The 71,116-nt window shown below is 46.9% G+C and overlaps 4 protein-coding genes across 4 annotated transcripts; 3 read left to right on the forward strand and 1 right to left on the reverse strand.

Moving 5' to 3' along the window:
• Positions 1-1,459: 1,459 nt before the first annotated feature.
• On the forward strand, positions 1,460-12,291 carry LOC149339160 (glycine receptor subunit beta-type 4-like). Its single transcript, XM_089550410.1, has 7 exons — positions 1,460-1,541; positions 2,580-2,647; positions 5,330-5,559; positions 6,746-6,828; positions 6,976-7,110; positions 9,844-10,217; positions 12,082-12,291. The coding sequence occupies exons 1-7, from the start codon at positions 1,460-1,462 to the stop codon at positions 12,289-12,291; spliced, it is 1,182 nt and encodes a 393-aa protein (XP_089406536.1).
• A 13,377-nt stretch (positions 12,292-25,668) lies between these two features.
• LOC149339161 (glycine receptor subunit alpha-2-like) lies at positions 25,669-30,501 on the forward strand. Its single transcript, XM_089550411.1, has 4 exons — positions 25,669-25,726; positions 27,526-27,660; positions 28,894-29,267; positions 30,307-30,501. Exons 1-4 carry the CDS (start codon positions 25,669-25,671, stop codon positions 30,499-30,501), a joined length of 762 nt encoding a protein of 253 aa, XP_089406537.1.
• Positions 30,502-38,309: 7,808 nt separating this feature from the next.
• Positions 38,310-52,942, forward strand: LOC149339162 (glycine receptor subunit alpha-2-like). Its single transcript, XM_089550412.1, has 9 exons — positions 38,310-38,398; positions 39,109-39,236; positions 40,730-40,797; positions 42,040-42,269; positions 44,424-44,506; positions 45,316-45,450; positions 48,331-48,452; positions 51,814-52,065; positions 52,745-52,942. Exons 1-9 carry the CDS (start codon positions 38,310-38,312, stop codon positions 52,940-52,942), a joined length of 1,305 nt encoding a protein of 434 aa, XP_089406538.1.
• A 9,448-nt stretch (positions 52,943-62,390) lies between these two features.
• LOC149339163 (E3 ubiquitin-protein ligase MARCHF3-like) lies at positions 62,391-64,922 on the reverse strand. The gene is made up of 2 exons (XM_089550413.1): positions 64,408-64,922; positions 62,391-63,019 (listed from the first exon to the last, which is right to left on the reverse strand). The coding sequence occupies exons 1-2, from the start codon at positions 64,687-64,689 to the stop codon at positions 62,516-62,518; spliced, it is 786 nt and encodes a 261-aa protein (XP_089406539.1). The 5' UTR covers positions 64,690-64,922; the 3' UTR covers positions 62,391-62,515.
• Between the last annotated feature and the right edge of the window lie 6,194 nt (positions 64,923-71,116).

Raw genomic sequence — 71,116 nt, forward strand, 5'->3', positions numbered from 1 at the left:
TTCATACTCACGTATGAAAGTTTGTCATTATTGAAGCAAACTATCAGTATTCCCGACCTTATCACTCGACGCAAGTTCTCTCCTTTATCGTTTTTTCATTCCTTGTACTACGATGGCTCCCCGTTCACAGCTGATCGCATCGCCCCTGCCCATCATGTTTCATCCCGGTCTGATCATTCCCACAAAGTGCAACCCATCTTCGCACGAACACTGAAATATCAAACATCACCCTTACTATTATCCATGGCAGAGTGGAACTCGTTACCGGCTGACATAGTTTCTGAAACTGAGTTATCACATTTCCAAACAAAACTTTCATCGCACCTTGGCCTAAAAAATTCACCGTGATATTTTCAGTATTATCGAAGCATTGTCTTATACGCTCAACCTATGTATCTTTCAGCGACTGCAGTGATGTGTACTTGCAATTTGTATATAGTTATTCTTTGTATTTGTGAACTACTGTGTGCCAATAATCTGTATTGCGTTGTTTTCATGCCCTCCCCCCCTATGTAATGCCCACTTGGGCCTTTAGGGTATTTAAATAAATAAATAAATAAATAAATCTCTGTAACAAAAGTACCACTGAAATCACATTCGCAAAGTGTGGTAAAACTCATAATTTGCGGCTACTTAAACAATATTTTCAGGCAATTCATTCCATTTTCTTATCGTAGCAAACAAATACACACAAAAAATAACAACGCAAGATGTCACTTCTGAAAAGAAGTTCACGAACGTTGAAAGAGTGGCAGCACTTTTGCGACTCACAGGACGGGGGCCTTATGTCGTTATCTTTATTCCCGTTTTAGAGTCGTGTATATTATGAAAAAAAATTTAATGATAACTCTCTCCGACGCGGACTGACCAGAAAATTTGGAAGCGAACTTATGCGCAGAGGTGTATTTCACGTACTTCTCCGTTCCTAGCTTTAAGAAATCTGTAAAGCCTAATTTTGATCACACTGCACATTTCAGTATGTTTGGTAAGGCAACTACGAGCCACGACCAAAGTTAACATATTACTAATGCGAGCAGCTTGGGCAACTTTGTGGAAGGAAAAACAAGAGAAATGTAGTACAAATAGACACGGTAAGTACTACTTCTTCCCTTTGGTTACCTTTTGAAAGAAACAGAAATGTAGAAAATACTTGATTCCGGGTTCAGATACCAAAAGTTAGGTTAGCAGATAATTTGGCTCTTTACGAAAGTCATGCACTCATAATCAAACGTCACAGAAGTGATGGTCGCTGACGTCAGTGACCATCTCCGCATCTTTCGTCAGACATAGTAGTACTATGAAAAACATTCGGTATAATACCAAGGAATGGCATCTCCGCGTAAAGCGAATGATTTTACGGCCCGTGGCATTCATTTGCACTCGCAGCCCTCGGTATGGTCATGTGCACTGGCTGGAGCCTGTGGAAAACCGCTATACCGTGCACCACACCCGCACCGCGATGGACGATTTTCCCAAATTACCATTTCTGGATGAAATACTTGAGAACTACGACCGTCGGGCATGGCCCACATTCGGAACACGTGAGTCATATATAGAAGCGCATTCTGCACTTCATACAAAACGTAGACAAACCTGCCTCTGAAAATTAGTTTTCATAATTTCTATTGTAACCATCAACCAAAATACGTGCGCAACCGGAAAAAGAAGACTATCATTAGCCTTCATAAACCCTGTCCTGCTCCACTTGCGCCAATCTTGTAGAGACATATCCTTTTGAAATTAATTTCTGCCCCCCCCCCCTCTTTTGTTCACTGCTGCCGTCCATTCCTCTTTACTCTAAGGGACGCACAGGTCACCTGCCGTTCGCATTACCTACTTTAGCCATGCCCATTTCTTCGTGATTTCAACTAAATATAATTTGCTCTCATTTCTGCCCTAATTTACTGCACCCGCTTTTTGCCTCTTCCGGTGAACCTATAAGTTTACTTTCGGAAACAGCTCGCTGAATTTCAACCAATCTCGTCGGCTTTCAAGTTATTGCTCCAGATGGGAGCACCGGTAGGAGAGAATTATTATAGATTTTCATATTGATGGATACCATTCATACCATAAGTTACCATTCATTACCTGAGAAAATCTGCCAAATGCACTCCACCGCATTCCTCTAGGACAAACTATTTCACTCTCACTCGTGGTCGAGGATATGCGCTCACTATCTGCCTTGTGTATAGAAGTGTTCGCTTACCTTTTTCAATGCTTCACTGTCTACTGTAAACTGTCGGTCTTTTCCTGGACTGTTCAAGAGTGCTTCCGTTTTCTTCATAAAGGTTTCTGCAGCACATTTTCGTATTCGTTCAGCTCTTCAAACATGCTCGAATTTCCTTTTCTGCTTCAAAGGCAGAAAGGACGTCATCACATAATTGTAGTAAATGACCGGTGTTTCGGTTCGAGACTTCCCCACTATTGCGAAAACGATTATGTTGGTCACATTTTGAAAATTTAGCCAGTCCTGGCGAAAAAGACAACGTTTTCATATCGCTGAATTTAAGCAAGAGTGCATGCTGAAATTTCTTGCTGGTGGCATCTATACAGATCTTTTTATTTTTCATTTATTCTAGCACTTCCTACAGAGGTAACGGTTTACATCGATATATACAACATGGGTCCGCTCAATTCAGGAAGCATGGTAAGTGAGTTCGTTTCTGTCACGAGGAGTAATAAGCGATAAGATGACCGAAATCAAATAAACAAAACTTGTATCCTTCGCAGCGTAAGCCTTTTTTTTTATAGCGAGTTTTCCAAAAGAAAGTGGCACCTAAGTGTCTTTATCTGTACCTTAACCTTATGCCTTCAGAACTCCGCTTCCGGCTTTTAGCATCTCGGAGTCAAGAAACACAGATGTAGTGTGTGGTGTCTGTAATTAAGTATTTTTTTTATGCATGAAATGCATTTAGCTCTCTATTCTCTGTAAACTAAGGTGAACATTTTCTGAAGCTGAAGCCAAACCCGAGGGCGAACATAGGAAATAACCTGACGGCGAACTTATTCCGAAATATTCAGAGCCTTTCCACCCGCATGGTAGCCAGAAAGGGGGAAATATTTAGGCCAGAGTGCAATTTAAACCGAAGGCGGAGCAAACCGATCAACTTCGTTCCCTGCTGCCTAAAACCACTTTGCCATTGCAGCGAGAATAACTGCTAGTCGCGGTGGGGATCGTCGTCTTCATTTTCTTTCATATTTTTTATCTGCGGCGCATATTTTAGTCAGGCCACGCGCAATCCAAAACAGCCACACAGGAACACATTTCACGCCTTAAACACAACACGAACCTTTCGCTTAAAGTACTTATCGATACACTTAAGAACACGCACACAATCCCAGTACCTCAAACCCACTGCCTCCAATACAGGCATCCTGAATCCCAACCACAACGCCGAGATCATAGAAGCAGAAGTCAGAGTGGCCCGCCTGGCTTTCCGTTATAACTCCACCGCATATGAGTTGACCGAATCTCAAATAGTATTCCGAGGTATTCATATGACGTCACGGGCGCCATTTTGTAGTACAGTGCACCACCTCAGCAGTGCAAACCGGAGCAGGGGGCGATAAGCTCACTAGATACGCTTGCATCTTTTCGCCGTGCCACATGCGCCACAAAATGGCTGCCGCTGTGACGTCAGTGCATACTCTCTTGGATGATCAATCGATCGCCCAGCTCACGAGGTACCTCAACACATGCTGGCAGGAGGGCACACTCCCCCGGTCCCGGCGTCGCGTCAAAATTCGATCAACACCCAAGACACACAAACCCCTTATACATGCAGATCTCCGTCCCATCTCACTAACTTCATGTTTGGGCAAGCTCATCGAACACGTCGCCCTCACCCAACTCACCTAACACATTCTGGAGCAAAACCTCTACCCGCACAGCAGGGTGGCTTCCGTCCCCATCTTTCGGCACAGGATGCCGTGCTCCAACTCACTCAGGACATTTTCGACCCTGTCTCCCTTGAACATATGGTATATAGACCTATATTCAAGCATTCCTTACTAACCACACGGCCGAAGTTCACTTGGGCCACTACGAATCCCTCTATAGACACTTAATGGGTTTGGCACGCCGTAGGGATCAGTCTTCTCCCCTGCCTCTTCAAGTCATTCTGATCACCCTTGCCCGTAAAGGCCGATTTACACGACTGTCCGTTCGCCCGCGACCCGCGCACTACGTGTTCATGCGTCACCACATTGAGATGCGAGCTGTCTGCCCGCGGCCTGATCAGCGAGCCTATCAATATGCTGACGTATGAACACGTGATGCGCGGGCCGCGGGAGTACGGACCGTTGTGTGAATCGGCCTTAAACCACAAACCGTCGCCCACGTTCGGCATATCCTCTGTGCCGATGATATCACACTATGGATCACCCATGGCAGTTATGGAGACATAGGGGATACCTCATAGTCGGCTGCTACCTCACCCAAGCACACGCGCGGAGTACCGGACTATCCTGCTCTCCAGGGAAGTCAGAGGTCCTCATACTGCGCCCCACCACCCGGAGCTCCCCCGCAGCCCCAATCACCGCGATACTGGAAAACTGGCACATGCCGAAGATGGACACTCACCGGGTCCTAGGCCTCCATATCGAGAGAAACGGGAAAAACAGATTTATCGCCCGGAAACTTAAACAGACTAAGGTGGCGGTCTCTCACCTCATCCGCCGAGTTTCCTGATCTCACCGGGGCATGAAGGAGAATGACCTGTGAAGTCTCATTAATGCTTTCATCCTCAGCCGCTTTCTATACACTCTCCCCTACCTAAAACTGCAGGCCGGAAAAATATCCACCCTAGGTTCCACGATCCGAAAAGCATTTAAGAAAGCATTGCACCTACCCCTAAACGCCTCAACCGAAAGTCTCATGCATCTCGAGCGATACGGGAGCTCATCGAGGCTCACGGACAGACAATATATACGATCCTTGGCATCCGCTTACCTTCCACGGGTAACTCATCGTGCAGGATGCGACCAGACTTATCTCGATTGATCGCATCCAGGCGGAGCCGATTCTACATTGTTCCGGACTGTTGTAGCAGCTTTGCGCGCCGTATGTTAAAAGCTCGCTATAAGCTTTAAATTAAGCACAGCCGAGAGCAGCGGGGATTCTGTTCGACGACCGCCGAGCACGCTTCTTGCTTTCGTCACCGCCGAGTGACTTAGTGCATTGTGGGCGCAGGTCATCTCAGAAAACAGTTTAATTTAGAAGCTCTTTTCGCCGTCTTCGCTCACTGCCTTGACTCCCGTCACGACTTCGTGATAATATAGTCTCTTAGCCCCACCGTTGGCACATCATTTGCATGCCGTACCTTCGCAGGATTACGACCTCGACGTGTACCTGCAACAGTCGTGGTACGACCCCCGGCTAAGCCTCCTACGGTTCGGCATCAACGAAACGGTCATGCTGAGCGGACAGGCCATCACGGAGCTGATCTGGAAGCCCGACCTGTACTTTGTGAACGCCAAGCGCGCTACCGTTCACGACGTCACGGCGCCCAACGAGCTGGTCCAGATTACGCCCGACGGATATGTTCTGTACGGGTCGAGGTGACGACAGCATTAACGCTCAAGCTTGCTAAAATTGCTAGACAGTACGAGCAGTTGTGTTATGAAAGTCCGCGGTGAAATAACATTTCAAGATTAATCCTGCGCCTTCTAAATGACCTGGAGAAGTAAATGGCTTCATTTCAACCTGAACAGCTGCTGAAGGACACTTCTCCAAATATATCGCCGTTGTAGGAAAGCAGGACGCACGAAGTATGAGTTAGAACGGCAATGTCTTCGTCCTTTCTGTAGCATAAAGGGCAGACATCGGAGCCTTGTGCAAACGACATTGTGGTATCACCATCATCTCGCAAATTCATTCTCAACTTTTTCTGTCTATCCCCTTCCTTTCCCGTAGTGTGGGATAGAAGACAAACGACGGGATCCTCAGAGCAACCAATCCATCCTTCCTCACAACACCAGACCGCGGACTTTTCAACTCTTTTTTTCACGCGAAGAAACCAGATTTCTATCAATTGATTTTAGCCACGCGCAACTGCTTTCTCAAAATTTGAGCTCGCACATGCTGTAAGCGCTTCATTTCAAAGGTTCATCGCCGCCTTTAAATGGAGCGAGGCTCAGAGCCACGGCCAATGTCATCCCTGATGGCCGGCAAGCCCAGTTGCTGCTACTGCCGCTGCCGAGATTTTGTTCTTTCGGTGTACGAGTTCGTCCAAGCAAATTCAGTTTCACGCCCAGCCTGTTATCTTCCGTCCACGTCTGCGTACGTCCTGTCAAGCCAGCCGCGTGATAATGCATACAGTACAGACCGAATTTTACTACATCGGGTGAATCGCTATCGCCAAATACTATGGGTAAAGTGGAGAATACCAATTTCGCAAAACACCTCAACGGCGCGACTTCGTAAAGTCGTCTCAATAAAATTGTTAGTAGTCGTCTCGTTAAAGTACAGCACACGTGTATCCGAACTTTCGCGGAAGAATTCTGCAATCTGTTGAGTTTTATGGCATGTAGGCAACTAAGGCCAATATGCGCCAAGCTCAAGGTATAGAAAGATTGTGTTGTGTTTACAATAATCTGAAAAAACAATGCATCTTCAGATAAGAGCATTGCTGGGTGGAATGATAAGAGTGCAAGAATTCTCAAGCTTATCTTATGTCCTGGTGCTCCTCCCACGAATGTCAAAGCCAGAGTGTTCAGCGTCATACTCTTTTTCCTTTTCTTTCAGGGTTCGTCTCAAACTCTCCTGTCACATGTACTTTCACCTCTTTCCCTTGGATAGACAAAAGTGTTTCGTTGTTATCAGACCATGTGAGTGTGACGATTACTACTTTCAAAAGAAAAAAAAATGTAAATATCGCCGTTCGTGCAGTGGCTATTCAAACATTTCATTGATAACAACATATGTTGTACCATGCCAATAACAACAAAAAGAACCTGTTTTTCTTTTTTTAACAGATGCACAGAGAACCGACCAAACCAGGATTTCGTGGGCGCGCGACAAGCCGGTTTCCTTAGAGTTTGAGATCCAAATGGAAGAATTTGATCTCGTTGGCTTCTACACAGGAGAATTTGTCGAGCGCCGTCAAATTGGTAAGATTGGTAAAGTCAGTAGTTACTAACACTGGATTTCACTAGAAGTTGCTGTCATCCCTACAGTCTGAACGCGGAGCTTCGGTTGTGAGGCACCAGCAGCCGACAGATAACTTCGGTTAAGCCATCACAGCAAAAACATTGCTTGCGTCAATATTCTCTTTTTTTACTAAATGTGGTTGCAAGCACCTTAAGGAAACAAAAATTCTTTTAATTCAAACGTGAGAGCAGATTTAAGAACAACAATACCGACAATATATGTAGTTGAGAGAACGAAGTTTTTTATGTTTACGCATGGATGGTTTTCTGCTCTGCAGAGTAAAAAATATTTCTGTGTTAGATATAAGTCATCCTTGGCACCAGTAATGCCTGCACTGTTCATGATCAGTTTTCAAAAACCTCCTTTAGTCAAACTCGATTTTACAGAGTGAAGAAATTCCATGTAATGGAGCCGGCGTTATTAGGGATAAAAAATACACAAAATGAGTCATTCCTGATGCTCTCGTTAGTGGAGCAAGACAAAGAAAGCTGTCCCTCACCTTAAACCCATAACAGTATGGTATGACCTACGTAGAAAGCAGAAGCCTTGCTGGTGGCAGCTGAAACGATGCTTCTTTGAGCACAGAAAAGGTCACTGCAAAAAGATTATTGCAGCAGCGCTAGATGGGTGTACAATACGTCTTCATTGGATGTCTGATGCGTACCCACACTCTGAGGCAAGGCACTACTCTTTGCAACTGCGGCAACGACCAGTTGGGAAAAGAGTGTGAAGATGAAATACCTAATATACTTTGTGGTGGCTCTTAATAATTATTTAAACCATGAAACATCAATTTACAAATTTTGTAGGAACCTAGATGAGATACAAAACTTTTGCGAAAACCGAGTAACGAAGTAAACAAAATGCGTTCTTCGTTGCTCTTGTTGAATACTTTCAAGGGGGAAAACTTGACGCCTTCCTGGGACTTTTCTTCATTTTGTCGTGTAACTTTTACAGACACTTAAAGATGGGCGCTCGTGCTTCAGCTCACGATGCCAGAGCATACGTGTCGCAGAACTCTGACGAGGTGCCGCGCTTCAGCAGTTAACCGTGTAGCCGTTGATCATGTTGCTTCATTCCTGAGCTATTTACCAGTCAATAATAAGCAGCTCAGTGATTTTTTATTTTTTCTTTCGGGAACTTACAGCAGTTAAATTTGAGGAAAAATGATTCTGCATGCGCTTTCAGGGAGTATTGCTGACCGAAATTTTCTCGCTTTCAATAAATAACCGGATTAGGCAAAGCTTTTGGGAAAAACGGCTAGAAATAGGATCTTTTTTTTCTCTGATTAAAAGAATTTCAGTTACAGCATAGGACGCTGCTGTTACCATTTGGTTATGCTCTAGGTCTGGTCTCTTCCTTAAAAATCTAGCTTGTCAAGTTGAAATTGCAAAATTGTTAACGCAAATAGACGGTGTGGAGGAGGTAGTATTAGGTGAAGCGGCATGGTCGCTGAAAACTAGTAAAAAATTCATATACCTCCGCTGTGACCGGCGCCAACATGGCCGCGACTTTCGTCGCTGAAGCAGCTATTGCGTTTAGAACGCGTTTTTTGGCCGCCGCCTCATCCAGATGCGTCATTCAACTGTGTTTCACGTACTAGCAATGACCATGCAGCTTTTCACTGACTGTCCTTGCTTTTCTTTTTGAAAATTCCTCGATTTGATCGCTCTGCACAAGAGTAATCTTTGTACACGTTGTGTACTTTTTAAGGTTGCGGAGGTCTAAGTTTTATCAATTATTTCCAAAGCTGAAGCGTGCGAAATATTTGCTTTCAACACTGTACTCTAACTTGACCTCATATCATGGCTTGACTGCTTTGGAAAACGCAAGGACTGTCTCCCTGCTAAAGAGGAAGCTTATGGAGAGTAGAGTTCATTTCGAATCAATCATGGAAGTAGTTTCACAGCCTTGGTCGTGTCCTTAAGTTACATATGAAATATTCTCTGTTAGAGGAATGTAATAAATTCCCAAAGCTAAAGCTGCGTCTCTTGTATCAGTTATGAGGCATTCACTACAAGCTATATTTAAAAGATTGCATGCTGAAATACCTAGGACACTTTGCGTCCGCATCTCACCTGTGACTTCATCCTTCCTGACAGCCAGTGTCTTGTAACCACAGTGTCGATCTGTCACGGACTGCTCTTGACTGTAAAGACTTTAGGCGTTCGGTTCCTCAGTGGTTGACGCTCACTTAATGTTCAGCAATTTCGGAAAAACATTTTTGAAAAATGGATATTTCTAAGATACTTTTACAGAAATATTGAAGGTAATGGTCTGGTCTTCTGCTGTACACCAAAATCATTACTTTAAAGCGTTTCCATCGATCGGATCGAACAGTTAAGACTCCCACAGAAAACCAACGGGGAACGGTTTTGACGAGAGCAAGAAACAATAGAAAAAAAAAACGAGACTTCGCGCAGGTGATCGGTGGATATATTGATTGTTGCAGTGAAATCAAATTATATGAAAAATTGTGCTCATAAAAGGTTTCCCATTCGAAAATGCTTTTGTCCAAAATTTTTGAACGTGTACACGGTAACCGTCAGCAAGGAAGGAGCCAAGTGCCAAAGCACAGACATTGCGTGCACTAAGCGGTAATTTGTTTTGGTGCGTGCAGTGGCCGCCTTTCTTCCCTAATTTCTGCCTGCTTAGCTGGGCCAAATATCTTTCTTGGCTGATTCTGCACGCAGGCAGCTTTAGCACGTTGAACGCCACGTTCCTTCTGCACCGGCGAATCGAGTTCCACCTCATCCAGACGTACTTCCCCACCTGCCTGGCCGTGTTCATCTCGTGGGTGTCCTTCTACATCACCATGCAGCTGCCGCAGATACGCGTCTTGCTGGGCTGCACCACGCTGCTCACGGTGCTCTCGATCGCGTCGTCCATCCGCACAGTCGCCCCTCGCGTCACCTACGTGAAGGCCATCGACGTCTGGGCGACCCTGTGCATCATCTTCATCTTCGCCGAGCTCGCGGAGACCACCCTCGTCAACTACCTGATTCGCATGCGCCTCAGACCGCACGTCATGCGCAGGGTCGACTTCGGCATCGCCAATCTGCTGCACGTGAGTGTGGTTGCTTTTGTGCATTACTGTGTACAACTGAACGTGGCTTATAAGCTTAGTTCTACGTAAAAAAGTTAGCGGAACACACGAGACAATCACAAGAAAGGTGGACAGGACAACGCGCTACTGACAACTGATTCTTTATTGAAAGAAACACGTTATATATAGGCACACCGTCACACCACCTATCAGCTGCAGCAAACGTCGCTATTACGTAAAACATCATAAAAGCGATAAAAGACACAAAGACTAAAAGCACGACGTAGCTAAAAACGATAAAAGCGGCGGAAGAACATTAAAAAGCATGACACGTGGTGTATAGGCTTGACAAGTGGTGTATAAGGTTAGACCAGACGGGAAGATGTACGAACACGATGTAAATGAATGCCGAACAACGCCCAATGTGACGAACCTCTCACATCTAGTTTATGGTTTGTGGTGGTTCAACGTCCCAAGCGACTGAGGCTATGAGGGACGCCGTAGAGAAGGGCTCCGGCAATTTTGGCCACCTGGGGTTCTTTAACGTGCACTGACATCGCACAGTACACAGGCCTCTAGAATTTCGCCTCCATCGAAATTCGACCGCCGTGTCACTTCTGGTGCCAGTTGATTAAACTGCTGTGGTATAATATATGTTATGTGTTTAATTATGTATACGGTTTCCTTTAGGCACGGGACTCTTTTCGTTAATGGTAACACTTCCCGTTTCCCCAGTTGTTCTGGAAGCTTACCTACTTCTGAATTATAAAAAAAAACGGCAACAATAATTCTAAAGGCCCCTTAACTTGGCTCGGCTATAAGAGCTACGAGCACGAGGCAACAGCTTTCTCACGTGTGTCATTTTCATGTGGTCAAGGGTCAACCTCAGTGTTTCTTATGTTGCACTTACTGCTTGTACACTTGAAGATCATGCACTCTACGGTTGAGCAATGTCGAGTGCTGCCCTTACACTGGAGGCAGACTCGGACGTTCACTCGCTCAATAAAAAAATATAAAGTTTATGCCCCATAATAGATTTAAGAGATTGCATTAAACAAATTTTAACCATTCGATCAAGAACTTATGGTAGGGAACACGGCGGGAAGAATATCGGTACCAGCCAGAAAGCGCTTCTTTCATGAATATCAAACGTTAGCTGCCATACATTGCGGGAAATGCGAGCAACTGCCCCAAAGAAACAGCGATGAAAAGAACGTGTAACAATAAAACGCAGGTGCGGAAAGCTACGCTCGAAAGCGGTGCTCATATATCCCCGCAAAGCAAATAAACTTGGAGGTTAACAAGAGTTTTAGCCAAGTAGAATGTGATACCCTCACGTAGTGATGACGGCAGTCCGGCAGTCAAGAAGACAGCGAAATGCGCTTCCAAAAGAAACTGTTTAGTCGATGAACCGGCGCACAAAGAACTGAATGACTCGGCGGTGGCGATAGCAGCAAGCGTGCTCGGCGGTCGTCGAACAGAATAGAATGCCTGCTGCAGTCGGCCGCGCTCAATTTAAAGCTGGCGTTGAACTATCGAGATAAGACGCCAAACCAACTACAATAGTCAGAAACAATGTGGAAGCAAATGCGCGTGGCTGTGATCCCGCATCACGAACGAAATGATAAAATCGAGCTAGGGGCTTTGAGCGTGAACAAACAAACAGCAAAAAGGCAATATCAGCTTGTCTTTCTTAACCGCTCATTGTAGTGACAAGTGTGCATTTACCACAGAAAGCTATATACTGCAGTAATGAAAGATCCGGTTAATGGAAAATGTAAAAGCCACTTGGACTTCCGAATTTCGTGTCGAAAATATTAGTGGAGTAGTGCGCAGTCCCCTACCACCTGATTGCATTTTTTTTTTGTGTGTATGCTGTACGCAGTATGCCCGACATGGTTATCCAACGGACGACTTCTTGCTGAAGCTAGACTCCAACTCCAAGCTCGAGCTGCACCGCAACCTGAAGAGGGCCGAAGCCATTGACAGAGCCAGCCGCTACATGTTCCCGCTGTGCTTCGCATTCTTAAACCTAGTCTACTGGCTCTACTACACCGACCAAAGATATGAACGTTTCTACATAAGTGCGATGTAATGAGAGCACTGCGAAACTGCTTTATGCCAATATAACAAAAACTGCAATGGGATCTGACGCATGCACGGCCAAGTGACACCTCATTTTGACCCCACTATTCATTTGCAGGTACACTAAGTAGAAATAGAAGTAGGCCTGTACCAACAGCTTACCGAGTTATAACCACAGAAACCGCTCTCACCAAAAACGGGGCCTTTATAAGTTGTACGTTAGAAATTGTCGAAAAACATTGGCAGTGGTCTAGTTCTGGTTAAACATGGAGGATTGCAAAAGCAACAAGGAGAGAGGCGACGGAGAGCGCGCGGCAGCGGCGGCGGCCCCGGCACGCTAGCTATGCGCCGCTACTGGGCATGCGCAACTGGCGAGCGCGGCGGCGGCACCTCTGAGTCACCCGCGCAGCGACGGCGGCGGCGCCCCAGCTTTGCGCCGTGTGACGTCACTGCTTCTGGCGCATCCGCAGTATGGCCTTTTGTCAGCTCCGCGAAATGGCTCGGCGACTCGCGTAGTGTTGTTTTCGCAACAAAAAACAAAAGCAGGTGTCGCAAGCACTGGCGTTTTCATAAACGAAATGGGTTCGTCGACATGGAATTTTGGGCGCTCATACCAGAGGTTACACTACACAACCATTCACTTCAAGCCGAAGGCAACCCGTCCACAAGTTTGAATCGACTGGCGAGAAGATATTTAAATCCAATTTTCTCGCCGTTACATGTACAGGGTCCGTCAAAAGTTCCAAGGCCACAGGGTTTGCTTTTGAGCAGCATAGTCGGGCTGTTGAGATACCCTCGAAGCTCAAATCATCTGTAAAGAATAGAAGAAGGATCGTTCTGCCATCTGAGAACCTCAATAGCTCTATCGGAATCTTAAGTACCAGGATATACTGATGAAAAGCGGACCATGTGGCCTGGGAATTTTTGACGGACCCTGTACATCCTGCAGCCAAACAAACGTCAAGATAGCCAGTAATAGGCGTAGAGTCAATTTTTATTGCGAACAGTAATTTGATAAGGTTGTCCTCAGTGGCTTTTATATATATTCGTGCCGCATAAGGTGAAAAAAGATCACCTTCTGCCTTAGTGCGCCTCCTCACTCTGGCCAAATCGCGCCTTCAGCGCCCCTGCTCCATGCTGTCAGCCTCGCCTTTAGTGAGGGCAATTGTTGATGCGCCACCGCCAACACGCATTTTCATTTCGGCCTTAATTATCGACGTCTCCGACGGTTGTCTTTTTTGTCTTACGCATAGCAAGTGGCTTTCACAGGCCCTCTCGTGCTCTCTTAGTCTCTTGTTTGGGCCCCTCCCCGTCCGCGCAACGTATGTCCGCTTACAGCTAATCAGAATATTTTAAATGACGTGTTCGCCGCATTGAACATAGGTTGTATCGTGTCTTACGCCACATCCGGATTTATTTTTTCTGTTTTTCTTGTTCGTTCAGCTTTTACCACCTGTGTTCAGTGCGGCGAAAACGTCATTTACAATATTCCGCTTAGATATAAACGGCCATACGTTGTGAAGACGGGGAAGCGCCTAAAGAAGAGACTTAAGAGAGCACGAGAGGGCCTGTGAACAAGTTGCAAAATCTGGAAGTCTGACACCTCACTGCGAAAAATGCAAATGTATTCCACGACTAAAAAAGCCGAAGGTTATAGGAATAGCTATCAGCAGGAAAAAACGAGAAACCATCAAAGATTTTGCCGTGAAGATTGCGCCAGATAAGCAATGCGTCTGTGCACCTTTGATCATTTTAGGAAAAGCCGAATTTGCCTATCGGAAGGACCGCAATCTTAAGGTTTTGTAATGTGCACGTGCTGGCTGTGAATGTTTTTTTTTTCGTGCTTCATTTCTCTTTCTGCTTTTACACGTGAAGACGCAGATCTATACAGTGCCCATCTTGTTGTGCATGGTATGACGTCGTGGAGTGTTTTTATACTCGTCTCTTCCGAAAAATAAACAACTGTTAGCAGCGCTTCGTCGTGTGTCTGTTCCTGGGCCAGTTAGAGATTTCCAAAAACGTGTGATGAAATACCAAATAACCCCTGTAGTGTGTCTTCTAATATGAGAGCGATGGAAGAACTTTAAAAGCAAGATTTTGTTACGCATCGCAAGAATGGACTATTACCTTCAATATTTCAATAACAATACAATACAATGTTCCAATATTCAAGATTTTTGTCCAAGAAAGCTGGACTCAAAATTTGGTGTCTCGAGTCCTTTAAGAAAATCAGCTTATGTTATCAATACAATTGTAATATTACGCACTTTCTCCCATAGACGATGTCGACAATACCTTTCTGTCTCATCGGTGTATTGCTGGACAGAAATGATGTCTCTGAAACGTACACATTATTCTTCGTCAAATGCAACATCATGGATGTCACGACCCTTCGTTCCTTACATGCGCTGTTAATTAAGTAATGAATCAGGTATGAAGGCAGCAGCGGAAACCTATACATAAAGTATTCATAATCGACTAGTTTGTACTCGCTTCGAAGGGTGTGAATTTACATTCGTTCTACCAATCCGAGAAAAGCTGTACAAATGCTTGACAACAAAAGTGCAAAAATATTGAATATGGTCGATATCACATGTCCGTATTTCTGCAAATGCCCAAATGAAAATCATCCAGCTGGGTTTGCTTAGCATTGCTCAATGTCACCTGAAGCTTTTCTTTCTTTTAAGCATGAAATGCTTTTAGCTCCCGTTGTCGGCAGTGTGGTGACGTCACGCCGAGACCGAGAGCCATCATCCGGGCTCTGAAACGAGAACATCCGGGCACCGTACGAGACTTAACGAGATTTAACGAGACTCTTTAAGCCCTCCTACGCGACCGGCATGCAAGCGCCGGTTGGTCTCCAAACGAGTCACAAAAAATAACTGCTGCTAGTGCCTTCTCAATGTTTATCAAGATATCAGTCGAGCTCTGCGTTTGATAATGCACGAAATTATAATTTCCGATTTCTAATAACGCGTGTAAAAAGCACATACATGCCACAATATTTAAGCATGAAATGCTTTTAGCTCCCGTTGTCGGCAGTGTGGGGATAGTCACGCCAAGACCGAGAACCAACATCCGGGCACTGAAACGAGAACATCCGGGCACCGTACGAGATTTAACGAGACTCTCTAAGCCCTCCTACAGGACCGGCATACAAGCGCCGGTAGCTTCGCGCCGAACGGGTGGTGGCGTTCCTCCCTTCCTGTATGGTGCGGTTCGGGTGTCCACCGAGATGACAGAGAATTACTGCGCCATTTCCTTTCCTCAAAAAGCGTTCCGTTCAAAGGGCAACGCATCGCGCCGAACGGGTGGTGACGTTCCTCCCTTCCTGTACGGTGCGGTTCGGGTGTCCACCGCGATGACAGAGAATTACTGCTCCATTTCCTGTCCTCAAAAAACGTTGCGTTCAAAGGGCAAGGCATCGCGCCGAACGGGTGGTGGCGTTCCTACCTTCCTGTAAGGTGCGGCTCGGGTGTCCACCGAGATGGCAGAGAATTACTGCGTAATTTACTTTCCTCAAAAAGCGTCGCGTTCAAAGGACGAAGCATCACGCCGAACGGGTGGTGGCGTTCCGCGGACTGCCTGGCAGCGCTACAACACGCTGTCGCGTTCCACTCCTAAAGGCGAAGCTTAAGCGTCATTAATTAGCAGTTTATTAGTATTTAGTCATCAGTCATTACACACTAATCAGTAATTTGTCATTACTTCGTCATGAATTATGTGTGACGTAATCCAGTGGTAACATCACCAGTGTCACATAGGCAAAGTGGTGCTGAAAACGCTTTCGCCTCTACGCACTTCGGACAGTTTCGAACGCGCTGCATATGCATTCTTGTCAGGCCTGCGTCTTGTCGTGTCCGCGTGCGCTTCGCATTATGCCCGTAAACATTTCATGCTTACTCTACTCTCGGTTACGGGAGAGGCAGAGTTTTTTTAAATCTGGCTGTGGACTCCTGTGCGGTGCAATTGGCTTGTCTAAAAAAACTACTTAGATGCTATTCTGGACCCTGCAAAGCCTTGCAGAGGATGAGTGACGTCAACTACGAAGTTATACCGGGTGCTCCTGACTAGCCGCCTCGTCAACCACCCAGCTGCGAAGTCTACGTTTTGCGCATGAAACCGTATACTCAGTGGGAGCGGACAATGGATTCTTCCCTCTTAGCTCTATCTGGCTTTCCTTCGGCGCCTACCGTTGCTCCATGCGTGCGTGCGTGCGCATGTGCTTGGCAACGCGTACGCGCGCACGCGTTAAGCAGGGGGGCATGCTTACTGGCGCTTGTATGGAAGATTATGAAGTTTGGCTGCCACCCAGCTCGTGAACATGCTCTCTGGGTGCCCTCAGTGCTGTAATAAGAGAGTAATTACTCATTGTCATCCACCCAAGCGCAGCCAGATGGCTACAAAGGAAATCTATACAGCTTCCTCAGAAACTTCGTAATTAAAAGAAAAATTCCTCCCGGTCCGAGACCACCGATTCACCGGAGCAGGCCTGGGTCCCAGGTTCCGGGTCCCGGTGGTCCTAGGTTCAAACCCCGGGCTAGAATTAATGTTTAACTAGGAATTTTCTGAGTAGGTTGTATCCGTCTGGCTGCGCTTGGGTGGATGCCAATGAGTAATTACTCCCTTATTACAAAGCTACTCCACCTTGGGGGATTCCCCTAAATATTTGACCTGCCCTTGGTGCTCCTGCACTGTGGATAGAAATACGAATACATGGGAGTAAAAACTGAGTAAGCTGTCGTCTAGTGCACTCCCTTTTAAGAGGAATGCGCTAGCGGACAACTTACTTCGTCAGCAGTATTTAATCCGAGTTCGGTTTCGGTTTCGGATTCGATTCCGGTTCCACACCCTGGTCCTGACAGATGCAGTTTAATTCTTCTTCAATTGAAATTTTCAATTCAATTGAAATTTTTATCGCTAGTGCCGTTCTGATCCCTATTTTTGCGTATTTAACGTTGTCGCTAAATTTGCAGCATTTAAACCTTCATAAGTAATATTCAACACTCCAGCAAGAGAGCAGCAGTTCGCAATTGGTGGCGCGGTGCTGAAAGTAGTAAGAGAATATGTCTATTTAGCGCAGGTAGTGACAGCTTATCCGGATCATGAGAGAGAAATAACTAGAAGTTTATAAGAATGGGGTGGAGCGCATATGGCAGGTTCTCTCATATCATGAATGGCAGTTCGCTAACATCCGTCGAGAGAAAAGTACACAACAGCTGTATCTTACCGGTACTCACCTATGGGGCAGAAACGTGGAGGCTAACAGAAAGGGTTAAGGACAACGCAGCGAGCTATGGAAAGAGAAAGGATAAGTGTAACGTTAAGAGATCGGAAGCGGGCGGACTGTGTGAGGGAACAAACGCGGGTTAATGACATCCTAGTTAAAATTAAGAGGAAGAAGTGGGCTTGGGCAGGGCATGTAATGCGAAGGCTAGATAACCGCTGGTCCTTAAGGGTAGCGGAGTGGATTCAAAGAGAAGGCAAGCGTAGCAGGGGGCGTCAGAAAGTTAGTCGGGCGGATGAGATTAAGAAATTTGCGGTAATACGGTGGCCACAACTGGCGAAGGACAGGGTTGATTGAAGACACATGGGAGTGGCCTTTGCCCTGCAGTGGGCGTAGTCAGGCTGATGGGGATCATTTATGATGGTCAGCAAACTTTTTCACCTCTGCCTTTTTCACAAATTATTCTATCGCCCGCAATTTCAAGCCGAACTTATCTCACCACCTCGGTACGTATCACCAAGAATAGATCACATTCATAAGGTTGGCATCCCTTTCTGCGGATCAAAAACTTTTTTCCAGTCATTCGTACCACGCACATCGAATGAGTGGAATCACCTTCCCTCTTCGACGGCCACCATCACCGATCATGAATTATTCAAGAATGTTACATCTAACATTGTCTAACTAGGATTCATTTTATACTGTGTTATCGTTTTTTTTTCCTTTTTTTTCTATTTCCTGAACACCTTCGCTAATAATGTATGCGTAGAAGTCATGTTTGTACCTTGTCTGTTTCATTAACTCCTGTTTATTGATCACATTTTTTGTTTTGTAACCACTCCCCTCTGTAATGCCGTAATGGCCCTGAGGGTATAGTAAATAAATAAATAAATTATGATGATTGTCACCGGTGTAGCACATCAGAATTCAGCTAATATGCGCGAACGATCAAGCTGGTTAACTTATAATGAATAGTTAGCCTTTTAACTATTACGGTTAGGCACCTCAATTATTTTGAGGCATGTAGCCCACCGTATGCATTATCTATGTTATTTTTAGAATTTCGAAAACGCGGTTACTCTCGGCGCTGTTACTCAACAAATACGGCTATTTCGACGAGCTATGTTCACTAGAGAGGTTGCGTTGCATGCAAGCTGCTCGAAAGGACATGTATTTTGAAGCCATGTAGCCAAAATTTCTTGGACCATAGCGCCGAGAGAAACCGCGGTTTCGGAATTCTAAAAAATTGGCAGCGGCTTAGCTGTAGTTAAGCCTGGATATACAAGCGAAAAGGTTCAGTTACGCCTGGTTTGACGTCATGGCTGTCGCAGTTGGCGCACCATGCACTGGGAGCACCACGATAACGGTGGCGGCGTTCGGCCGTCCACACAGTGCCTGTACGGAGGGGGAGGAGGAGACGCGCGTGTAGTGAATACAGTGCTGTCTTAGAAGGTTGCTTAAGAGACATGTACTGTGGTGTCCATTCCTTTCGGGTGTACACGAAGATATGAGAGACAGGCATTTTCTTTCCTTAAAACCAATTTTCATTTCATTTCATTTTCCTTAAGGCCCTTACGGTGCTGTTCGGGTATCCACCTAGATATGAGAGGGACAGGCGGAGTTTCCTTCCAGCGGTAACTCCAGCGGCCAGCGGTAATCAGATCCACTGCACCGCTAACAATGCTATGTCGGAACGAGCGGAACTTCTGAAAAAGGATATTTTTAAAAATTGTTTAAAGACTTAGGTGGAACACCCTTTATAGCGAATGCACGGAGATCTGCTGTTGTCCGAGTAATTCTTTCCCTCAAGCGGTTCCTAACTCTCCCCATTTTGTTATCTCCAGTTGCTTGTTCACTACACTGATAGATCGCGGCGAGTTCTCATACCACTACTGGCGCTGTGGTGCAGCGGTTAAGCGATGCGCCACTGCACCGACAGGCACCTGTTTCAAACACGGCTACCGGTGTGGCTTACGACACCACGGTTGCTCTTCCCCGAGTAATGCGGAGAAGGCGTACCTTCCAGAAGCCCCATTCCTGCACAAATAGTTCCTCGGGAGGCTGTCTATATTGCAAATTGGCCTGCTGTAGACCGAAACATTTTTTTTTTTTCACTCATTTTAACTTTTGCTAAGTCGTTGTTAGTACGGCCTCTGCTTCCTCTTCCTGACGTGTGGTGAGAGGGACTACCCTCAATCCACCTGCCGCGTGCCAAACGTAGCAGGTGCCGAGAGGACATCTTCCATTATAACCTGTTCCCATGGCGACCTCCCTCAGGCTGCGTATTACTTGCTCGCGTAAGAACTTCCTCCGTGCGCGCTAGCCACCTTCTGGGTCCTTCCAAGGTAGCCCCATCCGCTCCATCCCTCCTCTCCTCTACTAGTGGAGACTGGATTCTCTCTAGACCCTTGACACCTGCCAGCCTTGGCAGCTGGGGAGATTCCCCAAACCTACATGACACCTACATGACACCTACCACGCTTGGCAAGTGTACGCTTTCACTGACTCCGACCAAGACGCCAGATAGTTTTATTGCGAAAGCAATACTACTTGCACTTTCCAGGGTGACCACCATCGTGCCGCGGCGGTGACCACCATTGACCTTCATTTGACCTTGATTGCATTTGTTGGATTAGATTGGGTTACATTGGAGTACATTAGATTGGATTGGACTGGATTGGACTGGACTGGATTAGATTAGATTACATTACATTACATTAGAGTAGATTACATTGGATTGGATTCGATTGCATTGTATTGGATTGGATGGGAGTGGGTTGGATTAGATTGGATTGGAATGGATTGGATTGGTTTGGATTGGATTGTATAACCGATGCATCGCCACAAGTCTAACCACAAGCACCACCACCAGCTACACTACCAGCTGTACCATGGCGTAGGTACGGATATTGCTTTCGCAATTACCGGGCTTAACGAAGCTAAGCCAAAGCGAATTTTTTTTGCCTCGTGGTCTTTCTAATGTTATCGCATAAAATAAATGTCCGGTTGTTGTTGACGAAAGCGGTCCGTACCCTTCGAGAACGAGCGCAAGCTGCACTGACCCTCCGAGCCCCAAGGTACCCCACTTTGCACGCCTACCACGCTACCCCTTCGACGTACAGCGAATGGGTCCGCGAAACGACCAAGCCACATCTGGACACAGCACTGCAGCTACTCCAGCCATTTACCCCCCAAACGTTCCTTAAGATCGCCTTTCTTTGCTACGAGGATGCGGCGACGGGTGAAACACGAGCCGGGCAGATTGCTCTGGGAAGTCGTTGCGTGCGACGGCAGTGAAGCAAGCCTGGGATGTGGCAGGCAACGTCTGCTGGAGTCTGAGACGTCGAACGGCAGCCTCGGAGATGTGCGGCTCAACATCGCTGGCTTTTGTGACCCCACATCAGCCCCGCTGCTTGAGACCGTACCTTTCCACTCCGAACATAAGCCGCCGTTTCCTCCGGCTCTTCCAAACTCTCTCTTTCTCGGCGCAATTCGATCTCTGTATGTCGTGTTGCACTTTTGTTTAGTTCGTTCAATCGCGTAACATTGTGTTCGTGTATGCGTCATCTTTTTTAGGTCATTGCATCAGAAGTGCACGTGTAACAAAGCTGCACATGTTACTTTCACCGTAACTTCTTTTTTGTCTAATTTTTGTAGCTTTAATTCCTCAGTCGTGCATGCTGCACTGCCTTGCGTTTTATAAATAATGCTGTTCTCTTGAGCGCTGTGCGTGATGGTGTGTTGTTGCAACTTGATTCTGAGTAGAGTTTTTTTGCTGTCTAATCTGCCGTGTGTGTCCCATGTCTGCAGGCAGCGGTGAGTCAGACGTGACCCCTGTCGCCGGCCAGCAGTCCGAATATCTCTTCGTCCGCAAGTGTGGTGATGTAGTTTGCTGAGATGCCCTCTACAAACTTATGAAGTGTGCAGCGGAGGGCAGGTCGGCCAAACTAACTATGATACGGTATGATTCTGCCGCAGCCTGGAGAATATCCTGGCTGAAATCTTTCCCGAACTGTCTTCTGAGTTCCTACTGACTGTACTGTGAGATTTTCGTGCGCTTTTCATGGCAGCGTTTTTTCAGGCGCTTCAAGAAATAGCACACTGACCTCGCTCTTAGCTGTTATTGGCTACCATACCCAACAATTCTGAACAAAAGCATTTTTGAACAGGGAAGTGTTTATGAACGAAAAATTTTCATATATTTTAAGATTTCGCTATGGCAATCAATATTTCTACAGATATCCTTCTGACAGGCAGATATCCCTCTGGAGGGGTTGCTTTGCCTGTATGCTTTCGATAGCGCATGTATTTTGCGCACGATGCAGACAAATTTTGTCGACCAACAGCACTGAGGGTAATCACGTTTTCGAAATTCTGAAAACTAGCATGGCTATTACTAACGACCTTCATATATTTAGTTGTATCTAGGCGCCTAACTCTAATAGTTAGAAAGTTCATTATTAAACATTATTTAACCAGCCTGCTACTTGGGATGATTCACCGGTTTTCTGGTGTCCGCTAACACTGGTAATTGTATGCCACAAAAGCCATGTTTTTACCCCTAGAGACCTACTTTTGAAAATTTTCGAAATTGTTCGCTGAAATACCTAGTACATCTCGTTCATAACTGAACTCTGCCTTTGAACCAAAAATACAGAGTCCCCCCGTGAAAGAGAATTTCAGCAACTCGAAGCTACCCTCATTGACCCAGCCGGAAACGTCTTCTATGGCCTCCGACGCTGCCCCGCCAGGCATAGAAACAATCGAAGGAGGTCAGTGTCAGGCGCCGAAGGTGTCCTTAAACACACACGCCCGTCGAATCTGTTCTGTCAGCCGTAAAGCGACCATGCCCTGCTTCGGGCTGCGCCTGCAGAAGACGACTCTGCCGTTGGCTCTGCTGCTCTCTTTGGGGCAATTTTCAACGTGCCGTGCTAAGAAGTAAGTTCACCTGTTGTTCCTATTTATTGCAAACTAAGTATTTCAGAGGTGAACTCATCGCTATTCTGACTACGAACTGCTGTAGAATTCCAGCAAAAGAACAGTATGGAATGTCTGAAATAATTTGAGCCGAAGGTAAAACATAATTTACACATGTAACTCTAATATGAAGTAGAATGGCCGCTTTGTACCCAAGAACGAATTTTGTTGTCACTTCTGCACGGGTGTTAAAAATTTGTCATGGGAATGAGCTATGCAGACAAAAATTTGTTTCCTTAAAGAACAAAGGAAAGAGTGTACTTTTCACTCGTACTTATGGAGTAGTCCTTCTTTGAATCTGGAATCTTAGCAAGAAGCAACGATTGCTTAGCAATGCTATAATTACCTATTGAAGAGCTGTTGTTTTCATAAAAAACGTACAACGCATTTTGTAGTCTCCTGAAGTTAACTTAAAATGGAGAAGACATGTGTCAACAGGTGCCTAGAAGGATTCCGACGTACATCGTGCGCAAATATATGCGTATCTAGTTTGCCCGCTACGTACATTATTTCGCTTTCTTTAATTAGATCATTTAAACAAAATGATCGTTTCACGGGCACTCTCGCAGCACTCCCACCGCCAGCAACCCCGGAGCAGACTTGAGTCGTCATAGTTGGGAGCTGTCGCGGAAGATCGCGGTACTGGACGACGTCTTGGATCGCTATGACAACCGGGCGTGGCCAACGTATGGGACAGGTGGGCTGACAGGAGCTATGAGGCGAAATCACTGTTCTATACCGCTGCGCAAGGGGCGGTTGAACTAACAGGACCGTCTTTACCTGTCGTTCTACCGCAGGGGAGCCGACGAACGTGTCTGTCAACCTCATCATCTACGAGCTGGGCCCTCTCAGTGAGAAAGACATGGTTCGTTACATTGCCACGGATTGTTATCATCACAAGGAATGTATGTTACGCATACTTACTGCTTTGACAAAACATCACTACGGCGGAAGCTAAAACTACTTAATCATAAATTACAAATGCGTATAGAGTGCCACATTATCGAATGCAGATAGAATTTAATTAAACACATCGCAACTTTGGTTGTTGTTATAATTTGTTTAGGAGAGTTCATCAAGGAGGAGTAGACTCCAATTAAGAGAGTAATTGTTCAGAGGTAAGGGAATAAGCTTTCACTTCTGACATTCCGGGTGTTTCTGCAAACACTTTCAAATATTTTCAAAAATAGGATTTTTGATGTAAAAATATGGAATATGGAAGTGTTAGCGGACTCCAGAAAACGGGTGAATCATCTTAACTAGTAAGCTGGTTAACTAATTTTAATAATTAACTTTTTAACTACTAGAGCTAAGTGCCCAGTTTGCAATTAGAGATTTGTAGCCGGTCGTAAGTGATAGCCATATCAGTTTTCAGAATTTCGAAAACGCTATTATCCTTGGCGCTGTGACTCGCCAAAAGCTAGCTTTTTCGCTTAGTTACGTACACTGGAGGGCTTGCTTTGCTTGTATGCTTACGAAAGCGCATGTATTTTCCCGCGATGCAGCCAAACTTTGTCGAGCCACAGCGGCGAGGGCAATCGCGTTTTAGAAATTCTAAAAACTTATATGGCTATTACTAACGACATGCTTCAAATCTATAATTGCAACTAGGCGCTATTTAAGAAGTTAATTATTAAAAATTAATTAACCAGCTTACTAATTGAGACGACTCAAAGGTTTTACAGTGTCCGCCAACACTGGTAATTTTACGCCGCAAAAGATGTATTTTTATCCCAAAAAGCCTGTTTTGGAAATTTTTGAAAGTGTTCGCTGAAACACCCGGTATATTGGGGCAGCCTTATAGAAACAATAAAAAATAAATTACCGCAGCTCGTAGCACTCAGCTCGTACCACGCTCAGTTCAATCGCATGATAAATTATATTGCCTAAGAGAGGACAAGAGGGAATTCTGCACACCCGAAAATAAAAAACAAAATATTAAGAAAGAGAAGTCACCATTAGTATGGGAGCAATAAGACAAAAGAACAAAATATTCTGAGACTCTGGCCACTCGGCCCATTACACTATGCGATAGCACAGAGTTAATGGACAGCAATACTAATCTAATTTAATGAATAATTACTCTCTTCCTGCTAATTTATTTCGTAGGTTCGAACCTCCCGCCGCTTCTTGAGATTTGCGGCGTATTGTATTTCCGAAAAATTCGCCATCACCACATTTAGCACTGTGCGTGTAACGTGAAAAGTGTCGTAAGTGTTTCTTCACTCCCATACAGCACCTCCCTCTTTGACGATCGCTAGAATTTCTGCTGCGCAGCATTAAACACTGTTCAGGCGTAAACCAGACGTAAAATTTAATGTTTTAATTTTGCGCTCCTCATGCCCTCAAAGGCAACTTTTGGTGCGCAAACACGGCTAAGGCGAAAAGCTGTGGAGCAGATATCCAGTGAAATAGCCTTAGTTTATTTTTTTTTCGGGCAGGATTACCGCGTTGATATGGATCTGCAAGAATCATGGACTGACGAGAGGCTCCTGTTAGCGGACTTGGGCGTCAACTACTCTTTCATCACAAACGAAGGCAGTCTCATAGGCAGCATCTGGAAACCGGACATATTCTTCGTGAATGCCAAGGACGCTACGACGCATGACATCACCGTTCCAAACCAGATCCTGCAGATTCTTCCCGATGGCGTCATTCTATTCAGCATAAGGCACGTAAAGCTTACCCATGTGCTATAACGTTTCGTGGGGTGAGGCGTTCTTGATGAACATACAACAGCTACATGTTTCCGCATGCCACTTTCCCCCGTGTAAAAAAGGAGCACGTATGTAATACGTTACTACAAACAACTGAATCGGCTGTTTCTCAACACCGTGTGTAAACTAATTTTTTTCAGGCCCTAGGGCCTGAAAAAAAATAATAATACAAATTTCGCAGAATTATTCCTAGGTAACTACAATTCAGAGGGATTCAAAGAGGCACTGTGAGGAGCGCCACACGACGTAAAACAATACATGTATGTCGATTTCACCCAGCTGCGGTGTACAGATTTCATAACCTTTGGCTCAAGTTACGTGAAACACCCTGTATACAGGTATTTTTCTTTGGGACCTTCGTGATTGCACTGTGATCTAATCTAAACCCGTAGTAGCGCCGAAAGAAAAAGTTTTCTCACAATGGGTTCTTTTGTCTCGCAGAATTACTCTCCAACTATCGTGCTTGATGGATTTCCAGCTGTTTCCATTGGACAGGCAGATCTGTGACATCGTCTTTCGCCCATGTGAGTCACTCTTCGCCTGTTCGCAAGCAGTGAACCGTACCTTGGCGCATTTGTACGTGAGCTTTGTCATTTTGTGAAAAAAAAAAAAGATCCCATGGTAAATTAAGCTACTTCATTACAATGAACCTACAGATCTTAACTATGCTTCTTACCTTTCATTTTCTCTGTACTCTTTTAAACAATACTCTTTCACTAATCGACATTTCAACGGTAACAAGCACAAAAAAAAATTTTTTGCTACAGCAAGAGCTTCCAGATGTACACTACGGAGTCGTGAGCATACATTTATGAAGCAGCTTTACGGCCCCAGATTGCTATACACGAGCATGAGAAAGGGTCGTTAGCGTCTTTTTTGGTCGACTTATAGGCCGTTTTGTATGCTCTTATACCTAAAGTGCATTGCGTAAGTAAGTGTTTATGCATTTAGAGGGTATTTACTTAACTGAACTGGTTCCTGAACGAGCAAGTACATGGTTGAAATGATGCAGTCTTTGCTTACCTTCTATTTGCATAAACTTGAGAGCAGAGGGGACAGCTCGTTACATGCATTCATCCTCCGAGAAATTGTTTTGTGTTTGTTGTTTTGGATGGGGTGCCAAGTTTCCAGCGCTACCGCTCGATGACGCGCTGGGCATAGTGGCCCCTAGTTTGTGAAGCGCAGAAGACCAGTCACTTTCTGTATTGTAGCGTTTTCATGACTCACATACCCGGGAATTCTGGACAAGCTATTTTTCATCGGGCAGTTCTTTATGAGCGCAATTTTTTCGTTTTTTCGTCATATGCTTTCACTAAAACAGTCCATATACCCGCAGATTTGTCCTCGGCAGCCTTGCGCTTCTTCGCTATCGTAAAAACGTCCCACTTTGGCTTTCTATGGCACTATAAACTACTCGATGTGAGCAGTAGACAAACTTTAAAACAAAGGTTTTGCTACGCCTCGGAAGATGCACCATTACCTTCAATATTTTTTTTATAACGTTAGCTTACTACATTCCACAGTTGCCTCACAACTAAAATTCATGTCCAAGTATCCGGGACTTGATGAATGGTATGTGCTAGCGACATAGAAAATATTAGGAATAACCGCGATAACACACAGATGCAGTCAAGAAGATGTAAAATTGAGAGAGAGAGGAGAAAGGTGGAAAGGTTAAACAGACATGCGCGCTGTTATACCTGCCTAGCAAAAAGGGAACGGGGATAAAGAAATTGAAATTGTAGTAAGTAGGAGGGAAAGTTGAACTGAAGTGCTCAACTTATTGGTAATGGTAAGTCTGAGTGTAAGTTGAGTATCACTGCGTGTTTATAATTTACCTCCGAGCTAGTATTACCTACTGATATGTATCTTCCGGTTATTCCGACCAGCTGTCATACAAGATTCCTACTGCAAGAAAGTACGCGAAACGCCAGTTAACTCTCCTCCCCTTCCTACCTATGTCTGTATCGCTGTTTAAGACCCCGCACGCAACAAATATGCCAAGATATACTCTCTGTCTTGGCAAGATTAAGGCGAGTTTTCCTCTGCGCATACTTTTCTCTGTCCATCTTTGTCATCAAGTGGTCAAACCAGTCTCATTGGTGCATGTGAAATGCAACGCAGGGTACTAGGTCCTCAAGAGAATCCTTGCAGTCTTGGCCAGCCCGTTTAGAGCACAGGAACGGAGCGTAAGCTAAAGCAAAAATATAAAAACGCAGGTCTTTAGAGCTCGACAACCTGCCTTCATGGATTCAGTCGCAGTGTCCCGGTTGAAGCCGCTCAGCCCCTTATAGAAACCAGCTTCTAATTCGTCTGTTTGCAGATTCTCACACGGACGAAAAAGTTGTCATTTCCTGGCGCGAAACCGACCCAGTTGTGCTGGAATTCTCAGATGATGCGCCTGAATTTGACGTGATAAATCACCAAACACATACGTTTACAAGATTCCATCTAACAGGTGAGTGCTTTAACGCAGCATCGTGAGTGTGGTGTTTGGATTTCAGGAAGACACAATATTCTGCCAAAAAGTTTTCAAAGCTTTCGTCCCTCCAATTTTTTCACCGTGAAATGTATACGCTAGCAATGGCTGTCAACTCTCAATCACCTTCGTATATGACCGAACGTTCTCGAATCCGCGCGGGGGCCACAAGCGCTTGGATAAGCGGCCGAAATAAAGTGGTTCTCCTCCTCAGCACCAATGACGCGTTCTGGACAACCTTCGCTCTCCGACGCACATGACGCAAGCAGACCTACCTCTGAACTACATCCTGACTGGTGGACCGAACAGCTTTGTTTGCTACGTACTATGACATTAGCGCAGCCGTTTCCGCGGCAAGTTCGCTGTACAACTGTTTCTGTGGGGGAAAAAAAAAACGAAAGCTTTCATGAAGCTTCTCGCCTTCACACCAGTAAGGCACCAGAGCTCGATACATTCGCCCGAAAATATGTTCACCGCTATGGCAAATGAGTCGTTGCCTTGTTTTCTCGGCATGTCCTCTTTGCCCAAAATTACAATGCCCAAAAATTACAAACAAAATTACAATGTGCCTGATGCGGTTGAACAATGGGGCGCCATTTCTAGCTGCTACGCGGCATTCATCGCTTATAGTTCCAACGGCGAATGACTGCCTCAGCTAACAAACTTCAACACCACCAGGAATTCGGTACACGCGCTTCTAGTTCCTTTGGCTACTAGCACATGGCTTTGAACATTCAAATAAAGCGGGTTGACTTCATCCATGCAGTTAGAAGGAAAGAGAATGACCAAGCGGCTGCAGACCGCAGGCAACAAGAACAACTCATCGTGATGGACCGTTAGGTTTATGGTCATTATAAGGGCGCTCTCCTGAATACCTGGTAGTGACACACGGCCCACTCTGGCTGTGCATTATTTCGCGTACCCTCAAGGAAGAGTGTGACCTAGGGTAGCTGCCTCGAACGAGCCTTTATTTATCAGCCCATCCAAGGCTCTACTAACAAACATGACAGCGTGGTTACTTCCACTCGAGGGCTAAGCACTACACTTGAGGCTGTTAACCTTTTTTGTTACTACTGCCATTTGAAAAAAATTTGCACCGCATTAACCTTGAAAGCGAAACTTTCTTTTAGCATTCGGATAACATCGCGACTGAGGCCAGCCAGGAACACACTTAATCACGTAGAAAGAAAAGGGACGCCAAAAAATTCGCAGGAAACTTCAGCAGCCTGAAGATGGAGTTCCTGTTGGAGCGAGACCCCGGGTTCTTCCTTATCCACCTGTACCTGCCACTGACCCTGACTGTGCTGATGTCGTGGCACGCGCTCTGGCTCAAGGTGGAGATCCCGCAGGCCCGCATGGTGCTCAGCGTCAACTGCCTGCTCACCATCGTGACCGTCTCCAACGGCGCCCGCGCGCTCATACCGCGCGTCTCCTACCTGAAGGCGGCCGACGTCTGGACCACGGCGTGCATCCTCTTCGTCTACGGCGTCATACTGGTTTCGGCCATGGTCAACTACATGTCCAGGCTCAAGCTCAGAGCGCTCTGGCTCAGGAAGGTGGACCAAGCAGTTGCTGACGTCTGTCACGTAGGTTTTGTTTTCATTATGGCTGCGCATGTGCGCAGCGCTCTCTGGAAAGTTCCTGTGACCACCCTGAGTTTGTCTGGAACAGGTACCTAGTGGAGCTTGACTGCTTGTGTGTTGCTTTTCTGGCATTATCGAGGCTTCGGACAAAGGAAAAGAAAGGCTGTTCCTGACAGCATTTAAGGTGGTCAGTTCGAAAAAGAGAATGCGAACGCCTCAGCGTGCTCAATGATGAGTTGGCAACTGCTGATATTCGCCGCACATTTGGAAGATGTGCATTTGTTGACGGATTTGGGACGTATGATGACAGGTGAATGTGTAAACGGACAAATGCAGGACTTCTTTACTAATTTCCCATAATGGCAAACATATAGACCGCGAAACACAAGATGTTCCATTTTGGGCCATATTTTCATTGTCCATCCGGTAAAAGCGGGTTCTTTCTCTTGCGGCATATTCTAAGAAAACGCTTACGAAGCTCTGGCCGATTGACAGAGCAAGCTTATCACGGAACTGTCCACGGCTGCAAACTGCAACCTTCGCACATGCTACATTCGTGCAAAGGCTTAATTAATGTCAGGGAACTGCAATACCATTTCCAAGAGCTGTCGCTTGTGACAGCCGAGAACAAGTGTGACACCGCTTTTAGCCTGCAGAAAAGAACGATGCCTGGGGTTGGGGGCTCGATGTGTTAACGCTAACTAACTGACTCACTGACTGACTGGTTGTCTGGTTGATTGAATGGTTGAATTATTGACTGACTGATCTGACTGATCTCACTGATTTCCTTACTCGACATGGGCACAAGTCCCTTTACCGCAGCTATGCTGCAATGTGCGGTTAGCCGGAAAGCTCTTCTTTCAGGAGTAACTTTTTCAAGTGGATACGTTTAGCGCCTGGAATGCTGCGTACCTTCCTTACTCTAGCAAGGAGTCATTTGATTACTCCTATTTTTTCCAGCTCCTTGTGAATTAAAAACAGGAAACCACGTCACCAGCGTTGATATCAATCAGTTCATTAATCCCTGACATTTCTTCCACAGGTCTGCAAGCACGGAACACCTTCGGACGACTTCCTGCTTAAAATGAACCGAGGCAACAAGTTGGAGCATCACAGGAACATCAAGAGATCAGAATCCGTAGAGAGAAATGCGCGATACCTTTTTCCCATCTGCTTTCTCTTCTTCAACATCGTCTACTGGCCGTTCTACATGCTGAGAGCGTACGCTTACTTTTGAATGTGGCAGACACGAGCAATAAATTTTTTCCTCAAGCATCCTTGCCGCAAACTACGACTAACCTTTTTAGCAGCTTTGGAGCCACCTCGGTGGCTCAGTGGCTGCAGTGCTTGGCCGCTGACCCGAAAGATTGGGGTTCGGTCCCGGTCGCGCAGGTCGCATTTCGATGGATGCGAAGTGCTAGAGGCCCGTGTACTGTGCGACGTCAGTGTACGTTAAAGGGACACTGAGGAGAGCACTATTAATATTTTTTTTATAGTAAAATCCGATAGTTCGGCATGTCATGGCTTTGTTGCCACTAGGCTGGCAGCGAAAGATGCATTTATTTCTAAGAAATTTGGATTCGAAGTTGAAAAAGTTTTTCCCGCCGCTCTGATTCAAACTTGGGATTCGTCTATGACGACACATGACTAAGAGACGTGAAACATGACGTGCACATGACGTAACGCAGACTCCGTGATTTCTGGCTGCCAGCAGTGCGGCCTAGCAGCAGCCGAAAAGAAAGCTACCGCCGGCCGCACGTTGAAGGCATCTATCGGCTATTGCGGCCGTCGCTACAGTCGCTTCGATTACGTTTGCGCTGGCGTTTTGTCAGCGTTACGATGGATCTCGTTCTCGAAGTCGTCAACGAAGTTCTCGCAAATAGACACCTTTAGCATACCGTGTACCTTGTTACCGCTAGCGGAATACCGGGAGCCCACCTACCGCCGGAAAACAGGCGCTGATTTGTTCCAATGCTTCAGGAGCGCGCGTAGCAGCCGGGCACGTGGCGCCATCTGGCGACGTCAAGGAGATTTGCGCATGCATTGGCTGCGCCTCAGTGATGCATGGTTTCTCGGTTCCTGGTGTTGCTAGAACCATTCGTTCTAGCAACACTGTTTTGGCCTATGATCTCATCACGCTTGTACTTGCGAGTTTGGCCTGTGGCGGCGATACCTGTATTTTGGTTCTTGCTCTTTTCTACGTTACAAGAGCTTTGTTGTCAGTATGAGTGGCGTTTTTGTAATCAGGAGCTGGTATTCTGTCGATACAAGCCAACTTCAATTTCTCCTCAGTGTCCCTTTAATGAACCCCAGGTAGTCGAAATTATCCGGAATCCTCGACTACGGCGTCCTTCATAGCCTCAGTCGATTCGGGAAGTTAAACCCCATAAAACCAATACCATACCTTTTTTAGCACTAAAGGCTTTTTAACGGTCCTCAGGGTGAATACATCAACCTTTTTCACAAAGCGATGCAGCTCTTTCAGCCGTATATTTAACATTTAGTCAGAGTTTTAATGGCCGCTGTATGCCTTCACGTGTTGAGAATGAAATACTTTTAGCTCTGAATCTCAGTAAGCTAAGACGAACACCGTCAGAATAAGGAGCCGTTTACTGGTGCAAAACATTCCGAACTTTTCCGTCAGAACGACTGCAAGCAAAAAAAAAAAGATATGGTTTCGAGCGGAATTCGAGCCAGTGCCGGCGCAAGCATACTTCACAGAGCTTTAGACCACTTGGCTGTAGCAACAGGTTTCTGTTTTGTCACATAGTGTTTATTATACGAGCTCCCGTGCTCAAAGATGCCAAGTACATACATTATTTGCTAAGTAGTCAAGGCAGGCAGGTAGTAGCTGCGCTGCACTAGCGTAACAAAAACTCAGCTACACACAAAAACAAACCAAAAGTGTGGTAATGACAGACGAGACCTCAACAATGGAAACCAGTTCATTTACAGGCTGGTAAAGCCTCAAATAAGCCTAAACTTGAAGAGGTAACGGAAGAGACCAGTGAGGTGGAAGCCCATCAATGAGTTAGCGGTAAAAGGGAAAGTAGTAGAATTCAGGATCTCACTGCAGAACATATATGAACATATATTCAGCGTTAACAAAGCACGACGGCCTTAATGCTCAAGTAACGAACAATCTTCTCACAGCTGTCATTTAAGATGTTCCCTGTAGAAGTATGCGGTAGGATGGTTACACTGGACACTGGAAAGCTTTTTATGGAGACGAAGGATCTGATTAAGAAACACCAAAGCACGAAAGCATTTAACTCCAGAGACAGAATAGAACCGGCAGAGCTATGAAAGTTAATCAATAAGCGGAAGGTAACCGACACAAAAAAGTTTAATATGGAGAGAATCGAGCACAGCCTAAAGAACGAAGATAGAATAAAAGCGGTGAAAGCCAAAAATCAGATGTATGCGTTCAGAGACAAACACGGCAATGTCATTAGCAACATGGTTAAGATAGTTAAAGTATTCGAAGTGTTCTACACAAATCTATGCTGTAGCAATTGTAATCAGGATGTCAATGAGAGAGGCAGTAAAGTACAGCAATGGAACATCCCGCCAGTAAAGAAAGAGGAAGTAAAGAAAGCCTTAGGAGCAATCCAAAGTGGAAAAGCAGCTGCTGAAGATCAGGTAACAGTAGGTCTGTTGAAGGATGCTGACGTAATTTTGCTTGAAAAACTCGCCACACTTTATACGTAGTGCCTTATGTCCTCGAGCGCACCGGAAGCATGAAAGAACGCTAGCACATCTCAATCCATAAAAAAATCTGTGCCTCCCCCGTAACCGAGAGTAGGGTAAGCATGAAATGCAGAACGATGCAGAAGCGTACGCGGACACGACGAGACGCAGGCCTGACAAGAATGTATATGCAGCGCGTTCGAAACTGTCCCAAGTGCGTAGAGGCGAAAGCGTTTTCCGCACCACTTTGCCTATGTGACACTGGTGACGTCACCACTGGATTACGTCACACATAATTGATGACGCAGTAATAACAAACTACTAATTGGTGACTAATTTCTGATTAATGACACAATACTAATTAACTGCTAATTAATGACGCTTAAGCTTCGCCTTTAGGAGTGGAACGCGACAGCGTATTGTAGCGCTGCCAGGCAGTCCACGGAACGCCACCACCCGTTCGGCGCGATGCCCTTCGAACGCGACGCTTTTTGAGGAAAGGAAATGGCCCAGTAATTCTCTGTTATCTCGGTGGACACCCGAACCGCACCTTAAAGGAAGGGAGGAACGCCCACCACCTGTTCGGCGCGATGCCTTGCCCTTTGAACGCAACGCTTTTTTGAGGAAAGGAAATGGCGCAGTAATTCTCTATCATCTCGGTGGACACCCGAACCGCACCGTACAGGAAGGGAGGAACGCCACCACCCGTTCGGCGCGAAGCTACCGGCGCTTGTATGCCGGTCCTGTAGGAGGGCTTAGAGTGTCTCGTTAAATCTCGTACGGTGCCCGGGTGTTCTCGTTTCAGCGCCCGGATGAGTGGAATTCAGTGCCCGGATGTTGGCTCTCGGTCTCGGCGTGACGTCACCCCACTGCCGATAACGGGAGCTAAAAGCATTTCATGCTTAAAAAACGGGACGCCAAAGACTTGAAAAATTGTAGGCCGATCAGGTTACAGTCCGTTGTCTAAAACGTATTTGCTTAGAAAATCGCTAATGGAGTCAGGACAACCGGAGACTTCAATGAACCGAATGATCAGGCAAGCATTCATAAAAACTAGTCGACAATAGATTACATTCCACCTACATATCACGTGGTAGAGAAATGCACAGGATATGATCAACCTCAATACACCTTTGCAATAAGGGCTCCCTGGGCGCTGCCATATTGTTCACTGGACTGTCGTGAGTACCTCACGCTAGCTCGGTGGAAGCGGCGGCGGAACCGGTTTCCGACAGTCCAGAGAGGAGGCGTTTCACAACTCTCTCGCCCGATGCAAAGGTCCATATATAGCCGTCAGAGATTACAAGAAAGCATTTGACTCAGTCGAAATCAAAGCAGTCATGCAGGCATTAAAGAATCAGGGTGTAGACGAGCCTTGTGTAAAAATACTGGAAGATATCTATAGCTGCCGCACAGCCACCATTGTTCACCATGAAGTGTGCAATAAAAATCCGACAAGGAAGGGCATCAGGCATTGAGACACGATCTCGCCAGTGTTATTCACCGTTGTTTACAGGAGATATTTAGAGGCCGGCATTGGAAACACTTGGCGATAAGAGTTAGTGGAGAATACCTTAGTAATCTGTGGTTCGCTCAAAAGGCAGATGTTTCTGTGGAATTACCTAAGGTGGAGTAGAGTTGTAATAAGACAGCAATTATTCATTTTCACCCATCCAAGCGCAACCATATGGCTACAGAGGAAACCTGTGCAGCTTTCTCATAAACTACGTAGTTAAAGAAAAATTCGTCCTGGTGTGAGGTTCAAACCAGGGACCACCGCTTCGCCGGAGTAGTTGCTGTACCATCTGAGCTAACCGGGCCGGCTAGTAGTAGTAGTAGTAGAGCGAATTGATCGATAATCCGGAGTGGGAACAGTGCTGGGGATACGTTTTGCTGGAATCCCCTAAGGTGGAGTACGTTTGTAATAAGTGAGTAATTAGTCATTTGCATCCAGCCAAGCGCAGCCAAACGGCTAGAAAGGAAAGCTATACAGTTTTCCCAGAAACTTCGTCCTGAAAGAAAAATTCCTCCTCGTCCAGGGTTCGAACTCGGGACCACCACTTCACCGGAGCAGTCGCTTCACCAACTGAGCCAACCGGGACGGCAGGTTCAGTGTAGGACGAGAGCGAATTGACCAATAATTCGAAGTGGGAACAGTGTTGGTTCCCACCTGAGTGGCATTGTCTTAGAAGTCACTCAGGGTATGAATTGCAAGCATGATCATTTACTTCGATACGAAGAGCAGAACCCTTGGTCGAAAAATTAATATGCAGCAATCCAAAGTAAACTTCAACAGTCTCAGAAGAGAAAAGCTTACAATTGGTAGCGATCCGCTGAAAGAGGTAAAATTGTACGCGTACTTAGGGCAGATATTGACCGCTGACATGGACTACAAGAGAGAAATACCTAAAAAATTACGAATGTGGTGAAGCACACATGGCAGGTTCTCTCAGATCATCAATGGCAGCTTACCATATAGGCTTTTATATGAAGTATATACAACAGCTGTATCTTACCGGTACTCGCCAATGGGACATAAACGTGAAGGCTAACAAAATGGGTTAAACAATTAAGGACAACGCAGCGAGGTGTTAAAAAAATACTAGGTGTCCCTTTATCAGAGAGGAAGAGGTAATAACAGGTAAGGGAAAAAACGTGGATTAAAGATGTCCTAGTCGAAATCAAGAAGTAGAAATGGGCTTGGACAGAGCAGCTAATGCCAATGCAAGATAAATGATGGTGGCGGCCGCGTTTTGATGGAGGCCGAAATACAAAAAGGCACCCGTGTCCTGTGCGATGTCAGTGCACGTTAAAGATACAGAGGTGACCGAAATTATTTCGGAGCCCTCCACTATGGCACCTCTTTCTCCCTTTCTTTCACTCCCACCTTCCTCCCTTCCCTTACGGCCTGCGCGGTTCGGGACGCATAGCGCATACCGTGGGCCGCATACCGCTTATGCTTCGTGCGTGTAGAGTTTGCACAGGGTTCAGGTAAAAAAAAATGGTAAGGGTCTAACATAGTTAAACACAGTAGACGCGCATCGGAAATGTATTCCTAATGATTCAAATTACGTTGTAGTGTTGATTCATTCTATGCCGAGTCCATTCTAGCTGCCGTGGTGGCTCAGTGGTTATGGCGCTCGGCTTCTGACCCGAAAGACGCGGATTCGATCTCGGCCGCGGAGGTCGCATTTCGATGGAGGCGAAATGCTAGAGGCCCGTGCACTGTGCGATGTCGGTGCACGTTGAAGAACCCCAAGTGGTCGACATTACCCGGAGCCCTTCACTACGGTGTCCCTCCTAGCCTGAGTCACCTTGGGACGTTGAACAAACGTAAACTAAACGGCGTCCATTCTGTCGATCACAGTGAGGATTGGTGTATCGGCAGGAAAGGCGATATTTGTGCTTTTCACAGGAAATGTACGTCACTACCTGGAATCTAGTGTGAATAATAAAACTTGTTTTATGTCTGTTTTGCCGCCGACCTGCAAACGTATGCAGTTTGTCTATGCGTGTAAATTACCTAATTTGTTCGTCGTCCATGCGTACTGTAGACAGCACAAAACATAAGCAAACAAGGATTGACGAGGGAGCCTCAGTGTGGTCTCTAAGCTTAGCACACTGGGGCTCCCTCGTCAACCTTTGTTCACTTTGTTTTTTAATGTCAACGGTCCCTCATTCCTGCACTCTCTCTACCAAGCTTATTGTAGTGTTAATTAACAGTCTTTTACCGCATAGGAACTAGCCGGTTGTCTTCTGCGCTTTTTTAATGCGTTAGCATTAAAAGGGTGTGTGCACGCCGAAATGGCGACCGCCATCACGCGTGACACATTACGTAGTGCAAACCTAGTGACGTCATTACAATCTGCCCAGGGTGACAGGTGGTAACCTACCCACCGGATTGTGAGCAATCTGTCCACCGTGCCAGATGGTAGCTAATGATTGATAGCGAGAAGATGCTCGGGAAGAGTAGTAAACTTGGTCTTGCAAGCCCCCCCCCCCCCCCCCCCCCCCCCCGGCTGCTGTATTTGAAACAGCCACCTGTCTTGGCAGTGGCGCATCTCTTAATTAACCGCTGCTACACTGCGACAGGAGCGGCATAAGAGCTCCCAATGATCGATCAATATAAAGCAGAGAATCACCTATTCTGCAAATATGGGCATTAAACCCGTCACATCCTAACGCAATATCATTAGGGCGGAGCTAAAACATAATCATCAGGAACAGGAAACAAATAACGCATTCAAACGATACACCAAGGATCACCTGAGTGCTTTTTTTTTTCCAGCGACTACACTGCACAATACAGAGGACAATGATGAGACCATGAGCTAGAGGTCAAGGAATCTTCTCTGGTGAAAGGTAACCTTTGCTATTCTTAATCTACTAAAGAATACGTTAGATAATGGGGCCTACTATCGTACTCAGCCTAACTTGCGACAGGCGAGCGAAGGCATCGGTGCATGGAGGGCGCACGCACGACGCTTCATTTGGAAGGAATATGGCTTCCTACCGCCATCTAATGTTTCCAGCGTAACATTAACTTTCATAGCTCCTGTGTAGCTTCCTTGGCAGCGCCTTTAGCATAAGTTACTTCTTAAGCCACTGCGTAGTTGACACATTCAGCATGTACGATATCCATAGCTGACACTCAGAAAAGGGGGGGGGGGGGGGGGGGGGGGGGTGGAATGGGCCTTGTTTAGGTCCTTGTAATGGCTGCACTAAAAAAAAACTAGTTGCAATAGTTTGTGCTCGCGGCAGACATACACCCGGAGACACGAGGAGTAGGAGTTTCAATGCCGTGAAATCCTTTTAGTGACTCTTGACTCTCGCCCGCAGCATGTTCCGGGCATGACTGGTGCAATAGAGAGAGATAGAGAAGAAAGTTTATTAGGACCATAAGGTAGGGCTTCGCTTCAGTCTAGCACGCTGGAAATCCTGCTGAGTATCATAGTAGAAATGAAAGGAAACGCAGCGGCGCCTTGAACCACTTCAACAGTCTTTCGCAATGGGCTGACGCATCAGAACACATGCCTTTTCGAATTTGTCGAATTTTGCTGCTTAACTGAACACACGTACTTGAGCTAGCCAGTGTACCGCATCCTAGGAGACGTGTGCAACTCAGCGACATTCAGGGCCTGCAACAGACAGAGTAAGTAGTGCAGGCATAGAACGTCGCTTTCTGTTGACATCTCTGAAGAGTGCGAAGGATGATTTCGACGGCTTTTTCCGGGCTTTGTTCATGCACTGTCGGCCGTCTCCGCCACATCCGTTTCATAAAGGCGTCTGCAGAGAATGATCCGATGAAGCACATTTGAATGCTTGCGTGGGCCCGTTTGCGCTCCAGAGCTCGCCATGGAGCGACACAGGACAGACATCAACAAGCTGTTAGTGTCATTATTATTGCTAATAACATCGGGAGTTTCGCGCGCGGACGCCGGCAAGTAAGTGTGCTTCATTTCATTTTATGGAATCGCTTTGCAATCAGCCTTCAGAAAGCAAACTATATGCAGCAGGTTAGTATGTTGTAGAGAGCACTTCTCTCCGAATCGGCCTAAAACGGCAAGCTGACACAGCCTGTAGGGGCTCTGGTGACGAGAAGAATAGCAGCGCTTTCAACAGTCTGGAGCCTTATGGAGATTTAGCTTAGTAACCAAGAGAAATACCATGCTCTGCACAGCCACGCACAGTGTATAGAAGTAGCATGTCCAACAATGTCGGACAAAAATTTTAATATTGGGAAAATTGTAAGGTACTGTTACGGAAATATTGAAGGTAATTGTGCATTCTTTGGATGTGCTGCAAAATCTCTCTTTTAAAGTTTTTTTTTTTTTTTCCGGCGCTCACATCGAGCAGTTAAAACTGCCACCGAATCCTAATGAGGGAACCTTTTGACGATAACAAAAAAGTTATTTAAAAAAAAATGAAAGCATGCCGACAGGAGCTCTGCGGATTTATTGTATTGCTTGCTACAGTGAAATCTTGCTGAATATGAAAAAATTGCGTTCATAAATTCCTTCCGGTTCGAAAACGCTTTTGTCCAGAATGGTTGAGCATGTTGCAGCCACGCGTCGTGACTGACTAAAAAAAAAACTGCGATGGTCTGAGTAACATTTTTCCCATGAGAAAGTATGAAAGAACTCGCTTCTGGCAGTCCTTTTTCTAGCGGAATCATAGCGGAGATCCTACTCATACCTCCGAGAGCACCAAGCAAAAACATGAGCTTCATTGATGACATCTTTGCTGACTACGACAAGAGACTGTGGCCGACTTATGGAAGGGGTGAGTCCCAAAATTCGTAAAATTTCACTTCTTTTTCAATGTGTCTTTCCTTGAAATTGTTTCAAAGGCTTATTGGAGATTACGCATGTCAAAGGTGGCATATCTCCCCCATGGAGGAACGAAAATAGCTCTCGGTGCTTTTTCACGGTCATTATGCGCTCAGGTTCTGTCGTACCTGGGGAAGACAGTTTGAAGGCTGCTGTTTCTTTTCAAGTGCGCGTTGTTCAAATAATGCGGCGTTGGCGAAGGCGCCAATAACAGGAAAGGGTGAATGAAACTGGAGACGAAAGGGAGCCTCCTACTTTAGTGGCTTGTCAACTCTATAGAGTAGAAACGGAAGAAAACTTTATCAAACTGAGAATGAAGTTAGGAAAACAAAAAATGCCATGAAGTGGCCATGAAATATGGATGAATTAGTGGAAACCGAGCATAAGAAGGGAGATAAAGGCACGCACTCATTCGCAGGCATCGGAAAAGAAAAACATTCGCCAATAGCAGTTAACATGACATTAATTTCCATACAGAGCCGAAATCGAGACCCTTAGGCTTGTGAACGGCAATCTTTCAACGCAAAATCCTTATAAACACGCTCCCTCTCCGAGCTGCTGAAAGAGAAAGCATACAACATGTATTCTTTTGCCTGATCCGTACATCCGTGTGCGTCATCAGATTCGTTACTGGCACTCTGCATCTTTTTTAGCCGCTGCACGGATTAACACACACTTAGCAGTTTTTCTGTCTCACCTAAGCTACAGTTTTTTAACATGGAGTACCGCAACAGACGCATATATAGCAAAATATGTATGCTGCAAAAAATCTGGCCACTGATATAAAACGTCAATTACAGCGAACCGCTATCGTGCTACACCAGCTCGTGGCGTCTATAAACCACGCTGGTAGAAAAGAATTCCGTGCAAACCAATTAGCGCGGCATTCTGGATCTAACTTCTCCGAGGAGAAGCATATCCATATATTCTCTCCGTTATAAAAATAAAAATGGTCTATTCACTTTCGTCAAACTAAATCGGAAGTCTGATGCAAACTTTCGTTGTCACATTTGTCGAATAAATTTGTCGAAATAATTTTTGATAATCTTTTAATCAAGCCGTAGGAAATTATTTCGATTTTTATATAGAGAAGAACAGTGCACAGCGCTGCGTACTCTGCTTTCTGCCGTATAGTGTAGAAGGCAGTCTTGGGCCCCTGAAGGGTGGTTTTATACTTTTTTTATCAGGACCAAGCCAGATCTATGGCGTGAATAAACATCTTAAAGCAAGAAACAATTCTCTACTACCTTCTCGACATCATTTCTCTGTTCTTTTTTTTTGCAATTGTGATTATGTTTATTTTTGCCGCGTTGGCGTAAGCAATAGCCTTTTACCGCTACGTGCATGATCTGACGCATTTTCTCTCCTCTAAGGAGGGCGCTCAGTAATGTAAAATACCAGCAAGTGGTTTCAACTTTTGCTCTGGCATTCCATTGCAAATCTTAGATGAGCCAACCCTGGTCGATGTCGAACTCTGGGTCACGAGCTTCGGCCCGCTGGACAGTTCCAGCATGGTAAGTATGAGACTGCATATTTCACCCTTGCGTATTTAGTTGTCTCTCTCACCTTATTTAAGTGCACGAGGCATCTGCTGCTTATTTATTTATTTATTTATTTATTTATTTATTTATTTATTTATTTATTTATTTATTTATTTATTTATTTATTTATTTATTTATTTATTTATTTATTTATTTATTTATTTATTTATTTATTTATTGAATACTGTGGACATTATGCATGTCTAAGCAGGAGAGGGAAATACATACAGGGGAAAAAGCAAAGCAAGTACGATAGTACCGAATTGTATCGAAACCACAAAAAAGCAATCCAAAGGTAAAATTGAAAATGCGGTTACAATACAGCTACTAAGCCAACAGTTAAGATATGAAGAATGATTACAAAGCAACGGAGAGTTATTCGGCAATGAATCCCATTCAGAAACTGTTCTTGGAAAAGAAGAAAACTTGTATGTATTAGTGCGTGCAAAAATAGGTTCCAGGCTAAGGGCATTCTTATGGCGCGAGGCTCTTCTGAAGTCATTAGCGATGTAATTTTCGGGTCGAATACCAATTTGAGAAAAGTATAATGAATGAAGGAAGTTGAGATGGGCTTTCTTTCTTCTATCTGCAAGTGGTTCTAAGTCTGCAAGTTTCAACATGGCGGAAGGAGAGTCTATGCGCCTGTACCGGTTGAAAATGAAGCGGGCCGCAAGATGTTGCGCTTTTTCTAGTTTTTCTAGTTTTCTCTTTCTAGCAGCCTGTTGTGGTCAACAGGCTGCTATCATTCGACTAGGCACTTTTTATTGTCTTCAGACAAGCTGACATGTCTCATGAATTATTCCTCATTATGACGTTATTATTTCCTAAATGCCCGGCATTGTACAAACCACAGGTAGGCATTTTGTTAATCACAATGAGAAAAATTCTTGATTCCCTCATCCAGATTTTCGGAAACTTTCGTTCGTTTGTTCGGAGGGCTTAGTGCCGATGACGCACGTAATAGGTAAAACGTCTGCCGAGCGGCAAAATGATCATCACGTTAGTCTCATTCTTAAATATCAAACTGCCTGAGTCCTTCTCAACTAGAAGAAGGCAATCATGGGATATGCTTAATGAAATCGAAGTGTATCATATAACACCAAAAAATGTTTAAGAATGAAAAATTATTCGATGTCATCCTTCCTTGCTGCTAGTATCAACCCTTGCTAAAGGTCTTGCTCTAGCTGCATTTCTAGAGCCTAGCACTATGCACAGGACTACCCGGTGAACCTGTACCTTCGCGAGTACTGGTACGACCCGAGGCTCAGTCTCTTGAGCCATGGCGTCAATGAAACCTTCGTGATCAACGGCGGAGACATGGCCAGCCTCCTGTGGAAGCCCGACCTGACTTTCGTCAACATGAAAGCGGCACGCATCCAGGAGATTACCGTGCCCACCAGCCTGGTCAAGATATTCCCGGATGGCCGAGTTCTCTACAGCGTCCGGTACCTGCGTGCTTCCAATTCTGTTGCATAACATTTTTTTGCCTTCCCTGCTGTGGAATGATTGGTGCTCTGCAGCCTCAGCGCCCATTTTTAGCGCACTTGTACTCTCACCAACACCGACTTAACACGCCACGTTAAGTTTAAAAAAAAATCAAATCAATAATCGCAACAGGGAGTCAAAACCGCGGTGGCGCGGATAGATGAGCTTTGCAGGCCGCTGCTCCAGTGCACTATGTTATCGTCGCAGCCTTGTTCAACCAACTTTCGCGCTGTGCATTGCACACTGGCTTCGTCCAGTAATACTGCCCTTGCTTTCGCACTATAATCGCTTTAGAGAGGTTAAATACCTGATAATTTTTAAGGCGAGTGCATTAGAATTAACATCGGGAGCAAACTCCGCCGTTCGGAGTCACGAAATTCGCTGATTGGTCGAGAGAGGTCACGTAACCTTGTGATATCGTTGGTTTATTGGTTTATTGGCGTTTAACGTCCCGAAGCAACTCAGGCTATGAGGGACGCCGTACTGAAGGGCTCCGGAAATTTCGACCACCTGGGGTTCTTTAACGTGCACTGACATCGCACAGCACACGGGCCTCTCGAATTTCGCCTTCATCGAAATTCGGCCGCCGGGGCCGGGATCGAACCCGCGTCTTTCGGGTCAGCAGCCGAGCGCCGTAACCACCTTGTGACGTAATCACAACCTGCCCCCCGTGGCGGGTGCCAACCTGACCACCGGTTTGTCAGTTGCCCACCCACCGTGGCAGGTGACAATTATTGATTGGTCGAGATCGGTCACTCAACCTTGTGACATACAGACTGATTGTGGATAGTGATTTCAACTAAAATGCAAGTGTTAACAAATAAAAATCAGAAAAAAGTGTGATACATGCAAATGTCGGCACAGTCAGAGCATAGCGCATAGCTACTGCTCCAGCTACCAGTCTGAGTTGGTGGTTGATGGGCCGACAGTTCCAAAGAAACTGAGCCCACCGCGGTAGCTCAGTGGTTATGGTGCTCGGCTGCTGACCCGAAAGACGCGGGTTCGATCCCGGTCGTGGAGGTTGAATTTCGATGAAGGCGAAATTCTAGAGGCCCGTATACTGTGCGATGTCAGTGCACGTTAAAGAACGCCAGATTGTCGAAATTTCCGCACCCCTTCACTACGGTGTCTCTCATAGCCTGAGTTGCTTTGGGACGTTAAACCATATAAACGAAACCAAACCAAAGAAAGTGACGCAAACATACACAGAACTTGCAACAGAAACTGAGACAAAAGTGAAATCTAGCACATGCTATCGCATTCCACTCAAGCGTCCCCATCGTTTGTTCTTTTTTCTGGTCTCTGTCGGTCACTCCACTCTGGATTTTAATAGAGAGACGCAGTTCACGTTACGAAATATAACAAAAGTTTTGCAGTACACACCTCTTTAATGGAGAACAAAGGAAATTGGTTCTTTTCATTTGTAGCTCTCAATGTGTTCTTGTCGCAATGAACTGATTTGTTTTGTTTTCCAATATTGAGAATCCCTCAACGTCACATGAAGGAATTAGTTTTCCGCACAAGACTGTTCATTTAAATGCGCCCATCACGCATACACGCGTCGGCTCACACAGAAACTGCACTCCGTTGCCCGTTGGAAGAGGCATTGTGTTTTTACTTCTGCACACTGAATGGGCACCCGTGCTCTTGCTCACAGCACAAGGCTCCCGGAGCCTCAGATGCACGGCGGTCACTACTGTAGCCTGAAGAGATTCTTGTAAATTAAAACTTCTACAAATTATATGAAAGACTATTGCCAGCTCATTTACGCCGACGTGCCCCCGTTTTCGTCTCCCTTCGTTAGTGTACGATTGTTCGGCATTCAGCGCCGTACCACCAAACCTCAGTGGCTATCATACATTTCGGAGCGTAATAGGGCTGCTGTATTTCTGCAAATGAGGGATTTTTCGTGCACTTAAAGAGGAGATTTCATTCTAACAATCTGCTTGAACGTATATGAAAATATGCACCTCCACTACGACTCTCAGTAACGAAGCTTCAGTTCATAAAAAGTGACAACCTGGCAGGTTGTAATGTCGCCGATAAATATCTGGTTCCTTGTTCTATCTAAGGTTTCCTGTTTTTACACGTGTCATGCTCTTTGACTTTTTTAGGTTAAATCTTCGGCTGTCGTGCGCACTGGACTTCCAGCTATACCCTTTCGACACACAGCAGTGTCACATCATAATTCGGTCATGTAAGTGCATATTTGTCGACTCCTTTATTGGGTAACCGCAGCGCTTCTACAGTGCTGGAGTGCTACGCATTCTTTCTGTAATACCCAAGCGTGCGCCCAAGTTCGTGCTATAAGTAATTAAATCTGAATTTTTACCAAGGCGGGTTCTATTTATGAAATTTGTTATCTTGCGTATAGTGGCCCTTAGTGAAGGAAAATTAAATCCTTCATAGCTACAGCGATGACCCCATAGGGTATATTTAAATGGTCGCAGTTGCATGATATACTTGCATTGCGTCGTAATATTCCCACACTGACTATAGTCTGTTCTAGTCACGACAGTATTCGAAAACGTAAAGTGCACTGATTGAGTCCGAACTCATGTAATCTAAAACGGACTCAATTTCAAGACATACGTGAAAGCTCGACCTTCACCTAAAATCTACGATCCAAAAAGACGGAGGCATAACAAATCGATAAAAAACAATATGGACAAATCGTGTTGCCTCGAAAGCGCAGAGGTGTTGCCCTTTAACATGAAATTTTTTTAACCACTCCAGACGTACAGCCTTAGTCAAAAGTGAGGGCTCCGAGGAATATGCTTCTAGGCCGAGTAGCGGGTTCTTGTGACATCTGTGAAAGTCCTAACCTTTAGAAGATTAAGAGCAAGGGCCCTTAGTTTGGAACGCTGGCGAGGCAAAACGAGCTACATATCATGAGCCAGAAGTAAACCCTCTTGGCCTCTAAACTTTTGAAAAAAGCTGTATCGAAGCCAGCTCGCCTTCGTCCTTAATCTTTTGCCCTATCTTTGATTCTCTACCAACGCACAGACGCCCACACAGTAAACGAGATCGACTTAGCCTGGAAGGAGGACAACCCAGTCACGCTCGACCATCCGCTCAAGCTCTCGGAGTTCCAGCTGGTTGACGATTACAATTCTACCTACAACAAGGAGCTGCCCACAGGTTATCCGCCGTCCAGCTGTGCCGCTGACGTTCAGTTTGTACATCTGTTTAGCTCGCGATGGTGTTAGCAGTGTTTGTAAGTTAAACTGGAACTAATTATGATACACCGCGTTCGATGTGTGGCTGAAGAGGCCGCAATCCTTTAGGACAAGACACAAAATCTGTCCTTCACGTGAAGTTCTTCCGATAGCGTGGGGCTCATGATCACTTAAATCTTAAAGGCGGTTCCTACTGTCACACCTTCCAACGACTAGGATATGAAAGGGGATAAAGATTTCCACACAGAATAGTGAACGAAAGCCTGCAGCTGTGAGTCTTGATTTTAAAGTTCTTCGAAAAAATCGAGTGCCCAATAGTGGCAACTCAGCTGTCCTAAATCTCTGAGGAGCCACCGCGGAGGCTCCGGGCCTTTGTCGTACGGCTGCTGGGCCCAATGTCGCGGCATCCAATCCCGGCGTCGGTGGTCGCATTTCGCTCTAGGCTAAACGCGAAAGGCCCAAGTGTTGTGCCATGTCAATGCGCGTTAGACAGCCTGAACTGGACAGAATTAATTTGCAGCCTAGCCCGCGTGCGGCTTCGGGAAGTTAAAGGCCAGATAAGCCCTCACCGTACTAAACTATCCAAATTCTGGTTAAATTTTGATTGATATCGCAGTGACGCCCTCCTTTTAACTGACATCTTAATAGCACATGAGCCGTTCTTGTCGGCTCTTTTTATAGCGACAGCAATTACTCTTTAATCACTCGCCCATTCGTCACTGACTACGGAGGCTCACGTTGATCCCTGGAAATAAAGCAGCGCTACCCGGTTTTTCCTACCAGAAAACAGGCAACAGGTACGCGGGCATGAGGCATGGCAACGCGCGAGTAGAGGATTTAGAATGTGCTCCCTGAATGAACTGTGTGCATGTGCGCGTCATAATGGTGCTCCAAAAGAAGAGAAAACGAAGAAACGAACGAAATGTAAATATGACACAATGCACCGGCCACAGAAAAAAAAAATCGGGAAACACTTAAGCTCTTCTTTACTGGTATGCCGCGATACGCAAAGAGGACCTGAGGCCCCTCTTTGCGTATCGCTTCGCAGACTCGGACGCTGTCTGACATGGCACACAAGGCCTTCCTTTGACCAAATCTAACGAACTTGCCTCGGTGGACGAGGAGTAGCATGTTCGACACGCCGCCCAAGGCACGCAGGTTCGATTCCAGTCTAATTACCTTAGTCTTCTTTTCAGCACAATTAATTCACTCCATATTATTTCATGTCGTAACTACTTTTGAGTCATCTTGCTACTGTATAAACATAATTGATTTGATGTTTTAACCGCTTTTCACTTCCGCAGTTCCACGCGTTCCGCCGCGACCCTCTCGACCAATCTGGATTTTCTCGACACGCCAACGCCAACTACGATCCCGGTTTGTCCGCTGAACGGGAGCCTTAACGCTAGCACGTTAAAAGAAAACTGGCTATCTCTCGCAACTGCCTCGCAGAGGAGTGGAAGCTTTACAAGCGTTAAGCGACGGATTCGAGAGGCGCTCAGTTCTCACGCCTTCTCAAACCAACCACGCAGGTTTTAATACCATTTTCAGGCACCCATACGTTGCGCTCCAGTGCCAAAAAAATTCTGAAGCGAAGTACAAAAAAACGAAGGTACAGCGCTTGCCTCTTGATATCCAGAAACGTACACCGCGGTGAAATGGCCCAGCAGCAGTAAAAACCCAACCAGCCGCCAGGGGAAGTACGTTTCGAACCATTCAGATCTGTGGACTTGTGAAACACTTGGGTCCGTTCGCGTGGCGGCTCAACCTTGAACTCGCCACGGTGGCACAGTGGTTAGAGCGCTCGACTGCTGAGCCGGAGTACCCGGGTTTGAACCCGACCGCAGCGGCTGCGTTTCGATGGAGGTGAAACGCAAAAAAGCACCCGAGTGCTGTGCGATCTCAGCGCACGTTAAATATCCCCAGTTGATAGAAATTACTCCGGAGACCTCCGCTACGGCCCCTCTCTTTTCCTTTCTTCTTTCACCCGCCGCGGTGGCTCAGTGGTTACGGCTCTCGGCTGCTGACCCGAAATACGCGCGCGGGTTCGATCCCGGCTGCGGCGGCCGAATTTCGATGGAGGCGAAATTCTAGAGGCCCGTGTGCTGTGCGATGTCAGTGCACGTTAAAGAACCCCAGGTGGTCGAAATTTCCGGAGCCCTTCACTACGGCGTCCCTCATAGCCTGAGTTGCTTCTGGACGTTAAACCCCAATAAACCAAACCAAACTTCCTTCTTTCACTCCCTCCTTTATCCCTTCCCTTACGGCGCGGTTCGGGTGTCCACCGAGATACGTGAGACAGTTACTGCGTCATTTCCTTGCGTCAAAACCAATTTTCATTTTCATTTTTCGACCTTGACATCACCGGCTTAGACGAGAATGAGAAGGGTGATGATGATGATGGTGTATTTTTATGGAGCGAGGGCAACTCTGGCCAAAGAGTGTCATGAGACAAAGTATTTTCGTCTAGACAAGGTGGGGTGACAGGCCCATTTCCCAAGAATTTCACCGCAGTTAAGATGAGTTCCAGGTCAGGGCAAAGCTTGTACCCACTGTATCTCCGGCGGGTACTCGGCGGCGCTGGGAATCGAACCCTGCATCTCCTGCATGCGAGGCGAGTGCTCAAACCATTAGGTCACCGATGTGGTCGGCTTCGACCAAGAGAGTGGCTTTGTCTTGAGAGAGCGCGAAAGAACTTTGGTTTAATTCTTCACAGTATTTCTCAACATACAATGCACCATGAAAAATTACGACTGAAGTAATCGCTGGCACTTTTATTCACTTGAAAGCAAGCGCGAGGAATAACAGCTGTATAAAGCGGTGTCTGTTCTGTGTTTTTCAGGGAACTTCACTGTTTTGCAGTACACCTTTGTGCTCCAACGCCTGCGGGGCTACCACCTCATCTACGTGTACCTGCCCAGCGCTCTAATTGTGTGTGCGTCTTGGGTCTGTCTTTGGCTTAAGGTATGACCAGAAACAGTTGCCTACCTGTGCAGCCTAATTACCTGCTCTAACCTTTGATTGGTACCTACACCAGCTTCAGTGTAAAGTAGCAGCCGCAAAACATTGAACCTGTTTTACCGCGTACCGCGACACAGCATAATTTGTGGGGCAACGACTGCGTCTTCGGCAGGATGCTCAGAAGTGGAGCTCGTTTATTACTTTGGGGAAAAGACAAAATTGCGCCCAAAATAAGAAACAAGCATGAGTTGTAGGAAAACGAAAAGCTGTGCAGATTAACAAGCTTCGCTTTGATTTTATTTTTCGTGCTCAGCTCTGCACATTGCCCCTAATGGACATTTCATGCTTCATGGCGCTTTCTGCACATCAACCAAAATCACTCGCTCTATAGGGTTCAGAGCTGGCACAGCGACATCATATTTCATGGTTACTGGGTCTTGACGCAGTTAGGAGCTCTTCCCCTCAAGGCTTATCAACCATGTGTGGACCATGCGTGTGTGTGCATATTAAAGAAGTATCACCGAATTATCGTAGCCTCTATAGTGTGACCGGCATTCTAACTACCGCACCGTATGCTATAGATCGAGCAACAAAACGACCACTCTGACAGGCGGACTTTGCTGAGGGGATTTAAGGTGCGCCAGTATAGAGAGGCCCCACGCGGCGTTGATAAGAATGTGAGGCATATCTACATTGTTCAGTATAAGGCTATCACTGACGGCTGCTCATTTTACTCTCCGATGGTCACATCTACCGAGACTCTATACACTTGATGTATTTCATTTACAACCAAACAGCAACACTCTATTATGAAGTTTGCTTCAGACTTCATTGTTCGCCTGAATGCAAGTTTTGTGCGGTGAAGTTTAATGGGTGTGGCAATGGCTGAGTGATAGCCACTAATCCACTGAAAGCTTGTAAGCTGAAGTAGTAGGGCGCTTCGCTCAAATTTCGGCTAAGTTACTGCTGAATACTGAGTGCTGATAAGTTAGGTGCAGACCTGACCAGCTTGAATACCAAAGAGGCTCAAGTGTGATCGGAGTCGATGAGCCGCAGAGGCAGTGGGTCGTAACGTCGACATCTGACTAAATTCAAAAGTAATGCCGAGCTGTGATCTTCAAGGGCGTTCCATCTGGTTTTGTCGACCTATGGCACTCCATGTCATCCGAGAAACACTTTTAAAACTGAAATTCCTAACGTACTCTGTCACTGAACAGATTTAATGGAGAAGGAAGCGGCAGACGACGACTGGCTTTTTGCCGTCTACTGTAAATGGCTTGCCGCCATAATTAATGCTCTTGTCCGGAGCCTCGCAACATGCGTAAATCGCTTTGTAGACCATAAGTCTCCACAGTTAGGGTGCATAGAAAAGCAATTCCTAGCTGTAGAGAGCTTCTTCTATTGAGTTAAGATACTGACAACGTGCAGAGAGATCAGTCTGCCCTGCAGTGCTGCCCAGTAGACCGATGGAAGCAGATAAAACGAACTGCCCCAAGAATACGAAAGCAATGCCACCCCTACCCTTAAGAGGCTTCCAAATGATCTCTCCCGGCCGGACATATAAAAGAAATGCTGTGTCATCTTAGACCACAATTCGCAGCCCTTTGAACACCTTGGAAGGTTGTTCCGAGTGGTTGAATAGACAACTAAATTATCCTCAGCTCACAGTAGAATGGCGTGCTTTGTTGCTTTGTGTACGGTATTAGAAAGGTTGGTCACCGTTAGCCGTGTTCAGCTGTACGTCTAAGAAACTAACCCAGTACCGTTTTGGCAAATATCGTCCATATAACAGGTGTTTCACCTTAGATGTTCAGCAATTCATAAAAATAGGATTTTTGACTTAGAAGAGCAGCTTTTTCGGCATAGGATTGTCGGAGCTGCATCGAATCAGAATACAGCTAACACGTGCTAACTAGTAGGCTGGTTAACTATTATTAAGCAATTGCATTTTAAACTATTGTTGCTAGCCTCCTGTTTTATTGATAGGCATGTAGCTCTCCGTAAGTCATATCAACATCAGTTATTAGAATTCTGACGCGATGGCGTTATGAAGCCAGAAAAGCCTGCGTCGTCGTCGGCGTCGTCTGCTGTGAGCGAAAATCCACAAAAAAATCTCCAATAGAGCAACCTAGGTGGGCCATTCAGGGCACGTGACCTTTTTATCGTAGTTCTCACCTGCCCACCGCATCATAAGCAAACTGCCCAACTGCGGCAATAAATTAATGAATGGTTGCGAGAGGTGTCGCGGGAAGAGCACTCTGGGTCGCACAAGCCCAACCGATGGCAGCACCTGCCATCGCAGGGCAGTGGCGCATTGCTTAACCGTTGACTATTGCGCCAGTAGCGGTGTGACGACTCCCGGCAATCATGAATGTAAAGTAGAAAATCACCAACCCCTCATATATGGGCATTAACCTATTCAGGCTATGGCGTCATAACCTTAAGGCGGAGCTTAAGTGTCTACTCAAATTTTATGAAATAGCAGCTACTCTCGGCACCGTGACCGAAAAAATTCTGGCTACATGACACCAAAATGCATGCGCTTTCAAAAAGCTCGCTTACAAAACAACCCCTCCAGTGCACGTGACTCGTCGAAATAGTATGTGGGGACACAGTGCCGCGGATAGCTGCGTTTTCGAAATTCTAAAAACCTACATGGGTATTGCTTACGGTGGATTACACGCCTCTGAATAAATAAGGAGAATAACATTAATAGTGAGAAAGCTAACCACTCAATATTAGTAAACCAGCTTACTAATTACCACGTCTTTACTCCATTCTGATGCGCTACACCACTGACCAAGAAAAGCACTCTCCTAACTCAATATGCCTATTAAAAAAAATGCACAACACTTTTCGTGATATACCTGGTATATACTTCTTGTGACCCCAGCGTAGCAGCCAAATTTAACAGAATGCAGCACTCGGCAGGTATACCGGCTTGCAACGTTGCTGCAGTCCTGTACTTGTAAGACAGCGTCATGCAAAACCCGACAGCGTACTAAAGCAGACCCTGTTACTCTCAACTAAAGCCGTTTAAGCCATTGTGAGACAGAAGCTCGAGTTGGTCTTCACGCAAGCCTACAAAAATAGCCACTGCGTCCTCCTGCTACGAGTTTCTTGAATTTTGACTCGCATATGCCCGGAGCTGAAAGCAACGTATCCTCCTTAAGTGGAATGCTAGCTGTCGTATTATGAACGAAGACACTCACGCGTGTTAGGCCTTCGTATATGGATGGTTTGAATCACTTGGCACTAAAGCATACTGGGACCACCCGTTTGCGTTGTGCTTCTCAGTAAGAGGATCCTCGAGTGGGTTCAAAATATCTTCGTTCTAAAAACCGCACGTCATGGTTGCTTCCAGGTGGAGATCCCGCAGGCCCGAGTAGCCTTGGGCGCGGTGACGCTGCTCACGCTGGCGTCGCTGGCGAGCAGTGTTCGCACCACCATCCCCCGCGTGGCGTACATCAAGGCCATCGACGTGTGGTACGCCACATGCATCATGTTCGTCTTCGCCGTGCTCAGTGTGGCCACGGGCACGCACTACTTGGTGCGCGTGCGCCTCAGACCGCTCTGCGTGCGCCGCGTCGACCACTGGGTCGTCGACATGTACCAGGTACGAGGTGATGGCTCCAGTAACAGAGGCTGCAGGGCGAGATGGTTCTGCGCGCTCATTTTGAATCAAGCTCCTGTGTTCGTCGTCTTCTCCTTTGTCGTGTGTTACTGCAGCGCCTCATTTAAAACAAAAAAACGTGATGATGAGAGAGGTGCTTTTGCACTGGCCTTCCCAGAGCTGTCTTCACTAGCCTGTCGTAAATGTAAACGCGATGCGGGGTTAAAAGCAAGAAAGCTTTGCTGTAAATTGCTTTGTGCACCAATAATCAGCTGTCGCGCATTTGCTTCGTGACCTCGTTATTGATTTACGTGCAGATAATGGAAGTGTATATGAACAGATCACTAGCAAGCACGAATATACCGGGCCTCCCTCCAGAACATAATCTCCAAGAAAAAAGAACATGCACTTCTAAACGGCTTCCACTCTTGCTATGTATGTGGTATACCCTGAAGTTAAGCACGGTTGGGCTTTCTTGCGTTTTAATAATGTGAAACTGAAGATGTTTTAGAATTCGACAACCTTAAAGGGATCGAATGTGTGAAACTTGCGAGGGAAGCATGCGAAATGATTTAGTGCTAGCATTTGAAGTGGTGCCGTGATCGACGACTGAGCACGAAATAACATTACACTGCGAGGAGTGCAGCCAACATTTTGCCGGCATGCTTTGCTTTAAACGCAGAGACTGGTCTACGGGCGCCGTACGGATCCATTCTTATTGACCATGGACAAGGAGAATAAATTAGAGCAACACCGCAACGTGAAGATGTCGCAGGCTTTCGAGAGGGTGGCCAGATACATGTTCCCCGTTTGCTTCGGGTTCTTCAACGTCGTCTACTGGTCCTTCTACGTCGAGAGATCCTACTATCGGGGACGCTAATTATCTTAGTGCGCCACCAAAGCCGGTACGCTTTCAGATGCTGCAACGTCACAAGCTTATGGCAACTCTACCAGAAAGCTGTGCTGACATTTATGCGCTGCCTGCCAACGGATGCATATTGACAAAAAGAATTTAGCAGATGACGACTGAACGTGTCTCATTTCACGTGACACATTTCGTTACTAGAGTAGGGCACAGGGGGCGTTTGTCCAGATACTTCTCCAATCACAATAAAGATCTGACGTGTTTACAACACTGTCCACAAGTTCACTCAACCAAACGCTAGATTTGCTTCTGCCGGGAAGATTTCCGAAAGTCGCATAAGGGCTTTTTGTAGCCGGGCAACTGAGCTCGCCTGGACGTTGTCTGTAGTTGCGTGCTATTTCAGGAAGTGACGTGCCGCTTACTTCAACTCTTTAAAGTGCGGGTTGTGCAGTATTGCACAAACGGACGTGTCGAGGAAAAGTGTTCCCTTTTTTTTTTAAGGCGAAAGCATTGTATGGCGAATCGGTCACGATACCCGGAGTTGTCCAGCAGCATTGGTCCGAAGATCCCTATGACGTCACCATGGTCTTGCATGATGTCAGCAGTAGACCATAATATAGTAACGGGTAATCAAGGCAATGAAGCAGACATTTAACGTGACTCTAGTAGTTAGTGATGGTTGGTGATAGTTACCGTGAGTGTGTTGGAATGAGAAAGGACGGTACTAAATAATGATGCGAGTCATTAATGACAATGGCATTGACGAAGGCCTTTGGGTTGAACGTAGTCATGGTAAAGACCTTTAGGCCAAAGACGTTTAGGGTGAATGCCTTCAAAGTCCTTATCTGAAATTCTTTTACGGTAAAGGCCTTCAGGTTAAACGTCTTTGGGATTGAAGGTATTTAGGTCAATGGCCTTTACAGTAAAAGCTTTTAGGCCAAAGGATGCTTTCGCTTTAACAGCACGTAAAGACCTTAAGTACCCACCGCAGCTTTTTTTCCAGACCGCTCACATTTTTTAGTGTGTTCAACGTGGCGCCCATCGAACATCCATGGATTTCACATTTTTCTTTTCCAACTTCTTTGTTATCCCGAAGTTGCACAGTGCAGCATGACGTCTCAGCGTGTGATGCATGGAGCTGTCATAGCTACGCAGCTGGCGTTTAATCAGTACCGAGGCAATGAAGATAAAGTGGGGTCAGTTATTATGTTGTTTACGCAATTTTTAGATTCTTTTCACGCGCATTTCAATATAGTAACCACATAAAAGGACAAAACCGTTCATCTTCCAGAAATTTGGAACGTATACGAGCGCAATTTTATCCGCAATCCGTAGTGCAGTATTCCCTGTGCTTGAGGAATTCTGTCCAAGACTACACATTCGAAACTGAACATTTTGACAGGAATCCTTTAGCGGGAAAACTGAGGGCACTGTCCCCCGCCAAAACGCTTTACTGGAAAGACTGATGTTTCGTTGCCGGCCCAGATCCTACTTAAGGAACGACAATAGGCGGCCCGGTGTGCACCTTTAACGGATAAGAGGTGGAGGGAAAAAGTGCGGAGAAGAAGGCAAGCCTCGGGACACAGGGCGCGGGTGTTAGAGCTATGAGTGTGGTATGCCGGGGGAGAAATTGGAGTAAGGAGACTGCACCCATAGCTCTAAAATTCTCCCACTCTAATATCTAAAGCTTACCCTCTGTTACTCGTTCCCCACGATTTTAATCCTTTGGAGGAGCTCACTCGATTGCCTGTTGGGAGGAGGGTAGTTCGCAGCATGACTTCAACGTCCGGCAAAATGGCCAAAGGTATTTACCCACAGATGCATTCCCGGTCACGGCGGACGCATTTCTAATGTTAGTGCACTTTGAAGATCCCCATGTGGTCGAAATTATTCCAGTACGGTGGTTCTTTCTTCCTCCTTTTACTCCCGTTTTCGTTCCTTTCTTCACGGTCCGGCAGAGATATCCATTGAAAGGGAAGATAGTTACTGTGTCGGATCCCGATGGCTCGGTGTAATTTATCCTATCTTCATTTTTTGGGGAAGGAAAACACTGCTTGTCCTGTAAACTAATACTGTTTTTTGCCTTGTACCTTTGCAACTTTGAAATTTGTAGCATTTTCAAATTTTGAATTTGTAGCCATCGCTAGGAGGTCAGAATTAGAGGAGCCCGTGAGCCATGCGGTCTCCTATGCCCGACCGATCACCTCAATTTGAGACTGACTGGGGGTCAGGGCTGAGCAACACGGTCCCCCACTCCTCTCCATTATTAGTGATTTCATACACGAGCGCGCGCTTATATATGATTTAGGTTCGCTCTGCGGCTGCAAAACTCACATTTGTCGCTGTATATTCCAGGGCAGAAGTGCCTCATGTAAATGTGATTAGTATACATGTTAGTTTGGAGTAACCGCCATGTTACCTCTTGACTCTTCGTGGGCGATTTGTGGGTCTTGCGGTACTTAGTCCGGAGAGCCCTAAGGTGTGTAGTTTTGCATAGTATGTAAGCGTGCTATCCCCAACCAAGAAGGGCATGCCGCTAGCGGGGAAGTGGCGAGGTCTGTCCCGGTCGAGGGCCGCCTCCCGGCTTGCGAAACCTTGGGCTGCGGCGTGAGCTCCCTCGATTCCCGGCAGGAAGACATGCGCCAGCGTCCAGATAACGTGGTTGGGGCTAGATGTGAAAATTCGCGAGAGAGAGGAGAGGCAACCTTTCGCGAAGTTACTCATTGCTGACTTGAAGTCGCTGAGGATGTGTTTGGTCTCGGCGTGAAGAGATGATGGTATGGCCAACGCGATAGCTGCCTCTTCTGCCACCCCCGCTGATGATGTATGAATTGATGTGTTTGTCTCTACGACGCCGAAGCGATCGACTACAGCCAGAGTACAGGCTGATTGATGCCGATGGCATGGGATGTTATGCTCCGCGGAGTCATCATAGAGGACGTCTTCGTCATCACGAAAGCGCCGATAAAGGGCCTTGGCTTGCTTAGCGCGTCGAACTTTGTGAAGGATCGCATGCAGGCCTGTTCCTGGTGAACGGAGTGATCTACATCTGTTTGCAATATGTGTGTGGCACGTCAGCCTTCGCTGTAAAAATGCATTAATATTGGATGACAAGGCAAGATAACCGATGGTCGTAAAAGGTACCGGACTGGATGCCAAGAGAAGGCAAGCATAGCAGAAGCGGCAGAAATTTAGGTTGGCGGAGGAGATAAATAAGTTTACTCGGATGTGGTGGCTACGGGAGAGGATTAATTGGAGAGGAATGAGAGAAGCCTCTGTCCCGTAGTGAATGTAGTCAGGCTGATTATGATTGGATGATGCCCTTGGAAAGGAACTTCCTTCCTGCGAGGGTTTGGTATAGGTGCTAGTACTGAGCCGTTAGGTGAGCCTCAATGAGTTCCTCCATTGTACTGTTAGCGCCATGTGCCGGGAGTCGATCGGTTGGTCCGCCGTTTGGCAGGCCGAACGTCCCCTTGTAGAGTCGTTGGCTCGTGCAGTTGGTCTTACCCCGATCTCTCCTGTTAAACTTGAAGTAGGAGGTGACGTATGTAACGCAGCTGATAATGAACGCCTGTACGAGGCGGACGAGGTGGTGCTCCATAATGGTTCCGTGTTTGTTAGAGAAACGAGAGAGGAGTCGCATGGTCTTGACACTGGATTCTGGACACCTGGCTGTTTCAGAGTTGTTTTGCTCTGTTATGAATTAGGAGCCTGAAAAAGCGAAGCGCTGAACTCCTGTTGTAAGCTAGTTCTTCGAATAGGGTTCGCTCTTCGGAACTTCCCCTCCTGGTCGGCGGCCTGGAGAGTGTCGTCTAAGGAGCAAAAGTTTCGATTCCTGTGGGGCTCATTTTAAGCCTTTATCGGAAGGTGGACTTCACATTGTCGATGGCTGTCTGGGTAGTTCGTTTTATTTGGGCGCCACTGCTCATGGTAGACCACATTATATTGTCTTCATAGGGCCCATGTATTAAAGAGTCGCGGTCTTTTTGAGCCAAAATTCGGAGGTTTACACAATATCGCGATAGCCGTGGTGAAGGAGGTTACAAACTTCCAGGTTGTTGATCAACGCTCAACTACATGGCAACACAATCCGCAAAAATATTCAGTAACAGAAGTGCGTAAGTATAATAACCCAAATGATAAATTAAGAAGTAAATCAAAACAAAAGCACTATTCAAAATTTAATGGCCAGAAATGGCGCAAGCTTTATTGGCTGCTTGAAGATGGCGTTGCTATCCCTAAGCCCCCGGCAAAATGGCCACCTAGACTCTTGGCTTTCGATGCGGACTTTCCCCCTAGACCCCCCTGGAATTTCCCCCTGGACGCAGGTCCATGGTGCGGAGACAAGGTTACTTTAACACGCATTACTTGGCCATGTCCCCGCAAAGCACCACACTTAAAGCCTCCCAATGTGGCCTTGGAGCAGTGGGAGGTACAGCTGACCAGTGCCAACCTGGTGACCCAGGAGGCGCTCATCACCAGCGATACTGAGTCAGCCTTCTTCCGCCTGGACTAACGACTCCTCCCAGTTGGGTGAAGGGGGGGGGGGGGGGGGGGCGCAAAGATAGTTATTAAATGAAATGTTACTCATCACCACCAACTGGTAGTCACGAACCCCTCGACCGTGCGAGAGGTCAATGTCGTGTTATCGCTTCAGTGGCCACAACAACAACATGGCTCCGATTTCCCGCTGTTGCATATTTCTGTCGACTCAGGCGCGGGAAAACGGGTGCGACTACTCCAGCCAATACCAGAACACCTGCCCTTGGTGCTTGCGGCGCTAGTCGGGCACTCTCTCTAATAGCTGGGGTGCCAGGCCAAACCGCAACATTTGCAGACACCGGCCACATCACTCCAACTCTGGGTTGTACGACTGACCAGCGTCACCTTGGAGACTCAGCGAGCACTCATCCAACTGGTGCGCTCATCGGCAAAGGCCACTGGGGTCCTGGAATGAGGACTCTAGCCACCAACTCAGCCTACACATTTTTTTTGGGCCATTAAACGTTTTCCCCCTCTAAAACGCCTCACAAGCATGCCGCGCTGGTGGACTGGCGCAGGCGCCTACTAATGACGAAGCATGACAACGCGTTTGACACGCCTGACGAGCTTTATCGGCGCTACTTCTGTCTCGGAAAAATAATTGTGATATGGCAGTGCTTCAATCTCCCGGAGCTTGGTTCATGGGCAAACAGGATGCGGTGATAGCACTTTCCGTAGCGATGGCGTAAACTTCAGAACAATTGTGCTTGCAATTAGTGTCTGTAATTAGTGAGGGAAAGGGTTCACGTTGCTCCCTTGTAACATTATTTACATGTTGCCTAGCTGAAATTGCCACCTATGGCGTGTGCATGCTGGTAGGGGACTCCAGTGTCCTTTCTCGTGGACAACAAATTCTCCTTCACTTCCGACAAGGTAGGCGTGATTACACCTAAAATGGAACCCCGTGTTCCGTTTACTTATTCCGCACCTGTGCGTGACCAAAAAATAAAACGCTAAAAATAATTCCCCTGGGCGATTTGTGTAAAGCGCACAATTGCTCGTTGAACCCAATAGCCTTAGCATTGGCTACTGGTTGAACAGGATAGTTCAGGGTTGCAACACAGCGGAGAGAATGCAAAATACAGTTACGAGTAATTGTAAATAAACTGTGGGGTTTAACATCCTACAGCGACACATGGGCTATGAGGGATGCCTTAATGCAGGGCTCCGAATTAATTCAGAACACCTGGGCTTCTCGCGCACAGAACCGCACATGGGCGTCTTCGTATTTCGCCTACATCGAAATACGACTGCTGAGGTCGAGATCTAAATCGAGACCGTGTCGATCATTCTTGGACAAAAATCTTTAATACTGGAAAACTGTAAAGTATAAGTATAATGTTATACAAATATTGAAGGTAATAGTCGATTTTTGAAATGTGTAGCAAGATCTTTTACATTGTTCCCATAGTTCGTACTGAGCAGTTGAGACTGCCATAGAGAACCAACAGGGAACGCTTTTGACAATAGCAAAAGCGCTAATAGCAAAAAAATGCAAGCCTCCCGACGGGAAATCGTGTGGATATTTTGATTCATATAGTGAAATATTACACTATATAAAAAAACTGGGATCGTAAGCTCTTTCACGTTCAAAAATGTTTTTGTCCAGAACTGTTGATGAACAGCCTAACTCCAAAACCCCTGAGACATCATCATCATCAGCCTGACTACGCCCACTGCAGGGCGAAGGCCTCTCCAGTGTCTCTCCAATTAACCCAGTCCTTCGCCAGTTGCGGCCACCGTATTCCCGCAAATTTCTTAATCTCATCCACCCCCCTAACTTTCTGCCGCCCCCTGCTACGCTTGCCTTCTCTTGGATTCCACTTTGTTATCCTTAAGGACCAGCGGTTATCTTGCCCTGCATTGCATGCCCCGCCCAAGCCCATTTGTTCCTCTTGATTTCGACTGGGATGTCATTAACCCGCGTTTGTTCCCTCACCCACTCCGCCCGCTTCCGATCTATTAACGTCACACCTATCATTTTTTTTCCATAGCTCGCTGCGTTGTCCTTAACTTAAGCTGAACCCTCTTTGTTAGCCTTGACGTTCTGCCCCATAGGTGAGTACCGGTAAGAAACAGCCGTTGTATACTTTTCTTTTGAGGGATATTGGTAAACTGCCATTCATGATCTGAGACAACTTGCCATATACGCCCTATCCCATTCTTATTCTTCTAGTTATTTCCATCTCATGATCCGGATCAGCTGTCACTACCTGCCCTAAATAGACACATTCTCTTACTACTTCCAGCACCGCGCCATCAATTGCGAACTGCTGTTCTCCTGCTAGACTGTTGAATATTACTTTGGTTTTTGCATGTTAATTTTTAGCCCTACCGTTTTGCTCTGCCCGTTCAATTCATTGATCATGCTTTGCAGTTCATGTCCTGAGTGACTTAGCGAGGCAATGTCACCAGCGAATCGCAAATTACTTAGGTATTCTCCATTAACTCTTATCCCCAACTGTTCCCATTTCAGACCCCGGAATACCTCCTGTAAACAGGCAGTGAATAGCATAGGCGAGATCGTGTCTCCCTGCCGGACACCTTTCCTTATTGGAATTTTATTGCTGACTTTATGGAGAACTACGGTAGCTGTGCAAGTGTTACAAATATCGTCCAATATTTTCGCATAACACTCTTCTACACCCTTATTCCGCAATGCCTGCATGAGTGCTTAGGTTTCTACTTAGTCGAATGCTTTCTCGTAATCAATGAACGCTATATATAGGGGCTGGTTATATTCTCGCATTTATTTATCACCTAATTGATAGCGTGAATATGGTCTATTGTCGAGTAGCCTTTACGAAAGCCTGCCTGAACATTTGGTTGATTGAAGTCTAAGGTTGACCTGACCCTATTAGCGATTACCTTAGTAAATAGCTTATAGGCAACGGACAATAAGCTGATCGGTCTGTATTTCTTCAAGTCCTTGACGTCTCCTTTCTTATGAATTAAGATAATATTAGCGTTTTTTCAAGCTCTACGCACGCTCGAGGTCACAAGGCGTTGCGTATAAAGGGTGGCTAGTTTTTCGAGCCCAATCTCTCCTCCATCCTTCAACAAATCTGCTGTTATCTGATCCTCACCAGCTGCTTTCCCCTTTTGCATTGCTCCTAGAGCTTTCTTTGCTTCCTCTCTCCTTGCTGGCGGGATGTCCCATTGCTGTGCTGTACTGCCTCTCTCAGTAACAGTCTGATTGCAGTCACTACTGTATAGATTTGTGTAAAACTCTTCGGCTACTTTAACTATCTTATCCATGTTGCTAATGACATTGCCCTCTTTGTCTCTTATCGCATACATCTGGTTTTTACCTATGTCTAATTTTCTCTTCACTGCTTTTAGGCTACATCCGCTCTTTAGAGCACGCTAGATTTTCTGAATGTTCAACTCCTTGATGTCGGCTACATTGCGCTTATTTATTAACTTCGACAGCTCGACGAGTTCTATTCTCTCAGTGGAGTTAGACGTCCTCATGCTTTTCCGTTTCTTAATCAGACCTTTATTCTCCTGAGATAGCTTCCCGGTATCCTGTCGAACCATCCTACCGCCTACTTCCACGGCGCACTCCGTAATATTATTTCTGAGACGATCGCATTGTTTCAACATTACGGTCGTCATCTTCCGTTAAAGCGGAATATCTGTTCTGCAGCAAAATCCTGAATTCCTCTACTAGGGAAAGAGGGAACTTAATGCTAACTCGTTAATAGACTTCCGCTTCACTAATTTCCTCCGTTTCCCTTTCAAATCTAAGCTAATACGAGACCTTACCATTCTGTGGTCGCTACAGCGGGCCTTTCCGAGGACCTCCACATCCTCTACGATGCCAGGCTGAGCGCACATTATGAAGTCTATTTCATTTTTAGTTTCACCATTGGGGCTCTTCCCCGTCCACTTCCTGTTGGCTCGTTTGCGGAAGAAGGTATTCGTGATCCGTAAATTATTTCTATCTACGAACTATACTAATAACTGTCCCCTGCTATTCCTAGAGCCTATGCCATGGTCACCTACCGCCTGGTCTCCAGCTTGCTTCTTGCCTACCTTCGCATTGAAGTCGCCCATCAGTACAGTGTACTGTGATTTACTAGTTCACTCAGCCCAAAGCACACGTAATCTTCATGGCAGAAGGAAAATATTTTTTCCTTGTTAATGCTGTTAATGTTTCCTTGTTTGTTAATGCCGCCTCATATCGAACTTTTCTTGAACAAGCGCATGAGTGTTCCGAATATTTTCTGCGAGAGAAAGCAAAATTTTTTAACACATTAGATCTGTACGAGATTTATTCGAAAGTTGCGAGTCCGCAGTTTGCTGGAGTCAAGCAGGTACAGCCATCATTCGAACAGTTTATTGCGAGATGATTCGGCGAGCAGATTTATACCGAAGGTACCGGTGGCGCCTAAGCAATTGCCAAAAAACACGCATTTTCGAATCCTCTGATTTAAAAAGTCCGTGAACAAAACTGGTCTTGCCTTTCCTCCTTGTCACGATGCGAAGCATTTGAATATGAAGACGTCGGCAGCGTCCATCAGGACCAATGTTAAAGACTGGCACAAAGTATATCAATTTCCATCTAATGATGACATATGGGCCCGCATAGCTGCGATGCAGACGCAGCACCGGTCACACTCCGGGCATATTTTTGGACGTAGGCATTCTGAGCGTGCAACAACACAGAGGCGCTTTATTCGGCTTCTTCCCTTTCTTCGCCGGCGTTCGCTGCTCAGGTCGGGAGGAGTCTGATACGGGAGACGTTCCTCGGGGTGCATCTAGTACTTCTAGCCGTCGGCCATCGGTTGCAAGGAGTCAGATTTTGTTCTCTATCCACAGCGCCCACAAGTCTTCGTTCGCGTACGCCAGTTTCTTATTTTTCTTGCCAGGTACGCTGGCAACCGGCGTGGGAACGGCTGTGGCACGGCACATCCATGACGTCAGCGATAAAACGACATATTGGCCTTGTGGCTTGTCCAATGTCTTTCCACAGCCTTGTGGCCCAGGTCACGAACGCCCGTGGATGCGCCGTCCTGCGCACGTGACCGGCCGTGGCGCGATTCACGCCACAGGATGAGCCGTTGCCTGCGAATCCTGCTGCGTCGCCGCATTCGTCGTCGTGGCGTCGCTGCTGGCAGCGGTCGTGCTGTGGAGGGAGGGCGGCAACGGGGTGGGAGGCTCGGAAGGCGGCGGCGGTGGTAGTCCCGTTGGGAGGCCCCTAGCGTCCGCCGACCCGGCGACCTCGGGCAAGCTGTTCGGCAGCACCAGGCGCACGCCCCAGTTGTTCTGGCGCCACTGGATGAGCGCCTGGTGGTGGTGGCGCACCATGAGGTAGATGTCGGCGACGCAGATGAGGCCCGCGAGCAGCACGATGATGGTGATGAGGATGCAGCCAAGCACCGACGAGATGCCACTGAGGATCTCGACCGCCGACAGCCACGCGGACACCAGCAGCATGACGGCGCCGAAGAGGGAGAGAGACATGTCCACGAGGATGTACCAGCGGTTAACCTGGCTGCTCGGGTCGCGGAGCCAGTCCAGGACGCCTTTGGGAGTCCGCTCAACCTGCGCAGTGGTCGTGCTGGTTTCGGCTGGAGTTTTGAAGCGACGCGAATGAAAATCGTAATAAAATCAGCGTCAAATTATGCGTGAACAAGGCAACTGGAAATGCAAAAATTTTAGCCGCTAGAGAGGAAACAGCGGCAGTGGCATTGCACTTTCGATGTGGATACCTCTTCGCACTTTGGAAGTGAAATGCGCTGCGCTAGTATTCAGCCTACCTTAAAAGAAGTACCGTTTTTAACGCTTTTTAGTTTTCTTGCCCGCGTTTATTTTACGGTAGTAGTGCGAGGACAGGGACGAAGACATTTCGAGATATTCCTAGAAACTCTAGATTATACAAACAGGACTTCATTTCATTTTGAGCTTGAAAGCACAAAAAAGCAGCTGTGAGGAAACAATTGCCGTCAGAGCACGCGTGCATTCTGAGCTGTGTCACGCATGCCCATCACAACCTGCCCATGGGATAGTGAGCAAACTGCACACCTTAGGCGGCGGCAGTTAAATCAATGACTGGTCGCTCGGCAAGAGCAACCTGGATCGCACAAGCCCACCGCTGGGAGCACCTTCCATCGCAGGGCAGTGGCGCATCGCTTAATCGCTGCACCACTGCGTCAGGAGGGTTCTGAGGAGGACTCGCAGAGATATATGACTGAAAAGTAGAGAATGACCTTTTGCATATGTGGGAGTTAACCCGTTACCGTATCCCGTTATGTCCTTAATACGGCGGTGCCCTCCATTTTTTGTCCTATCAATCACTTTTTCCCACCTTCCGCGTCGCTGGAGGTTGTAGTCGCGGCTTGTCCACTCAAGATAGAGGTAGTTCAGTATACAGTCATGGAGTTTCTATTGCATACGACTAAAATGGCTCTCTGGGGTTTCTAGTCCTGGCCAGAATGGAGGGAAGCGTCGGTTGATTTCTTCTGCCGTGTGCACGGGCTGAAGGGTTCAGATACTACAGTATGTACAGCCCCCGTCAAGAGTATACAGCACCAAAGGGGTTGCTTACGGGGCCTGCAGCGCACCTAGTTGTGCATCCTAATCGACCGTAATCTCTCAAACTATAAATGGCGTCGCGTCCTCAATACTGCCAAGCTTTGGACTGCTAGATGTGCTAGGGAGCGCTCAAAACAGTTTAGAAGCAAACCCGTTGAGCTGTATACTTTTGACGGGGACTGTACCTACCATGGTACGCAGTGGGTGCTACCGACGTTTCGAACAGCTGTTTCGAACAGCTGCAGAGAGCTGGTGCTACCTATTACACCATTCTTGTGCCAGGTGCACACAAGAGTCCAGCAAGCAATTAGGCGACGCCCAGGGAGCGCATATTAGAACAGCATTACAGATGCTCAAACATCTGCTATCAGTGTGGACGGAGTCGAGCGGTTCGTTACCTTGAACTGGTACGAGCAGATGTTGCACTCGTCCGTGTTCCTACGCGAGAGCCACTCCTCGAGGCACTCCTTGTGGACGAGTCCGATGGTGCCGCGGCAGTTGCAGGGCGACAGCAGACTGCCGGCGCGGGAGCCGCGGAAGCAAATGCGGCACATTCCCGATTCGCCCATGCTGGATGACTCGTCCGCATGGTCCGAGCCGTCCTGCGTGCTGTTGGCGCGCCCGCCAACCGCCGCGGGACGCGGCGAGTCCTGCTCGGGCTGCCCTTCCGACCACGCCATGGCCTCCCCGGTGCTCACCACAGCCGCCGCATCCCCCGTCCGCCGCCTCCGGCGTGCCTTCAACGTTGCTCTCGGCCTCGTCCTCTTCCTCTTCGCCGGACCGGAACAGTTTGCTTCCGCAATCTTCGTCCCTGCCCCTGGAAGCTTGCCGTCGCCGCCATATGGTTATATACTGTTATCTCCACAATGAACTTGAAATGAGGCGTTCGCGGACACAATAACAAAGAACTTTATGCAATGGGTGTAGGTACGTTGGATGGACCCGGCACATCTATAGTGCGTAGGCACTTAAGCCCGGCGATTTCACTCGGCGATTTCACCGATCTTTGTCTGAAGCCTCCTTGGCCTTGAAGCAACCTGGGCGGCCGCAAGATCACGTGACCCCTTAGGTCACGTGATCTTGTTACACCGTCACCAACTCCCCACCGTGACAGGTGGCAGCTCAATGGATGATTGGACACGCGAGGTTCCTCGCCAAAAGTAACCTCATTCTAATACGCCCCACCGATGGCTGTAGAGTAGAGAAGGCCAATTCCGCATATATAGAGATTAAACGCTATTGCGTCATACCATTAAGGCGGGGTTAACTGTCCCCTCCAGTTTTAGTGCGCCGGCACTAAGGCCCTCACTTATAGATTTCGCCGGTTTTTATGTGAAGCCTGCTTGGTCTCGAAAACCGAGCCTAGAACTGAAACCATAGTGAAAAGTGAACTTCTAGCGCACCTATTTCGCATTCGGCCTAACCACGCTAAATTTCTTTCTTTTTTCGGGTTCGTCGGATGGATTCGATCGCTGCGCTTTGAGGCTGTGGATAAAGACACGTCGAGCAGACCCACTGCGTTTTTTTTTTTCGCTGGTGTAACGTCGGACAGATCCAATCAGTGTTTTTCAAAGTCCGACGCATCTCACAAAGCTTTCTTGTAAATTCGGTATCATGGGTGTGACGATGCGCTTCCGTTCACCACTGGTTGTAACAGGGCAAATTCAAGTTGAGACGAACATCGTAAAGGCAGGTTGCGCGGTGGTGTACCTTCGTCCATTGCTTTACCCATGTAATACCCACTGCCCGGAATGGGGTGATTGGCGTTCGGTGAGCATACATTGAGTGCGCCAGCAGTTAGCTGTATGTGCTGCTACGCATAATAGAAACACCACCTCTTTCGGTTGCATTTCAGATGGGACACATTGTAGGGCGACAGCGTGCGAACTTCAAAAATTAGACACTTTTAGTTATGCGTACGCAGTAAGCTTCCGCACGCATCGCTTACTTCGTTGCGTACGCTGTAAATAGTGTAAGCACGACACTTTTAGCTGGCCGGGCAGTAGCGTCCCTCAGGGACACACGTAAGTGGTAGCGCCATCTAGTGACAAGACGCCAAAGCACATCAACGGTGTTGAAGAAATTTTCATCCGTAATTACTGATATGTAGGGTGGGTGCACTGCGAGCTTTTTCGTTCCAAGAAGAAAAACTATGCAAATCGAACAAACGTTCTGCGCATGCGCACTCGCGACCCGCAACGCTCCTGCGTACGTAAGCCCGTTCCGCCCGGCCAACTAAAAGCGTCTATTACTCCTGGCTATTTCCACACAAAAAGGGGTCACATGTGAACTTATGCCGAGTGCCGAAGTCCGCTTTATGAATGTTTATAACTTCCTCGCGGCGAGCAGTGTACACCAGTCGAAGTTCCGTAGGTGCCGCATCGCTGCCCCCCTTGCGGCGACGGCTGTGCGGGAGACGTTCGGCTCGCGCTAACCTCTAACCCGCCGCGGTTTAAACTCTGTTCACGCGAACTGGTTTATTGGGGTTTAACGTCCCAAAGCGACTGAGGCTATGAGAGACGCCGTAGTGGAGGGCTCCGGAAATTTCGTCCACCTGGGGTTCTTTAACGTGCACTGACATCGCACAGTACACGGGCCTCTAGAATTTCTCCTCCAAAGAAATTCAGCCGCCGCGGCCGGGATCGAACCCGCGTCTTTCGGGTCAGCAGCCGAGCGCCGTAACCACTGAGCCACTGCGGCGGGGCTATTCACGCGAACTGTCGCGAGAAGACAAAGCTGCGGACTTGGCGCTTGCCTAGCCTTACCCAAACAATGTCGCTGTTTACCTGGAAGCGGATTGGTCACTCTCCTAACTTTTCGGTTCCTCCCCTCGTTCATTCCGCTGGAGCACGTCTTCACCTCAGAAGGCTAGCTGACCGCTCTACCAGAGCAAGCTTCAAATAGATTCCGCCCACCTTTTGCCATGGCTGTGAGCTAGAATAAAAAATGTGACTGATGAACAATCTATTTGCTGTGTTTGCCGATAAAGTGCCAGCATAACAGCCGGAAGTACGACGTGGTGGACATGTCCAGTGTTTTCATCAGGAATAGCATGCAACCTTCGGACAATCTCCTCGAGTGGCGATGATAACGTCATAATCTGCCAAAAATTCGCTCGACAGCAGCTTCTACTTCCTTGTCAGAAGATAGCTTGGTTTCCTGAATCGAATCCACGCACGCGCTCCGTTTCTTCAAAAGATGCTTTAACTGATATTGCCTCTGACGATTACGCATACCCCTAACGTTACGGGTAGCAAACTGAAATGCTGCGACAATGCTCATTTTCGATGTCTGTCTTATTAAACGCTATCTTCATGTATGGGGTGGCCCACCTGCGAATAGGCGGCTTGTAAGGCAGACGCTCTGAAGTTTCCCTTCCCGTCGCCTAAGCACCCGATGCCTTCTCCTCGTCCCCACTGACACACGCCCGCTCATCTGCAAGAAGCTTCAGAGACATGCTGTCATCCATGGGGTCTTCTGAAACGGTCAAGGTCGGGGCCCTTGACACCTAGAAGAGCACATCACTCGCTGACAGCCAGCCCCGAACACGCCGGAAACTGACGTCACACACGGAACTGCACCGCACTCCAGCGACGAGGGAGGCCCGACGAGGGAGCAGCCTGTCGCGCATCCACTGGTTGTAGCACGTCCGCTGGCTCTTAGAGAGAAGCCTTTAGTTATTGCGACCTATAGCATGCGTGTGGGTCTTGTGCAGCGAGCACATGACTCAGATTAGCATGCTCAGCACGGCACAGATATGGAGGTTTTGGCTCTGGAGCTAGAAAGTCAGTTCTAGCAACTTTGTCTGTCCTGCTATCAGGTTTATCTTCTTTTGGAACGTAACGACCCAGCACTCCGGAAGTATGCACAACCTCTGACAGATGCATGAGGTGTCCTCACACGGCATTATTTTAACGCGATAGCGTTACAGGTCCCGTTCTCCAAAATATGCTGAGTCAGCGCTGTCGGCGTCGGAGTTGTGAGCGAAAAATCACGGGCATAGCTCTGCCAGGGAGTCCTCAGAGAGCAACCTAGGAGGCAGGTGGGCCACCAGGTCACGTGACCTTGTGGTGTCATCACACTCTGCCCATTGAATAGTGAGCAAACATGATTGGTCGATAGGGAACAGCAACCTGAGTCGTACAAGGCCCACCGCTGAGAGCACCAGCCATTCCAGGACAGTGGCGCATCTCTTAAACGCTGCACCACTGCGCCAAGAGACGTAGCAGGACTCATAAGGATATATGACTTTTAAGTAGAGAATGATCATCGCATATATGGGAATTAACCCATCACGCTAGCCACCGCGCTATACCTTTAAAGGGGCGCTTAAGTGTCCCCTGTAATTTTTTCCTTGGCCACTGACTCTGAGGAAACCTGTCTGCTGTGTTCCGACAGAGTCGGCACTGTGTACAAAAAAGCTTACGACATTGTCGCTGGAGGTGTATAATCCTGCTGCACCCAAGACGCAGCGGAGAACTACCAGGTACTAGTACTAAAGCTTATATCTCGAACACGTCGAACGAATGAGGGATGCGACTAGTTGGTATGCCATTATTTATCTTAGGAGACATTTCACGGTTGACACTTTTCATATCTTCCATGCATGAACGCTGCCAATTCTCGCTCTCCACTATTTGAACTCTTCCACAGGACAGTAAAACTCCTACAATCCTCCGGTGTTCCACATATAGAGTAGGATCCAGCGCAGCCTTACCTTGATCCTTTTCGTGTGCGGGTCTAATCATCTTCATCATCAGCCTGAGTATGCCCACTACAGGAAAAAGGCCTCTTTCATGCCTCTCCAATTAACCCTGTCCTTTGCAAGCTGCGGCCACTGTATCCACGCAGACTTCTTAATCACATCCGCCCACCTAGCTTTCAACCCACCCCTGCTACGCTTCCCTTCTCTTGGAACCCATTCTGTTCCCCTTACGAACCAGCAGTTATCTTGCCTTCGGATTACACGCCCTGCCCAAGCCCATCTCTTCATCTTGATTTCGACTAGGATGTCATTAAACTGCGTTTGCTCCCTCACCCACTCTGCCCGCTTACGGTCCCTTAACTTTGCACCTGTCATTTTCCTTTCAATAGCTCGCTGAGCTGTCCTTACCTTAAGCTGAACCCTTATCGTCCACCTCCACGTTTCTGCTGCAAAGGAGAGTACCGGTAAGATAGAACTGTTGCACGTGACTCATTTGGTACAGCCCGATGCACAGAATTTCAGGAAAGTCCAAAATGTGCACAAGTGCGTCTCGGAAGCCACAAGCTCGGTATGGACAGACGTTTAGGTCAGCATGCAGACAAAACTGACAGAACGATCATGAAGCCAGAAAGCTGCGATGCGGTTGGATTTAAGCTCGAGAATTACTTTGATCATTTTACTCTACGAATACTTTTTACTCAAAACCGAGGTTTCACATGCATGGCACAATTTTTCTATTTTTCCCCAGGATGAAGGTGACCGGAGATGGTTGGTTGGGAAGTGGCGCTTCTGGAGGACGGAGAATGAATGGTGAGGTGGGTAGCGTTCTGGAAGGCAGGTGGCTTTCCCACCACGTCTTTGAATTCGATTTCGCCGTTGCTTTTTCATTCGGCTACTGTGTGCGCCTCATGTGGATAGAGGCCTTGTCGAGGGTGTAAGTAGATGAGTTGGTAGTGAGTGGCGCGTCTACAGGGCAGTTGAGTGGGTGGGTGCTAGATGGAGTTTCTGGAGCATGAAGGCGGATGGACGTGCTGTGGGGAGGTGAATCGAGGGTTGCGGTGGGTAGGCGGCCGGATGTGTAGATGGGAGGCCAGCCTCCTAACTGCGATGTGCGGTGGGGAGGTGGCTGGTGGGTGGCGTTTCTCAAGGGCAGAGGCTTCACTCTCCGAAGCTTCCCGCAGAAAGTGTCGAGACTTTCGCCAAGTGCCGCTTGTACTGCTATCGTAGTTAAACGGTAGTGAGCGAAACGTTGCCGGTTAGAAGACGGGGGAGAACGAGGGTTCCTTGTAGTCTCCGACATCGAAAGAGCTCAGCCAATGGGAATACGCGCGCTTAATTCTGCTCTTAATCGTGGTCATCCGATTTATCCTACTTGACGTCAGTTGACCACTGAGCGCGCCGCGACTCTAAGTTATCCATACAGCGACCGACAACGTGCTCGTTTCTTTCTTCCTTTCTTTCTTTCTTTCTTTCTTTCTTTATTTCTTTCTTTCCATCTCATTTTTTATTGTGAAAGCACTATGAGTGCCCTTAGGAGAAAATGGCGGCGTGTGTCTCTGCGTGACCGCCGAGTGAATCCATCGGTGTTGCAGCGAGTCGAGCGGGGTCCGAATGCGAGATTCGCCCACCGAATAGCAGCGATATCGAAAATCTGAATGGCGGAGGTGGAGAAGCAGGCGCAGCTAGGCCCTGGAGCAAGCCTCGAGTATGGACAGATGTAAGGCGGCGCCTAAAGCGAGAGCTCGTCATCCGCTGGTCCAAGGCGGCGCGCCAAGTAGGGCGAAATGTGTATAATGCAACAAATATCAAAGCATATAAAGATCATTAGCGAACCACAAAGCCAGCCAATTGAAAGCGACGTTTAAATGCAGCAAATGTAAAGCGCAAGATCATTGGCGAGCCAGAGAAGACAGCCAATGAAAAGCGAAATTAATAGGCGCAAGTTTCATGAAGTGGGATGCGGCAAAAGGGACGAGCATGAAATGAAGAATCATCAAGTATATAAGTATCATCCAAAAACTGCACTATGCTCACACAGTGCATCGCATCTTTCCTATAATCCTGCATTTGCTATACTACATACATTTACTACTTAATCTTTTAGGATGGTACATTTCTGGCGAGCATTACCTCATCATCACCATCATCATCTGTGGGACTGTATCATTGAGAGAAAGGAATCAGGCCAACAGCACGCCCAGCTCTATGTCTCTGTGTATAACTCGCTAGCAGATTCAAATAGTAATCAGTGTTTGGAGGAGTCTTTCGCTTATTCTCATGTAACCCTAGAAGAACTTTATATGAACGAATCTCCGGAAGGCAGTATTGTACCTGCGAAAACACTCGAGGTCGTAAAGGAAGAGGTCGAAGGAGAGTCGCGGCACGTTCATTGCTCGAGCGTC

The sequence above is a fragment of the Amblyomma mixtum genome, chromosome 6, assembly GCF_055824585.1.
Source record: "Amblyomma mixtum isolate Tamu chromosome 6, ASM5582458v1, whole genome shotgun sequence".
NCBI classification, from domain to species: Eukaryota; Metazoa; Arthropoda; class Arachnida; order Ixodida; family Ixodidae; genus Amblyomma; species Amblyomma mixtum.

Bases quoted from the DNA above. Each gene is read 5' to 3' on its own strand.
- LOC149339160 (XM_089550410.1), top strand. From the start codon at position 1,460: ATGGACGATTTTCCCAAATTACCATTTCTGGATGAAATACTTGAGAAC. The intron at 6,829-6,975 runs GTGAGTGTGACG...TTTTTTTAACAG, and splicing joins TTTCGTTGTTATCAGACCAT to ATGCACAGAGAACCGACCAA. The intron at 10,218-12,081 runs GTGAGTGTGGTT...TGCTGTACGCAG, and splicing joins GCATCGCCAATCTGCTGCAC to TATGCCCGACATGGTTATCC.
- LOC149339161 (XM_089550411.1), top strand. From the start codon at position 25,669: ATGGATTTCCAGCTGTTTCCATTGGACAGGCAGATCTGTGACATCGTC. The intron at 25,727-27,525 runs GTGAGTCACTCT...GTCTGTTTGCAG, and splicing joins TGACATCGTCTTTCGCCCAT to ATTCTCACACGGACGAAAAA. The intron at 27,661-28,893 runs GTGAGTGCTTTA...AAAAATTCGCAG, and splicing joins TACAAGATTCCATCTAACAG to GAAACTTCAGCAGCCTGAAG.
- LOC149339162 (XM_089550412.1), top strand. From the start codon at position 38,310: ATGGAGCGACACAGGACAGACATCAACAAGCTGTTAGTGTCATTATTA. The intron at 44,507-45,315 runs GTAAGTGCATAT...ACCAACGCACAG, and splicing joins TCACATCATAATTCGGTCAT to ACGCCCACACAGTAAACGAG. The intron at 52,066-52,744 runs GTACGAGGTGAT...CTTTAAACGCAG, and splicing joins GGGTCGTCGACATGTACCAG to AGACTGGTCTACGGGCGCCG.
- LOC149339163 (XM_089550413.1), bottom strand. From the start codon at position 64,689: ATGGCGTGGTCGGAAGGGCAGCCCGAGCAGGACTCGCCGCGTCCCGCG. The intron at 63,020-64,407 runs GTAACGAACCGC...ACCACTGCGCAG, and splicing joins TCTGCTCGTACCAGTTCAAG to GTTGAGCGGACTCCCAAAGG.